The 65,578-nt window shown below is 35.5% G+C and overlaps 1 pseudogene; it reads right to left on the bottom strand.

Moving 5' to 3' along the window:
- Window positions 1-19,554: 19,554 nt before the first annotated feature.
- Window positions 19,555-25,516, bottom strand: LOC119878126 (annotated as a pseudogene).
- Window positions 25,517-65,578: the final 40,062 nt, after the last annotated feature.

Raw genomic sequence — 65,578 nt, 5'->3', positions numbered from 1 at the left:
TAGCTTTGTGTTATTAATTATGTAATAAAAAACTGCATCCCCAAAGGTCATAATTTGAACCTTTGATCTTGCATTTATAACCATAATGGAAAAAAAAAACCAACAACTTCAAAGTCTCCTTCTACAAGAAAAGAAAAAACTCTTAAATAAATATGTAAAATATTTTAACATAGCAAGCTCTGTACTGTGTTGGTTTTTGTAGAAACTTTGAAGTTATTTCCTAGAGACTAATGCATATTCAAAGTAAGACCAGAGAAACGTATCACTGGAAAAAGTTTTTCTAACCACATCTAATCAAATTTTTCTAGGCTGGTGTGAAATATAGTAATGAATCATGTTCACTTTCATCAGTCATGTTATATTATGTTATAGTCTTCTAACCTAAAATAAATGCATGCAATAAGATTGAGCATGACACAAGGGAAGAGAGCAGCCAGGAAATTTGAAAGCATTGCAACAAGAAATAGAGAGTCAGTCAAATTTTACCCCTTTGGGAAAACTGTTTATCTAGTTATACTTAACAAAAGTTTACTTTTTTTCATATCATGAGGAAGAGTAAACATATAATACAAAAAGAAAAGGCCAAGAATCAGAATTATTTAGTCTAAATATGACTATCAAGTTACTAAACATTTACTAATCTCCTACTGTGTGTTAATATCATGATATTTATTATTTTAATTTGAACTAGACTCTTTACTATTTGTACCACAATTTTTTTTAAATAAAACAACAAATAAACAACCAGAAAAAAACTCTTGTGGGTGTAAGGGAAAATAAAATTTAAAAAGATGAGCCCCCCATAAGCACTAAAATTATAAGCAATAACATAGTTTCAGAATATATTATTTCCTTGATTTTTCATATGAGATTTGCAGACACAGTGTTGATAAATATGTTCGTCTATATACTTTTAATGTCAAGGTAATGTGAAATTAATTTATCATTGCTATTTGAGGCAACAAAACAAACTGCCATGCAAGATCATCATTTGCATGTCTGTTAAATAAGCTACTCATTTTTCTAATAAGCAATACCTTATTTTGTGGATTCATATGACCATTAATATATTCAGTTAATTTTAATCTTCCAAATATCTTTGTATTGCATAATAGATGTCACGTGTTTCAATGGATTATATATATTAAATTTTTTGCATGGCCAAATGACAGAATTTGAAGCTAAAATATATGTGTGGTGGTAATTCATAATCCCTGTAAAATCATCATCCTTAATTGGACATTTAGGACACACAGTTTTTAGCAAATCAAAGAAAAGTAACAAATACGGTATTTTAGAGTTTATAAAGTGCACTTTAAAATAATACCTTTACTTCAACCTTCACACCCTTAATTCATAACTGCTTAAGATTTTGCCTCATTTCCTAGTGAATAAACAAATTGGAAACAGTAGACCTACCAGAATGAGAGCTTCCTAGACCAATGTTTTGTAAACTGCAAGTGGAAATTTATTAGTGAGTCTTGTAACAAACTAAATGGGCTGCAACTAGAAATGTAAAAAAAAAAAAATAGAAAATATCAGCAAGCATTGCAGATAGTAAAAGGTAGTTACACTAAAATATTTTTTACTATGTGTATGTATGTTTATAGAGTCTTTATGTAAAAATGTATTTCCTACCATAGACCTAAATAAAAACAAGTTTGAAAGCTACTGGCCTAGGCTATGTAAAGCAGGTTCCATTATCCATAGACTCATGGGTAGGGAAATGTGACCTCAGCATGGGTGGGGGCGGGGGGGAATTTTTATGAATATCTTGTAGGCTTGTTCTTGTCCATTTTAAGAACAGTGGCAGAACAATAAGAGTGAACCTGAGGTTGATGTGTCCCAGAGGTATAAAGTCATCTCCAAACAGTCAAAAGATAATGTCACACTTTGCATGCTCGTTCAGAGCTGCCTTCACTCACTGAAACCATTCATTCCTTCAGGGGACAGTTGGGTGGCAATGGCAGCAACTCTGCCATTTACAACACAAATAGAATCTGGGATCCCTTGATGCTAGGAAGATGCACTGAGTCACCTTAACTTATATCACAGCTAATTAAAACAAACAAACAAACAAATCATCTAAAAAGCTGGCATATTTGGGATTGCATTGCTTCTCGTGGATTGAATAAATTTTCAATATTGTTACTATTAGCAAATGTCTCCATCATTTCCCATGTGTGTACCTCATGACCTTACTTTTTAAAAAAATTTTGTTTTACTTATAAATCATAACACATCCTATGTGTCACCCATTTTAAACTGAACTGACAAATCCACCACTAATAATTGGTGAGCCATTTTATTTTTCTTGAATAACTTTAGATATTTTCTGTTTCTCATAGAACAAAATGTTCCCATAGATTGTAATGCAATAATTTGAATCAATGATGACTTCTGGTAGGCTAGAAGAATTGCCTTGAGATAGCATCATATATTGCTTGGGAGAGACTAAAATTATCCAAATTTTACAAATAAATTAGATAAACTGATTTTCCTTTAAGCATAATTATTTTATAATTGTGTCTTGTGACATTAAAATTTGACATTTTCTTTTTTCTTTAACTAGAAATGTGGCTATTTTTATTTTCTATGGACAACAAATCACTGTACTTACTCCAAAACTGTTTATTGTTATCTAAACCATATGTGAATTAACTGACCGCCTTTTCACAGCTTAATTTTTTTTCAATACAGGGTTTGATTTCTACTGCAGATTCATTTAGTATCGCATGATTGATTATTCTCTAGTTGTTCCATATGTGTTTAATAACTCCATTTCTCTTCCTTTTCATATAACCCTCTCAGCACCTGACCTGAAACTCTGACCCAATTCTTGGCCTACAGTAGATACTGTTGTTGCTTGTAATAGTCTGTTTCCAATTCACATATACTCAGTAATAGATTACATGGGAGATTATTAATTTATTTCCCTATGGGAAAGATAACAGGAAAGGAGAAGTAACCAAACATTATGATGGTTTGTTCATCTGCTTTAGAGAGAATGAGAGAGATAATGTTTTGTAATAGAAAGAATCCTTACCAGAAGATCTGGCTTGATTCCTCATGTGTGCTTTTGAGAAAGTACCCTAGACTCTGTGTTGCATACTTATCCTCTCCTATCCTTCAGAGTTATTGTAAAGTCAAAATGAAATAAAATAAATGAAGGTACTGAAGTGACTGTAATATTCTATAAAGATCACTGGTTATCATTGCCTTACTTTCTATATGTATGTATGTATGTATTTATTAAAATGTTCACCTTCCCCAGTTTCAGCACTATTCTCTCTTCCTCTAAGGCAATGGAGATGACAAGATGATGTGAAGATACAACTAACTTATTACCAACCAGGAAGGATTTAGCCATGGTATATTCTCTCTTAACTAGCTTTGTTATTGTTCATGATACTGGCTGCTGGAGGTCAGATTAAACTTAGAAATAGGTTAGGAATGAAAAAAATAGCCTGAATATGTTCACATGCATTGCACATTATTGATTATCAAGTTGACCATACTTACTTTAGGAGGTCCTCAAATGCACCAAGATCTCACTATATTTTAAGAATGCATGCTGTTCCTTTTGTCTGTTTCTTTTTCATCTCTCCCCTATGCCATCCTACTGCCATTAGCCAGCAAATCTCTACTCATCCTTCAGTTATCCACTTAAAAATACTTTCTACATAAAACTTTTAATGACAGCCTAAGTATTTATCAGGAGCCTCTTTAATGTTTTTGCATACTATCCTATACTATATTTTCTTTTTTAATAATAAATTTATTTTTTATTGGTGTTCAATTTGCCAAAATACAGAATAACAACCAGTGCTCATCCCGTCAAGTGCCCCTCTCAGTGCCCGTCACCCACTCACTGCCGCCCCCCCGCCCACCTCCCCTTCCACCACCCCTAGTTCATTTCCCAGAGTTAGGAGTCTTCATGTTCTGTCTCCCTTTCTGATATTTCCTACCCATTTCTTCTCCCTTCCCTTCACAATTTTCTGTGTTCCTATCTTACTCATGATACTGTAAACTTCTTAAGAGAAGGCATGCTACCTTACATACATTCATATGACAGATATGTATCAAATGCCTCATTCATGTACACCAATCCATGCCACACTGCCTCATGGTATTAGATGTACAGCAAATAAATGAAAGCCAAAACCAATACTTTAGTTTCATGGAAATAAAAACAAAGTGTTAAAACTCTTTTGACCAAAAATTGTCACTATATTAGTAACAGCTTCAAGATATAAAGAAAATCTAATTACCATCCATTACTGAGACCAATTCATAGTAACTTCATAAGCCTTAATGCTATGAATTAAAGATATATAAGTAATATGTTATAAAATTCCTCTCCTAATCACACAATTTCCATTCACATCTCTTCTGCACTAGTAATAATTTAAGGACTCACTGCCATTTTTGGATATATCTTATATAAACATGCACGTATTTGTAGAAACATTTTGATAAAGTCTCATAGTAATGAATAATTAAAGTTTTGGGATTGCTATTCTTGTCAACAAATGGTTGGATAAACACTTTTAGATGCATAAGAGTGGAGATGGGCAGCCCAGGTAGCTCAGCGGTTTAGCGCCACCTTCCGCCCAGGGTCTGATCCTGGAGACCCGGGATCGAGTCCCATGTCGGGCTCCCTGCATGGAGCCTGCTTCTCCCTCTGCCTGTCTCTCTCTCTCTCTCTCTGTCTGTCTCATGATTAAATAAATAAAATCTTTTAAAAAATAGTTGAGAAACTGACAATGAAATAAAAGATGACAGAAGCCATACAGCTATATATACCAAAGCTATGTTCCATATCAAACTTACAGAATTTATCAACAGGTAACAGGCATTAGTCTAATAATAGTTAAATACATTTTAAAGCGCTCTTCAAAGAACTTAAAATGAAAATATTAACTAGTATAAACTCTGTTAGAATGCATTTTCTTTTATTTATTTTCTTATAGTTCTTGTATTCTATACTATTGACTTTGAAAAACTATTCTTTTACAACCAAAATGAAATAAGGACTCAATCCCATAGTTTTAATTGACTCACTTAATTTCTCACAATATTAGAAAGAAGAGTCAAGGAATAATTGTGTTGATGCATTTTAACTGAGACATATATTCCAAAATAAAACTCAAGTGCTAGCTTTTAAACCAAAGTGTCTAAAGGTTAGAAAAAGATAGATAGTTATGGGATGATTAAATACTTTTAAAAGTGAGAAATAAAGTAATATAACAGAAACCTATTTAGGGGTATGTACCTTTCTTGTTATTTTTTTGTCATCCTGAGTCAAGAAATCTCAAGGCTTACCAAGGGAACATTATCACATAGTCAATATGATGCTATAAACTGTGAAACACTGTCAAATGAGGCATGGATAGTATTATCCATCAGATGCAATTCTGCCACATAAGAACATTGTTGGCCAGCAAATCTTTCCAAACTAACTAGCATATAACATTAAAAGGAAAAGAAAATACAAATGGATCCATATTTCCCATACTTGGAAGATGGAAAGACCAGATATATTTCATTTAAGCATTACTAAATCAAATTTGCAGATCTAACAAGAGACAAAACCATAGTAGTTTGGATGAAATTCAGAGGGAAAGGGAAGTATTTCTTAGTTAGTGAAGTATACAAAAAATGGCTTAACGATTACCCACTCATATAAATGCAGATATAGTCTATGCCCAGTATTAGCATTATTTTCTATGAAATATGAAGTGCTTATTTCAGTTGCAAAATAAAACTAAAAAAAAACAAATCTCATTTTTTAAAATATTTTATTTATTCATGAGAGACACACAGAGAGAGGCAGAGACACAGGCAGAGGTAGAAGCAGACTCCCAGCAGGGAGCCTGATGTGGAACTTTATCCAGGGACCCCAGGATCATGACCTGAGCTGAAGGCAGACACGCAACCACTGAGCCACCCAGGCATCCGCAAAAACTCATTTTATACTGCCTATGGCTATTTAGTGACCTCATTTTAATCTTGGCAAAAAAGAGGGGACGGACAAAGAAGTAAAAACAAGAATGCTACTTTTAATGGTTATTTGTAGGATGTAATCAATTGAAAAAAATAAAAGTCCAGATTTTGGTTTGGTTGTATAAGCATGGTCTGTTCTCAGAGTCAGTTATGCAACTCAGAATGTCTGCCTTGAATCAAAAAAACATGGAATAAATAAAAGTCATTTATCATAGAATGATAAAATTGTAAGAATGAAAAGAGATCTATATGTAGTTCAAATCTCTCAGTATATATATGAGAAAAATAAATCTCAGGGAGGAAAAGTAAGTTGTCCAAGATTATCCAACTAGTTATTAGCAGAGCCAGGTTTAGAGTTCAGGTTTCCTGTTTGCTAAACCCAGGCTGTTTTCCCCTCCATATCATGACACTATTCCTCTACCAATACTCATTGCCCTAGACATCGGGGTAATAATTTTCCTGGCTTCTTGCTCTAGTCCTCAAAGCTAGGACAATGTAACTCTGATTTTTAGGCTCAGCCATGAATCAGATTCTACTAACAAGTATAGTCCATTTATGCATAGTATAACACATATAGAACATCTAATGTATAGCTAGGTGACCAACAAGTCAGACTTGTCACCCAACCTTATACCTTAGTTTTACTACTGACCTTTTCCTCTATTCCTTTAGGCAACACTCTGCCTTCTATGAGTTTAGTCTTGAATTTTTTCCATGCCTAAGTCACTAACTTAGAGTCTAGCCTAGGGTATGCCTTACTCTATTATTTACTTCAGTCTCCAGGCTCAATCTCAATCAATTTAAACCCCTTTTGAGTTGCACAACTAGACTGCCTGGAATCATCTTTATGTATTAAGTTATCTTTACATAATTTTGTTTTTGTATCAGGTATTACCCACATATCTTTGCAGCCTCCCACCAGTCCTCCTTGATGGCAATTGTCCATTATGCTAGCATTCCCTGCATTTTCAGCTGCTAGATCTGCCTTGACCTGCCACATAAATGCCAGTTAATCTATCAGAAGTTTAGGTTTTAGGGAAGTCTAACCACTAGCCAGCCACAAGTCATCCAGAAACCATATATTTAAAAGAAAATTTCCTTGGACTTTTAGCACTTTTATGGGGTTGTGAGAAATAGTAAACAGGAAGAAGAATACTGTTATTTGGATCAGAGATACTTGATATTAAAATTGTGTATATTTCTTATTAATAGTCTATAATAATGTGTCTTAATCATCTCTTTCAAGTACCCAATATTACATTCACAATAGAGATAGTCATGGCAATTAATCATTAAGGAGCACCTGTGTGGCTCAGTCTGTTAAGTGTCTGTCTTTGGCTCAATTCAGGATCTCAGTGACCCTGGAATCCAGCCCTCCCTCATCGGTCTCTCTGCTTAGTGGGGAGTCTGCTGCTCCCTCTCCCTCTGCTCCTCCTCCTCCTGCTCATGCTCTCTCTCTTTCTAATACATAAATAAAATTTTTTTGAAAAAATAAAATTAATAATTAAATTAAGGCCAATGTTGGTGTTCTAGTGGGCCCAGTAAAAACACCCATTCTTCCTCTGCAATTGGAATCAGTTGAGAGATACATTCAGGAGTGATAACAATCAAAATCAAAAGGATCTGACAATTAAAACTGCTTGCTATCATTCCCCCAAATCATTTAGACTTGTCCACCCAGTCACAGACAGTTCTGAATAACTTTCATCCATCCACCTCTGAGAGCCATTCTCTCTAGGTTTATCATATGACCTAACGAGAAGAGAATACATTTTTTTTCTGAAGGCAATCCAAACTAGAGAAAATATAGAAGAGAAAGCTGAGTAAAACACCCAATTCTCCTACAAAAGGAATATGGAATTTGTGTCACCTGATAAAAATATATTGCCATCAATCTTAAAGGTAATGTTTGTTCACCGGGACACTTGCACCCTGATGTTTATAGCAGCAATGTCCACAATAGCCAAACTGTGGAAGGAGCCTCGGTGTCCATCGAAAGATGAATGGATAAAAAAGATGTGGTCTATGTATACAATGGAATATTACTCAGCCATTAGAAATGACAAATACCCACCGTTTGCTTCGAAGTGGATGGAACTGGAGGGTATTATGCTGAGTGAAATAAGTCAGTCGGAGAAGGACAAACATTATATGGTCTCATTCATTTGGGGAATATAAAAGATAGTGAAAGGGAATAAAGGGGAAAGGAGAAAAAATGAATGGGAAATATCAGAAAGGGAGACAGAACATGAGAGACTCCTAACTCTGGGAAACGGACAAGCGGTGGTAGAAAGGGAGGGGGCATTGGGAGTGACTGGGTGACGGGCACTGAGGGGGACACTTGATGGGATGAGCATTGGGTGTTATTCTATATGTTGGCAAATTGAACACCAATAAAAAATAAATTAAAAAAATAAAAATTAAAAATAAAATTGAAAAACAAAAAATTAAAAATAAAAAATACAACTTACATTATGCAAAAGAGACATACCTTTTGTAATAAAAAAAAAAGGTAATGTTTGTTAATGTGAGTAAAACACTTTTATTAGAGTTCGGGCATGATGACACCATAGGGAGCAATTTAATGTATAGAGACATTGACCTAGGTTCTTATCCTGGTTTTACCACTTACCAGAGCACTTAATATCTCTAAACTTATATTTCTACATCTGTGAAATCAGGAAATGTGTGTCTACTTTATCTAGTGGATGTGTAAATAAAATTAACTATTTGATATGTTATCTTTAAAGTACCCACACAGAAGAGGGGATTATTACTTCTACAGGAAGCATAGGGAACTCCATGGCAGAATAACTTTCCAAGAGAAAAGAGGCATGATCGTATTTTCTAAATAACTATCAATATATTTGGATAACTAAGCCACACATTATTTGTTTTAGGGCTAAAATATATTCAGACTTCCTTTTTTACAAACTTTCCTTTCTATCCCTCTGAAATCATTAATCAAGCCATTGATTGATGTTTGAAATAGTGCAGGTACTGCTCTTACATATTCATTATTAATCAAATTATTTATTCAACCCAATAGATTCTACACGCACAACACAAATTTCCAGCATCCCCTCATGTTATCCAGAATCTGAAATTTATCATAGTAGTCCTCAAAAACATTTTATTAGGGTTATATGAAATGCAAGTTCTCCAAATCTCCAAATTAAGAATTTCAATAACCTAGCTTCTCCACTGTTACTTCCTTTTTAAAAAAGATTTATTTCTTTTTTTAAATTTTTTATTTATTTATGATAGTCACACACACAGAGAGAGAGAGAGAGGCAGAGACACAGGCAGAGGGAGAAGCAGGCTCCATGCACCGGGAGTCCAACGTGGGATTTGATTCCAGGTCTCCAGGATCGCGCCCTGGGCCAAAGGCAGGCGCCAAACCGCTGCGCCACCCAGGGATCCCGATTTATTTCTTTATTTGAGAAACATGAGACAGAGAGTGTGTGGAGGGGTGGAGGAGCGAGGGAGAGGGAGAGAGAAACTTAAGGAGACTCTGTGCTGAGTGTAGCCAACATGGGGCTTAATCTCAAGACTCTAACATCAAGACCTGGCTGAAACCAAGAGTCTAATTAATGTTTAACTGACTGTGCCACTGAGGCACTCTACCACTGTTACTTCTTGAAAAGAACTGGATTGGGTGACGGGCACTGGGGGTTATTCTGTATGTTGGTAAATTGAACACCAATAAAAAGAAAAGAAAAAAAGAACTGGTTCTGCTGCCTTATTTTTATGTAATCTTCAAAAATGTTTTAAATAAAATTTTCTTAGGTCTTTAAAATTGATGTTACTTTTTAATGTGCAGATTCAGGCTTTTAAAAATCATTCTCCTGGAGAGATATAGGGACAAAATCTTCAAGATGATATAGTTTAATGCCCTCTAGTTTACTAGAGACTTTGAGAGAAGTAGTTAGCTCAAGAATCTGGTATACTAATGCCTGTGTTCTTTCATTGCTTCCCAATGTGTTAAGTATTATTGATTGAGACTTTCAAAAATGATATTTGTGATGCAGAATTAGCAGAAATACCAATACGCTGATCTTGCCAAAACAAAGTATTTCAGATTCTATCAGACCAAATTCTAATTCTTGAGTTAAATTTGGTAAAGTGTACATTAAAAAGCACATGGTAAGATGCCTTTTATAAAGTGTTTGATAAAGCTTTTTGAGGACAATATTTATCCACCTTTGCTGTACTTGTATCTCTACCACATGGGACCCCAAACCATCCAGGCATATTGTAAATGCATGTGGACTATCATCATATTTTTGTATTTTTAATGGGCATCAATATGTGTCATACTGCTTTTTAAGAAACACCTTAAATTTGATATTTTGCAAGTGGATCTACAGCATTTTCCTCAGCAATGAAAGAGAACATGCACTAGATTATTACATCATATTTGAAAATGAGAAAAAAGTAGAAGAATTGACTTTTCAAATAACAGATTTCAAAAAATAGCCTCTAATCTGCTTATAGAGCTTAAAATATATCACCTGCTCCTCTTTTGTATTAATCAGCATCTATTGAAACCAGTTTGATTTTGAGCCCACTATTGAAGGTCATGTGGAGACGAAAATAAAATAACAAACATACCCTTTATGCTTAGAAATTATGCTTTTGTAAACCTAAATTGCATGTCTGGAGGAGGGGAGAAATGCACTGTAGAACTTTTTAAGTGAGTTAAGTCTGTTATAATTTATCATTATTTTCTTTGGCCTAAATTCTATCCCTTGAAATTATAGTCTGAAAAATTGCCAGTGATTCCCTAAACAACCGAAACATTTTATTTTATATTGTTATTATTATTAAATATTTCAAACATAAAAATGATAGATTGTAATAAAACGAACTCCTGGGTATCCAATACACAAAATTAAGAATATCAATCTCACAGGGTCAGATTAAATAACTTAATACATATAAAGTGCTTAGAACAATCCCTGAGTAATATTAAATTCTGAATAAATATTAATATTATAATATCATCTTAATTTGATGTATTTTTGATATCTTTAAGAAGTAAATCAGAAAAATTAGCTGTCTTGAACTATTGATGGGAATACAAACAAGTACAGCATTGTGGAAAACAGTATGGAGTTTCCTCAAAAAAGTTAAACATAGAACCATCCTATGAACCTGTAATTGCACTACTGGGAATTTATCCCCAAACTACAAAAACACTTAAAGAGATAAATGTACCCCTATGTTTATTGCGGCATTATTTATAATAGCCAAACTATGGAAGCAGTCTATCTATCTATCTATCTATCTATCTATCTATCTATTCACTCAGAGAACAGAATATTACTCAACCATTAAAAAAGAATGAAATCTTGCTGTTTGCAACATGGATGGATCTAGTGACTGTAATGCTAAGCAAAATAAGTCAATCAGGAAAACAGATACCATATGATCTTCCCATATGTGGAACTTGAGAAATAAAACAAATGAGTTAAGAATATAAAAGAGAGATAGAGGTAGACTAAGAGACTCTTTACAGAGAACAAACTAATAGTTACCAAAAGGGAAGTGGGCAGTGGAATGGGTGAAATAGGATATAGGGATTAAGGAGTACACTTATGATAAAAAAAATTAAAAGTAAAAATAAATTGCATTACATTTGTTACCACTATAAACATCCTTAATCCACGTTTTATAAATATCACATATATACTTTGCATTTCCATGAATAAAATAAAATATTTTGAAATTTAAAGCTTACATAAATGGCACAACACTGCAAAATAATTTTGCATTTCAAAAGTTAATCATCACAGGGCACTTGCGTAGCACAGTAGATTACACATATGACTCCTGGATTGAGCTCAATTCTGGGTGTCATGGCTAATGAGATTGAGCCCCATGTCATCGGGCTCTCTCCCCAACTGGGGAGATATTGGCTTGGATATTCTTTCTCTGTTGATTCTCCCACTTGCATATGCAATCTCTCTCTTAAATAAATAAATAAATAAATAAATAAATAAATTTAATTAATTAAATATTTCTTAAAATTTGTCATCATAGTTCTTCATTTACACGGGTTAAGATGCAAAGATGTAGAGATAGTCTTATTTTATGAACTGTATAGTTTTCCATCTTATGCATTGGTTTGCTATTGGTTAATGCTGTTAATATTATTGTGGTGTATCTTCGTATTTTGTCAGTCTGTCTTCATTAACATCTAGGTTGTATTCTACCAGTCTTTTAATATATCATTTAATAAATTTAAGTCATTTTTGTATATTTTTAATTGGAGTTCGATGTGCCAACATATAGCATAACACTCAGTGCTCCTCCCATCAAGTGCCTCCCTCAGTGCCCATCACCCAGTCACCACAACCTCCCTTTCCACTACCCCTTGTTCCTTTCCCAGAGTTAGGTGTCTCTCATGTTCTGTCATCCTCACTGATATTTCCCACTCCTTTCCCCTTTATTCCCTTTCACTATTTTTTATATTCCCCAAATGAATGAGACCATATAATGTTTGTCCTTCTCCGATTGACTCATTTCACTCAGCATAATACCCTCCAGTTCCATCCACGTCGAAGCAAATGGTGGGTATTTGTCATTTCTAATGGCTGAGTAATATTCCATTGTATACATAAACCACATCTTCTTTATCCATTCATCTTTCGATGGACACCGAGGCTCCTTCCACAGTTTGGCTATTGTGGACATTGCTGCTAGGAACATTGGGGTTCAGGTGTTCCAGCGTTTCACTGCATCTGTATGTTTGGGGTAAATCCCCAGCAGTGCAATTGCTGAGTCATAGGGTAGACCAATTTTTAACTCCTTGGGGAACCTCCACACAGATTTCCAGAGTGGCTGTACTAGTTCACATTCCCACAAACAGGGCAAGAGGGTTCCCCTTTCTCCACATCCCCTCCAACATTTGATGTTTCCTGTCTTGTTAATTTTCCCCATTCTCACTGGTGTGAGGTGGTCTCTCATTGTGGTTTTGATTTTTCTATTTTCAAGATGGCAAGTGATGCTGAGCATTTTCTCATGTGCTGGTTGGCCATGTCTACGTCTTTCTCTGTGAAATTTCTTTCATGTCTTTTGCCCATTTCATAATTTGATTGTTTATTTCCTTGCTGTTGAGCTTAATAAGTTTTTTATAGATCTTGGATGCTAGCCCTTTCTCTGATATGTCATTTGCAAATATCTTTTCCCATTCAGTAGGTTGTCTTTGAGTTTTGTCGACATTTCTTTTGCTGTGCAGAAGTCTTTTATCTTGATAGAATCCCAATAGTTCATTTTTGCTTTTGTTTCCCTTGCCTTCATAGATGTATCTTGCAAGAAGTTGCTGTGGCCAAGTTCCAAATGGAGTGGCCTGTGTTCTCCTCTAGGATTTTGATGGATTCTTGCCTCACATTATGATCTTTCATCCATTTTGAGTTTAACTTTGTGTATGGTATAAGAGAATGGTCTAGTTTCATTCTTCTGCACGTGGCTGTCCAATTTTCTCAGAACCACTTATTGAAGAGACTGTCCTTCTAGTGGATAGTCTTTCCTGCTTTGTCAAATATTAGTTGACTATAGAGTTGAGAGCCAATCTCTGGGTTCTCTATTCTGTTCCATTGATGTATGTGTTTATTTTTGTGCCAGTACCACACTCTCTTGATGATCATAGCTTGGTAGTACAACTTGAGATCTGGCATTCTGATGCCCCCAGCACTAGTTTTCTTTTTCAAAATTCCCCTGGCTATTCGGGGTCTTTTCTGATTCACACAAATCTTAAGATGATTTGTTCCAACTGTCTGAAGAAAGTCCATGGTATTTTTTTTTTAGTCCATGGTATTTTGATAGGGATTGCATGAAATGTGTAAATTGCCCTGGGTAACATTGACATTTTTACAATATTAATTCTTCCAATCTATGAGCATGGAATATCTTTCCATCTCTTTGTGTCTTCCTAAATTACTTTCAGAAGTGTTCTGTAGATTTTAGGGTATAGATCCTTTACCTCTCTTGGTTAGGTTTATTCCTAGGTATCTTATGCTTTTGGGTGAGATTGTAAATGGGATTCACTCCTTAATTTCTCTTTCTTCAGTCTCATTGTTAGTGTATAGAAATTCCACTGACTTCTGGGCATTGATTTTGTATCCTGCCACACTGCCAAATTGCTGTATGTGTTCCAGGAATCTTGGGGTGAAGTCTTTTGGGTTTTGTAAGTACAGTATCATGTCATCTGTGAAGAGGGAGAGTTTGATTTCCTCTGTGCCAATTTGAATGCCTTTCATTTCCTTTTGTTGTCTGATTTCTGAGGCTAGGACTTCTATTACTATGTTGAATAGCAGCGGTGTAAGTGGACATCCCTGTCGTGTTCCTGATATTAGGGGAAAAGCTCCCAGTGTTTCCCCCATTGAGAATGATACTTGCTGTGTGATTTTTGTAAATGGCTTTTAAGATGCTGAGGCATGTTCCCTCTATCCCTACACTCTGAAGAGTTTTGATCGGGAAAGGATGCTCTATCTTGTCAAATGTTTTCTCTGCATCTTTGAGAGGATCATATGGTTCTTGTTTTTTCTTTTGTTGATATGATTTATCACGTTGATTGCTCCATGAGTTTTGAACCAGCCTTGCATCTTGGGGATAAATCCCACTTGATCATAGTGAATAATCTTATTAATGTATTGTTGGATTCTATTGGCTAGTATCTTGCTGAGAATCTTTGCATCTGTGTTCTTCAGGGATATTGGTCTAGAATTCTCCTTTTTGGTGGGGTCTTTGTCTGGTTTTGGAATTAAGGTGATGCGGGCCTCATAGAATGCCTTTGGAAGAATTGCATCTCTTTCTATGTTTCCGAAGAGCTTTAGTAGAATAGGTATTGCTTCTTCTTGGAACGTTTGATAGAATTCCCCTGGAAAGCCATCTGGCACTGGACTTTTTTGTCTTAGGAGGTTTTGAATGACTGCTTCAATTTACTCCCTGGTTATTGGTCTTTTCAGGTTTTCTATTTCTTCCTGTTCCAGTTTGTGGATTTCCAGAAATGCCTACATTTCTTCTAGTATGCTTATTGACATATAGCTGTGCATAATATGTTTTTAAAATCACTGTATTTCCTTGGTATTGGTATATCTCCTTTTCCATTCATCATTTTATTAATTTGAGTCTTTTCCCTTTTGTTTTAATAAGGCTGCTAATGGTTTATCTATTTATTAATTCTTTGAAAGAACCAACTCCAAAAAAAAAAAAAAAAAAAGAACCAACTCCAGGTTTTGTCGATCTGTTATACAGTTCTTTTGGCCTCTATTTCTCTTAGTTCTGCTCAAATCTTTAACTCTCTTCTTCTGCTTGGTGTAGGTTTATTTGCTTTTCTTCCTCCAGTTCCCTTAGGTGTGAGGTTAGCTTGTGTATTTGAGTTTTTTCCAATTTTTTGAGGGATGCTTGTGTTGCAATGTATTTCTCTCTTAGGACTGCTTTGCTGTATTCCAAATGTTTTGAATGGTTGTATCTTCATTCTCATTAGTTTCCATGAATCGTTTGAATTTTTCTCTAATTTACTGTTGACCCTTCCATCTTTTAGCGGGATGCTCTTAATCTCCACATGTTTGAGTCTCTTCCAAATTTCTTCTTGTGATTGAGTTCAAGTTTTAAAGCCTTATGGCTTGAAAATATACAGGGGACAATCCCAATCTTTTGGTATTGGTTAAGACCTGATTTGTGACCCAGTATGTGGTCTATTCTGGAGAAAGTTCCATGTGAACTTGAGAAGAATATGTATTCAGTTGCATTTGGATATAAAGTTCTGTAAATATCTGTGAAATCCATCTGGCCCAGTGTATCATTTAAAGCTCTTGTTTCCTTGGAGATGTTGTGCTTAGAAAATCTGTCATTTGCAGAAAGTGCCATGTTGAAGTCTCCCAGTATTAATGTATTATTATCTAATATGTCTTTACTTTGGTTATTAATTGATTGAAATGTTTGGCAGGTCCTACATTAGGGGCATAAATATTCTTTTTTGTAGGTCCTCTTGTTGGATAGACCCTTTAAGTATGATATAGTGTCCCTCTTCATCTCTTACTACAGTCTTTGGGATACACTCTAATTTATCTGATATGAGGATTGCTGCTCCTGCTTTCTTTTGAGGACCATTTGAATGGTGAACCGTTCTTCAACCTTTCCTTTTCAGGCTGTAGGTATCCTTAGGTCTAGAATGAGTCTCTTGTAGAAAGGAAATAGATGGGTATTGCTTTTTTATCCAGTCTGTAACCCTGCGTCTTTTGATAGGATCATTAAGCCCATTCACATTCAGAGTTACTATTGAAAGACATGAATTTAGTGTTATCATAATACCTATTCAGTCCCTATTTTTGTGGATTATTTCTTTGAGCTTCCTCTTTCTTTTACAAAGTCCCCCTATTAAGGGGGGACTTGTCTTGCAGAGCTGGTTTGGTGGTCACATATTCTTTCAGTTTCTGTCTATCTTGGAAGCTCTTTATATCTCCTATTCTGAATGAGATCCTTGGTGGATCAAGTATTCTTGGCTGCATGTTATTCTCCTTTAGTCGTTGAATATATCATGCCAGCCCTTTCTAGCCTGCCAGGTCTCTGTGGAGAGGTCTGTTGTTAATGTAATAGTTCTCCACATATAAGTTAGTGATCCCTTGTCTCTTGCTGCTTTAAGGACTTTCTATCTTTGGAATTTGCAAGTTTCACTATTAAATGTTGAGGTGTTGAATGGTTTTTATTGATTTTAGGGGGGAATCTATCTCCTGGGTCTGAATGGCTGTTTCCTTCCCCCAATTAGGGAAATTCTCAGCTATGATTTGTTCAAATATGCTTCATTGTCCTCTGTCCTTCTTGGTGCCCTCTGGAACCCCAATTAAACATAGATTTTTCCTTCTGAGGCTGTCCTTTATTTCTCTTAACCTTTCCTCATGGTCTTTTAATTGTTTTTCTCTTGTTTCCTCAGCTTTCTTCCTTGCCATCAACTGTCTTCTATGTCGCTCACTCGTTCTTCTACCTCACTAACCCTCGTCGTTAGGACCTCCAGTTTGCATTGCATTTCATTTAATTGATATTTAATTTTGGCCTGATTCGATCTAAATTCTGCAGTCATGAAGTCTCTTGAATCCTTTATGCTTTTTTCCAGAGCCACCAATAGCTTTTTAACTGTGCTTCTGAATTGGCTTTCTGACATTGAAGTGTAATCCAAATTCTGTGACTCTGTGGCAGAGAGTACTGTTTCTGATTCTTTCTTTTTTGGTGAGTTCTTCTTTCTAGTCATTTTGCTCAGTGCAGAGTGGCTAAAAAGGAGCTGTACTTTTTATAATTGCAAACACCTCTCTGAGCATTTCAACTGCTCTCTCTTTAAATCTCAGGTTGAATTCGTAGGTTTTCATGATAATTTGAAAGTTTCTAGGTAAGTTGGTGGGGATTGGTGACTTGGGGACCCTACTCCTCTGCCATATTTCCCCGACCCCAATAATTTCATTAGTCATGATTATTACATAATTGGAGTCATTTCTACTAAATCCTTTCTTGTCATCATTGAATTGATCAGATTTTATCACATATTTCATATATTTCCCCTTCCTTTAGTTGTTTGGAATTTATATTTATTGTATTTTAGTTGTCCTTTACATTTTAACAATTGTACTTAACCTAAATTATAATTAGTGTCTATATCCTTTTTCCTACAAATATTTTAGAATACTTTCATTCAAATATTTAGCATTTCTATACTATTGCTTTCTAGCATTTTAGGTGCCCATTTTTAAAAAATTCTCCAGTACTCATTATTACCTAAATTGATTATTACTTTTCATTTAGAATGACCCATTACTAGTTCAAATTTACCGACACAATTTACCTATTTCCTTCTTCACCATTGTGCCTGCATCCCAACCCTTCATTTCTTTCATACTGATGTATACTCTGTAGTAGTAAGCCCTGAAATCTTGTAGGTCTGAAAATTTATTTCAGTCTTATTCTTAAATGACACTTTAAATTAGTTGATAATTTAAGTCCATAGTTATGTTCTGTCAGAACTTTGAAGATATTGTTTCATTTACTTCTGACATTTATTGTTGCTAATGAGAAGTCTTAGGTAAGTGTGATTATAATTCCATTGTAGATAATTAATCTTTTCTCTCTGGTAGGAATTAAGATTTTTCTCTTTGTCTTTGATACTTTTTGTTTTTACCACTTGATGAGTCTAAATGTAGTCTTATTGCATTTTCTTCTGTACCTAGTATATTCCTTAAGACTAAGAAGTTTTGTGTTTCCTCAATTCTGGAAAATCTCCAACCAATTACTTTTGGAAAGTTTTCTCTTTCTCATCTTTATTTGTTTGTTTGCTTTGCAGAGTCTTATTTATTTGTGTCTTTATCAATTAGAAAATTTTCCTCTTCGTGTCTTCCCAGGAGGGGAGTACAGAATCCAGATATCTAAGGAATACACATGAGTCAGGGTAGGGGCATCGTGGTGTTATAAAAAATGTAGAAGATTTTGAAATGGTAAGATTGATAGCTTGAATTCACCATGGGGGCCAGTATTTGCTGATAAAGGAAGTTCACTACACATTCAAGAGTAATTCTTATTCTGTATAGAAGCCACAATCAGGGCCCAATAGGCAAGCCTGTTTCCCATGAAGAATCTAAGGACAAAGAGTAAGATGTTAAGTAGGCACCAAAGAAGGTAGGTCATGATTGTTAAATAGAATGCAGGTAGTGGTGTTACTCTGGGATACCACAACCCCCAGCTAAGCTTAAGCTCCAGGTTTACAGTATCAAATTGTTTGCTTCCATTCTGTTACATATTGGGGCAAACCCAAAAAGGATAGTGGGTGCATTACAATGCTACATAAGGCAATTAGGATAGTGTCAGGTTTTTTTTTTTTTAAGATTTATTTATTCATTCAGAAAGAGAGAGAGAGAGAGAGACAGGCAGAGAGACAGGCAGAGGGAGAAGCAGGCTCCATGCAAGGGAGCCCGACTTGGGACTCGATCCCGGGCCTCCAGGATCACGCCCTGCGCTGCAGGCAGCGCTAAACCGCTGCCCCACCAGGGCTGCCCGGATAGTGTCAGTTTTTATTGGGGCTGCATACTTTTGTTTTTGATGGAGTGGGGTGAAGAAATGGGGTGATGTTTAAGTCCTGTTCTATACCTATTTCCCACAGGTGTGAAAACCTCATACACTGTGAAATTATTTGCCATTTCCAGGGCCATCTAATTATATGTTCTCCTGTAGATAGATCTTTTGATAAGGACAATAAAAGGTTATCTTGTGTCCTTATTTGTAGTAAAGCATGTTTTTCCTGCATGCTGTCTACTTGCATTCTAAAGGTGACATCAAGGGAACTGAAGGAATAGAGAATACACACTTAGAAGATTGAAATCTATGTATACTTTTAATGTCCACATAGTTGTTGACAGGCAGCATGTCCAAAAGGCCAGTGAATGGGGTTTTGTCAGCTTTTTGTTGTTTTGTTTACATTTCAATTTTTATTTAAATTATTTTGCATTATTTAAGTCTTTCAAAGGTTTAAGGTGATACTATACAAACTTCTGTCATATGCAACTAGTCTAGCGTCCAAATATTATGCACAATACCTTGGTAAGAGCAGAGCACTGCATCCACTCCTACCATGGCCCTGCTCATTTGTGTATATTTGGAGCATATGGAGGAGTGTGAATAGTATTGGAAAGAGGAAGGAAATGGAAACATCCTGAGTTCCTGGCTGGGAGATGAGCCAAAGTTGTGCAAACAAGCCTGAACATGTCATTGGTGAGAACTCAACCTTTGTTGATGTTCTTTAATAGGAACATCTGGTGGAACCTCATGATAGAGTTTTTATCAGCTTTATCAGCTTTGAACTGGCCCACAATCATGCTGATGATGCAGCTATCTGGTGTGGGATGATGGTCCTGCACAGTGATGCTTTGCTGGATTTTCTGGAATGGAGTTCTAGACCACTTCACAATGACAGCTTTATCCTGGAACTGCTGTCCTTCACAGGATGGAAGGCAGGATGACGTAAGGCAGGATGCGTCAATATAAATTGTCCCTAGGTGGGTTCTGTCATTATCAAATAACTGGTGGTAATGTTGAATGAAGCTGGATTCAATCTGTTTCCAAATTGGCTTGTCTCCCACTCTGGAGCATCACTGGGTCTCATTGAGACCTGAGAGGCTGAAACAATCTCTTGATCTTTTTAATTCTCTCCTTCTGGAACTCTGATTAGATAACACTTGATTAGATTTTTCTATATTATCCTCCACATTGCTTGGATTTCTCTTTCATATCTACTGTTTCTTTAATGATCTATGCTGCAATCCAACTAAGTTCCTCAGACTATGTTCTCTTTCACTAAGTCTTTTTAAATTTATGTTTTTCTTTCTCTCAAGTTCTTTATTCAAATGACTGTATTTTTATTTCAAAAATTTCTATTTGATTATTTGTCATTTTTGCTGTGGTGTCCTGAACTTGCCTTTGTGGTATCTAGTCCTTCCTTTAACTTGATTACCTTAAAAAAACTTACTTTAAATACTCTCAATTTTTCTATTATCTATATAGTTTACAACGTGTTACTTCTTATGTTTTTATTTTTTACTTGCTCACTCTCTCATGGTGGTTTGCTTCCTTTTGTGGTATGAAATTTTAACTGTAACCTCATTTTCAAAGTAAATTTTTAAAAATATTTTCTTTATTTGAGAGAAAGCACAAGCAGGGAGATTGTCAGAGGAAGTGGGAGAAGCAGACTCCCCACTGAGCAGCGAGTCCAACTCAGGGCTCAATTCCAGGACCCCAGGATCATGACATGAGCCAAAGGCAGACACTTAACCACCTGAGCTACCCAGGCACCCCAGAGAGTAATTATTTCTGCAGGGATTGTGCAGACTTCCTTTAAGCAGTTTCATATTTACTTCTGTGGAGTGTCTATGGGTCTCAATGTTTCCAAAGCTTCTTTTATAGTAACTTATTGGATTGAGATTTTCATTATCCTTGTACCATATGAATTATACATTTTTTTCTGCATCTGGCAGTAGCTTGGGATTCTGATTCCTTGCAGTGAATCTTTTTCATAACACTTTCAAAATAACCAACTTTCTTACTTACTGAGTCTCTCGGCCAATGGAGATATTTTAATGCCTGTTTTACAGAAATGTGAACTCCTAGGTTTTTGCAGAGTTTAGTTCCAGTTGTCAGCCATTCAGAAATCCTAAACCTTGCCTCTTATTTATGTAAGTATTGAAAGAGCAATGTCTGTACAATATTCCTGCATTATAAACCATCTATCTAAAAAAAAAAAAAAAAAAAAAAAAAAAAATAAACCATCTATCTTAATACCGGGCCACCTTTTCTGCTGAGAACCCATCCCTTCACAGAGCTTAACATTTACTTGTGTGATTTCTAGTCACCCATCTCTCATTTTAAAATTCCTTCCTCAGAGAAGCTTTCCTGGATTCTCAAATTAACTTTGTTCCCACTGTTGTACAACTTGAATAGTATGCTGCACTTTTACTCTATGGTATATTCTATAATCTGAGTTTATAGACCAGTGGTTATTAATATAAACAACATCTAATAAAGAATTTTAGTCCTTAGGGGAGGAGATGAATCATATATTCTATCCAAAACAACTCTAATTAAATTCTGCTATCCTCTTGGAATATCTACTACTTATAAATTCCTAGAATTTTATTGGTTTCTAAGCCAACATAATTTATCTTATAATCATGCGATTCTACTTAAACATGTTGGTCTCTTGATCTCTTCCCCAAAATATAGGCAATTCTACATAGTCAGCACGCAGCCAACATATAAATTACTGGAGTGGTATACAATTCCTTGTGAATGTAGGAAGTGTGGTTCTTAAACCATTCTGGTTGCTTCTTTCTTGACACACATTTAATGTTTTCTTTTTTTTATGTCTATATCCGGAGAAGATATTTACAAACATCCACATTGATAATATGTATCTTCATGATGTATTTTTAATTTTTTAAAAAATTCATCTTTTATTCCCAAATCGAAGGTAAGCTCCATGAGGGTAAAGAATGTTGTCTACTTTTGTTCATCGTTATATCTCCAGTTCACAGCACTATATTTTATACGTGTATTCTGCTAAATAAATATTTGTTGAATAAATTAATGGTGGGAAAAATCAATGAAATCATCATATTTCGGCAGCAATCCTGACAGGTAAATTATTAAGTGGAGATTTGTAAAGTGGGGTGTGGAAGTTTAGAAAGGGATGAAGAGGAAAAGTAATTGTGAACATGGGTGAGCAAAGGATCAGGACAATAAATCATAAATATAAGTTTTTATCTCTGAGTTGAAGAGCTTGTAGTTTCCTTCACTTTTTATCATGTATTACCTAAATCAAGATACAATATTCTGAATGAATAAAACATCCAGCCTTTGAAGTATATATATCACACCACTTATATTCTTTAAATGGTTCTTGAAATGCAACTTGCATTGTTTTTCAATAAATTGTGGCTCCTAACTCATTCACGATCTTATGTTCAGTGAAAGAGAGTGTTCCCCAAAATTGGAAAAAGCATTCCTTGGTTCTTTTGGTTAAACATAATTTTTATTCTCTTTTACTTGTTATTTCCCAGAATGAGATGGGGTTCAATGCAGTCATATATCATTCATTTGTATTAACCAAACTATTAATTAACAATCTCAAATATTTAACATAACCAAAATAATTCAGCTTTGTTTTCTTGTATAATTATTTCATTTTCCTTCTCGGGGTCCAGAATCTTGTTTTCCCTTTTTTCAGATCTAAGGATCTTTATGCTTTATATTTGTTTTAAAATAATGAGGTTTAATTTTCCCCACTCTTGGTGTACTGAATTTGTCTAATGGTTTTCATGAGTACATTTTTAAAACATAAAGTAATTGCTGTGAATTTAAGTGTAAAATTATTAATATTGGATTATTACCATCATTACTGTATAGGTGCATGATTGCCTGATGTTCTATGAGATATCATACCTTCAAATGGAGTTTTATCCTTATGTATTGCTTTTTAGTAGCACAGAATTAGAGCAAGCAAAGTTTGTGCTCATTTTCTTTGCCTCTTTGCTAGCTGGATCTTTCAAACTCTCTTTTTCCTTTGGCCAATGTGGTTAGTTTAAATGTATATCTCTCTATCTGTTTTCATACATCTATAAATATATATGCATATTTATAAGTAATAACAATGTCATCTATATAAAGACTTATAGTTAATGCTTCTGCAAACATTGTAATTTATGTAGAATTTTGAATTTATATTTAATTGAAATGGATAGAGGTTTTCGGTTTTTTTTGTTTTTTTTAATTTTTTTTTTAAATACTACACACACCTTTATTTATTTATTTATTTATGATAGTCATACAGAGAGAGAGAGAGGCAGAGAGACACAGGAGAGGGAGAAGCAGGCTCCATGCAACCGGGAGCCCGATGTGGGACTCGATCCTGGCCTCCAGGCATCACGCCCTGGGCCAAAGGCAGGCGCCAAAACCGCTGCGCCACCCAGGGATCCCTTTTTTAAATTTTTAAATTTATTTATGATAGATACAGAGAGAGAGAGAGGCAGAGACATAGGCAGAGGGAGAAGCAGGCCCCATGCACCGGGAGCCTGACGTGGGATTCGATCTCTCGGGTCTCCAGGATCGTGCCCTGGGCTAAATGCAGGCCTAAACCACTCTGCGGCCACCACAGGGATCCCCTGGATAGAGGTTTTTGAATGTTGGTTGTTAGGTTTAGTTTTTAAAATCTTGTCACTTACTTTCTGTGTGTTGTTGAGACAGAAGTCCTTTCATTGACTGCTTCTCATTTTCCTTGCTGTTGGCCTCCTTCAGACAGACAGGCTCCAAGCTAATTAGCAGAGCTTTCTTCTTGACTGCTCATTTCCTTAAACTCTGCAGGAAGGAAACTCATGAACACTTAATGAAAAATTCAAGTATATACAGATAATAATATAAATAATAGTAAACATACTATAGAGATTTGAAATAGATTTGAGACATAATACACCAATCTGTACATCATAACTGGTAAAAAGACAATCACACATAAAAGTAGTTGGGATAATACTTATGATGTAATTGAATGGAGTTACCAAAGGTTCTTCCATCCAACAAAATCCAGAAATTTTGCACTTCAAATAGGCTACTGAGGCCAAAAACCTATTTGAACTGGCCCTCTCTATATCTATCTATCATCTATCTATCTATCTATCTATCTATCTATCTATCTATTTATCATCAATCATCTATCTATCATCTATCATATATATATATATATATAATCTATCTATCTATCTATCCATAAAGGTATTGTATTTATGATTTGAAGAATGTTTTTTATTACAAACCGTTTCAAAAGAACTTTACAATGTACTTTATTTATACAATATTATCAATACAAAACTTTCCTTTTTAAGAATATTTTTTCTTCCCTTCAAGACATCTGTCTTATTATATTTTCAATCTTATATGCTATATTGAACAGTATTAATTATATACAAACCAATGATGAAAGCCAATGATGAAAATCTTCTGAAATTAGATATTCAAGATCTTTATATCCAAGACCTGCACACAATTCTAGATTTGCCCTTCAGCTCTGCAATGGGGGCCTTTTCTGGATGAAGTAGTTATCAGAATATCCCTAAATAACCTTCTATCTTTATGTCTGAAGAAGCATTTTCTTAAAATGAGATAGCTTTATGAACCTACATAGTAAGGTGGAAAGTCCTCATAAATTCTATAATATTAGTACAACACAGAAATTACAATACTTCAGTTACTATCAGGAAAGCAATTGGAAATCGTAAATTAATCTCCCTGACAATCCTGTTATGGGAAGAGACAGTTTCATTTGAAGTACTTGCTGACAAGGCTGCAACTTTATTAATAAAAAACATGTCATTTAGCTTTAGGCCCTACATTTTGGCAGCTGAACAAAACACAAAAGAGTTTACAACTGCCTTTCATTGTTGTACTGAGGTAGTTCCTCTAGCACATTTCAGGCTTCTAGTATGTGCACAAAAATGCTATGCTAGATAGAACATGTGAAGGCTATCGAGAAATCATAGGTATGACCCTTGCAGTCAAGTGAGGAAGAAAGATGCAGTTTCAAAAAGAAAAAAAAAAAATGAAGAAAATTATCTAGCAGTATGCCAAGTGTAAAACAAATGAAAACTAAATATAACTGTCTTTGTATAGGAACAAATGTGTTGATTGTGCAGAAATAAAGCCAGACATTTGTGTGATTTTTCAGGTATACACATATTTTCTGTGTCTATTTTACTCTAAGCTTTCTGATTTATACAGCATATCACACAGGAAATCCATGATAAATCAGAAAAGAGGGTAGGTAAGTCATCTTGTCATCAATTCATACCACTTGGGCTCTGCAGCATCTTTCATCTTAGTCATCCTTTTTCAAATCTCAAGGCCAAACTTACCTCTCTGTTAGTGAAGATAGTTCCCCTAGTTTCTCTTTAAAAGCCGGACAAATTTTGTCTCTGTTTCTCATCTTCATTCTATTCTTCCAAAAGCCTTCTCCCTTAGTCATATTAAAACTATGGGGAAACTGTTTTCTGAGCCTGGCTTTCCAGAATGAAAGTCACATTCTGCTTTAATTCAAACACTGTTGAGACATAACCATAATCTCATTTTTCTATATAAACCAAGGTTCTCTTGAGACAGGTACATTTTGTTTTATTTTCCCCTATTTATTTTTTGCAATATTAAAATGGCAAGAAGAATCCTTTTTTGATAGAAATTTGGAATGTTCCACAAAGGAACTGGCCAGTGATATTTCCTTCCCCTGTCCCTCAGCACAAGCACATAGCTACCTGTGGGAAGCAGCTCAGCACAGATACTATTTAAATTGCTTACACACCAAGTGATGCCCCCCACACTCCAGTAGAATTGCCCACCCAATCACACTTGCCTCAGTCCTAGTACGCCATGCTCCCTCAACCAGAAGACGGGCCCAAAACTTTGTTCACATTGTGTCTCTCAATGGAGGTTGGCAGAGCCTTAGTTCCAGCAGCAGTGGCAAAAGTTGTCATTTAACAGCCTGGGGAGAGGACACCTACTTAAAATGAACCACATTCAGGCCAGGAACCAAACACTGCACAGGAGTGAAGAGAGCCTCTGTTTATGCCTGTTCTGAAGGATAAAGCAGCCGGGACAAAACAGTAGATGACATGTAGCATATACTGGAGACACTCCTATAAGGGCCAGGCCTTGGGAAACAGAGGACACTATTTGGCAGGACACTATAGGACTTCTTCTTATAAGGCCATCTAACTTAGGAATGGGAGATGTAGCTGACTTTGTAACATAGAGAAACAGGCACAAAGACTTACACAAAGTGAAAGTACAGAGAAATGTATCCCAACTGAAAGAACAGGACAAGTCCAAAGACAGACATCTAAGGAAAACAGAAGTAAGTATATGACTAATAAAATAATTTAAAGTAATGATCATAAGGAGAAAAGAAGTAGAAACCCATGAGACCTTGTTTAAAGAATAACATAACGGATATAAAGAACTCAATAAACGAAATGAGAAAACATACTTGATGGAATGAACAGTAGGCCAGAAGACCAGAACAAATTAATGACCTAGAAGACACAGTAATGGAAAGTCATCAAGCTGAACAAAAGAGCAGAAAAATAATGAAAAAATGGGAATGACTTAGGGATCTCAGTGACTTCATCAAAACATGATAAATTTATATTATAGATGTCCTGGAAGAAAGAGGAACAGAGGAGAGAACAGTGTATTTGAAGAAGTAATAGCTAAAGCATCCTTTTGCCTGGGAAAGAAAAAGATATCCTTATTCAGGAGCCACAGAGAACTCACATTTAATAAAAACAAACAAACAAACAAAATAACAACAAAAACATATCCTAAGCCAAGATACTGTAATTAAGTTGGGAAAATATAGTGATAATGAAAAAATAAATAAAATAAAAGCAGCAAGACAAAAAAGACAGTAACTTACAAGAGAAAACTGATAAAGCTAGCAGGTGATTTTCCAAGGCAGAAGGGAGTGTCATGACCCTATTCAAAGTCATAAATGTTAAAATTCTGCAGCCAAGAATATCCAGTAATGATGTAATTCAGAATAGAATGAGAGGTAACAAAAATTATCAGACAAATGAATACTAAAGGAGTTTATGACCACTAAACTATCCCTGCCAGAAATTTTAAGGGGACAATTTGAGTGGAAAGGAAAGACCAAAGGGACAGTATCAAGGTGGGAAACACAAAAAGTTGTAAAGATGAATATTTCTATAAAAAGTCAAGAAACTCACAAAAAAGATTAAAACTATAATAGCGTATACCTAAAACATGGAGAGAGAGAGAGGAGTAAAGAATGGGTTCAAACTTAAATGACAATCAACTTCATATAGACTTCTATATACAGAAGAGATTATATACAAACATAGTGGTAACTATATATCAAAGCCACTAATAATATGCAAAATTAAGGAGGAAAAATCCAAACATATCATGAAAGAAAACAGCAAGCCATGAAAGAGCGAAAGACAAGAAGAGATCGGGAAAACCTTCAAACCTTCAGAAAGAACCACAAAGAAATAATGAAATTACAGTAAATATATATCTATCAGTAATTACTTTGAATGTAAATGTACTAAACACTCCAATCAAAGATATAGGGTGACAGAAATGGATAAAAAAACAAACAAAACAAACAAAAAAAACAAGACCCATCCATAACTGCCTACAAGAGACTCATTTTATTTTATTTATTTTTTAAAATATTTAATTTATTTATTCATGAGATACAGAGATAGGGCAGAGACACAGGCTCTTATTAATGCGACACAGAAGGAGAAGCAGGCTCCCTGCAGGGAGCTCAATGCGGGAGTTGATCCCAGGACTCCAGGATCATGACCTGAGCCAAAGGCAGATGCTCAACCCCTAAACCACCCCAGGTGCCCCTATAAGAGACTCATTTTAGATCTAAAGTCACTTGCAGATTGAAAGTGAGGAGGTGGAGAAACATGTTTTATACAAATGGTTACCATAAGGAAGCCTGAGGGGCAGCCTGGGTGGCTCAGCAGTTTAATGCCTCCTTCAGCCCAGGGCCTGACCCTGGAGACCTGGGATCGAGTCCCACATCAGGCTCCCTGCACAGGGCCTGCTTCCCCCTCTGTCTCTACCTCTCTCTCTCTCTCTCATAAATAAATAAATAAAATATTTTTTAAAAAGAAAAAACAAAAACAAAAGAAAGCCTGAGTAGCAATACTTGTATTAGACATAATAATCTTTAAAACAAAGATTATAACAAAAGATAAAGTAGGGCACTATATAATCAGGAAAAGGACACTCCAACAGGAGATATCATTGTAAATATTTATGCACTCAACATAAAAGCATCCAAATACATAAAAATAAAAAAAAACATAAAGGAACTAATTGATAATAATACAATAATAGTAGGACACTTTAACACCCTATTTATATCAAAGGAGAAAATCAACAAGGAAACATGGTTTTGAATGACACACTGGACCAGATGGACTTAATAGATATGTTCAGGACATTCTATCTTAATATAGCAGAATACACATTCTTTTCAAGTGCACAAGGAACATTTCACAGAATAGATCATATATTAGGCCACAAAACCAGCCTCAGCAGAATCAGTAAGATTATAGTCATACCAAACATCTTTTCATGCTATGAAACTAGAAGTTAATCACAAAAAAATTTGGAAAGATTACAAACATGGAGTTTAAATAACATGCTAATAAACAATGAATAGGTCAACCAAGATATAAAGAAAAAATTTTAAAGTACATAGAAACAAATGAAAATGAAAAACATAATAGTCCAAAACCTAGAAGGAAGTTTATAGCAGTAAGCATTATCTCAAGAAGCAAGAAAAATATCAAATAAACAACCTAAACTTACACCTAAGGGAGCTAGAACAAGAACAACAAATGAGGCCTGCAGAAGAAAGGGAATAATAAAGATTAGAGCAGAAATATATAACTATTTTGTACATTGCTCATAACAACTTTTTTCTTGACATGTCTCCTAAGGCATGAGAAACAAAAGCAAAAAATAAACTTTTGGGACTTCATAAAAAAAAAAACAAAACTTTTGCACAGTGTAGGAAATGATAAAATTAAAAGACAACCTACAGAATGACAGAAGATATTTGCAAATGACATTTGATAAAGGTTTGGTGTCTCAATATATAAAGAACTTTAAAACTCAACAACCAAACAACACAAATAATCCAACTAAAAATGGGGGGAAAATGAACATTTTTTCTGAAGAACACATATAGATGGCCAACAAACACATGAAAAGATGTTCATCATCACTTACTACATTAGTTAAATGCAAATCAAAACTACAATGAGATATTACCTTAAATTATCAAAATGGCTAAAATCAACAATAGAAGAAACAACTGGTATTGGTGAGGATGTGGAGAAAAGGGAACCCTCTCGCATTGTTGGTGGAAATGCAAACTGGTGCAGCCACTATGGAGAACCATAAGAAGGTTCCTCAAAAAGTTAAAAATGGAACTAGCCTATGATACAGCAATTGCACTACTGAGTATTTACCCAAATAATACAAAAACACTAATTTAAATGGATACATGTTCCCATATGTTTATAGCAGCATTATCAATAGCTAAGATACAGAAGCAGCCCAAGTGTCTATTGATTGATGGATGGATACAGAAGAAGTGGCGTGGGGGTGGGTATATATATAATGGAATATTACCCAGCCATAAAAGTAATAAACTCTTGCCATTTGCAATGACATGGATGGAGCTAGAGAGTATAATACTAAGTGACATAAATCAGAGAAAGACAAATACCACATGATTTCCCTCATATGCAGAATTTAAGAAACAAAACATATGGGCAAAGAGGAAAGAAAGAGAGAGAGAAATAAAAAGTCAGACTTTAATTATAGAGAACAAACTGATGATTGCCAGAAAGGAGGGGTTGAGTCAATGGGTTAAATAGGTGATGAGGATTAAGGAGTGCATTTGTTTTTTTTTTTTAATTTTTATTTATTTATGATAGTCACAGAGAGAGAGAGAGAGAGAGAGAGAGAGAGGCAGAGACATAGGCAGAGGGAGAAGCAGGCTCCATGCACTGGGAGCCCGATGTGGGATTCGATCCCAGGTCTCCAGGATCGCGCCCTGGGCCAAAGGCAGGCGCCAAACCACTGCGCCACCCAGGGATCCCTAAGGAGTGCATTTGTGATGAGTACCAGGTGATGTATGGAATTCTTGAACCACTATATTATACATTTGAAGTTAATATTACACTGTATGTTAACTAACTGGTATTAAAACTTTAAAAGCCAAAAAAGGAAAAGAAACTACATTGTGTATAAACCTTCTTTCAATTAGCATTTTCTTTCGTTTAGATAAAAGTATTTGAAAAATTATGTGTAAAAGCATGTGGAAATGGCCTAAGCTTAACTCATTAAAACTACAGTGGAGGGGAGAGAAGGGAAGGGGAAGAAAGCTGGAAGGTTCCAAATAATCTTTGAAAATGTAGCCATGGATCTTTCACTTTGAATTATATTTGGACTAAATGCTATGTGTTTCTATCCTCCTTTTTTGGTTAACATTATAGAAGGTTTTGCTATTGACCCCAATCCCCATCACACACTCTTTTCCATCACATGGCAATAGTCATTCATCAAAACCTAACCAGTATTTGCATGTATTATGGCATATACACATGGATTTGGAAAGCAGAATCCTTTAGTTTAAATTTTGCTAGATAATCCATGAATTTAGGTACTATTGCTAAAAGTGTGTGGTTTTGAGCCATCCATATTAGCAACCATTTAAAAAAATACTTATTTTTTATACTTATTTCTGAGAAATCTGGACTGTACCTGAGATCCATTGAATAAGAATCTCTGAAGATTCTGCCTTTGTTCATGTTAATGCCTACTTCTAGAATTTCCTTTATCTCCGCAGAAAGTCTGCACATCTCAAATCTACCCTATTCTATGAAGTCATCCTTGATCTGCTTCCTTCCAACAGATGTGCTCTTCTGTAAAATTATGGCACAGGATGGCAGATGCATCAAAACTGCAATACAGAAGAATTTGGGGTAGGGGGGAACTTGGATAGGTCATCCAGGAAAATGTAGTAGGAAGGATCTAAGGTTTCACTTAAATTTTTACTTACATTTAGAAACCTGAGCTGAAAATTCTCCAAATAACTTATCAACCACTTAACATCCGTGCTTGGAGGAGAAATTAGTGACAATTTCATGAGAGAATCTTAAACAAAACATGTACAATAACAGAGAGGGTAGTAGTGGTAAAATCCTTCATTTGAAGATGATAAATAATATTCTAGCTGAGCATGTGCAGTTATCAGAATATTATAGTTTTAGTGTAAGGTAAGCATAAAGATCTAAGGTATGAAAACAGAAGGTTGACAGAATTATGTAAAACAGTCAGTGCCATGGATAAAGCTATTATTAAATGGTTGAATTGGGGTATGAACCCAGGTGGGCCTGATTCCAAATCCCATTCAATAAACATCTTAATTATGTCTTTGTTTAGACTATTGCTTCAGCCTAGAATGTTCTTCCCCTCTATCTTTGCATATACTTCAACATCACAGCTCCTTTCCCAAGCTGCTTAGGCCACCCCACTCTGACAGTAACAACTGATGCATTCCCTGTCACTCTTTCTCCTCTTTTATTTATTTATTTTTTTTTATTTTTTTTTCTTTCTCCTCTTTTATTTGAGGAGCATGGGGGTGCCCATGAGCATTCTTCTGCTGGAATATACAGCGGATTGGGGTAAAAAGTAAGAAGGAATAATCTGGACTTCTTGGGAGGCCCAGGATACAGAAAGGTCTGTCTGAGGCAAAGTAAGGTCTGGGGAATACCTATATCACCATCACCTACTTGAAAAGCATATTTTGGGGCCACACCCCCATCTCTTCAATCAGAATATTTAGCTCAAAGCATAGGAATTTTCATTTTCAACAAATTCTTCACAAAACTCTGATGTATGATGAATTTTGAGAATTAGCAATTCTAGTTCTTCTAGAGAGCTGACCAAAAATACTAAGACCTTGTTGATTTCAAATGCTTCAATTTTGTTAAGACAGCACAACTTATTCTCAGTTTATTTTCTTTTGCATTAAAAACAGGCACAAAACCACTAATTTTAAAGGATATATGCACTCCTTTTTTCTTTTTTTTTTAAAGATTTTATTTATTCATGAGAGACACAGAGACAGAAAGAGAGGCAGACACACAGGCAGAGGGAGAAGCAGGCTCCAAGCAGGGAGCCCGACATGGGACTCGATCCCGGATCCCCAGGATCACACCCTGGGCTGAAGGCAGCGCTAAATTGCTGAGCTACCCGGGCTGCCCTCCTTTTTTCAAAAATATTTTATTTATTCATGAGAGACATAGAAAAAGATATATGCACTCCTATTTTATTGCAGCATTATTTACAATAGCCAGGATATAAAAACTACTAAAGTATCCATAGATGGATGAATGGATAAACAAGATGTGATAGAGAAGATTGATAGATGATAGATGATAGACAGATAGATGATAGAGCTAGAGTGCACTATGCTAAGTGAAATAAGTCAGAGGAAGACAAATAGCATATAATTTGTTATATGTGAAATCTAAACAAAAATAACCCCCTAAAAAAACCCACAAAACAGAAATAGACTACAAATGGGTGGTTGCAAGAAGGGGGAGGGGTGAAATAATGGGCAAAAAAAAGTAATAAAAAGCAGAGGTATGAATTGTAATTATTTCATCGGGTGCAAATATCAATAAGCAACATATGCATCTCTCCTCAGTTCAGCTGCCCCACTATGGATCCCTAAGTTACACCAATTTTAGAGTTTTTAAAAGAACAAGTAAAAAAAAAATAAAATAAAGAAAACCAAATAGAAAATCAGCCAAAATATTAACTGAATGTCAAATTTGAGTCTATTTTTCAGTCATAAACCACAAAGAAAAAGACACTATATTGCAAATTAAAATTTCAACTGATAAACTTTACATATGTAATAAACTAGATTTTCCCACATTCTAAGAATATAAATTCAGCTGATTGCAATGAGTTGTAAAAATACTTGCAAAATCTTTAATAACATAGAAACAAAAAATAACACTTGTTTTATAAATAAAGCGTATTACTAATTTTAAAATCATTATGGATGTAATAACTACTGCCAACTATGTCCCCTTATTCCTAAGATCATAATTTAGCAGCCTCCTCTTTCCTATTGGAAAAAAAAGTGGCATTTTTCCTGGAGCTGAAAATTGCCAACACAAAATGCATGCATTAATGGTGTCCTAATATTGTATTTTCTCATTTTTTAGATATGTTGATTCAACACAAAAATACATGCACATATATCTTGCATGGCTGGTTGGCTTTTTATTAGATTTATGATTAATATTTTGCAAAACAAATGTTCTGAAATGCAAATTCATTATTTTGTTATGCTAGAATTTTTCATATAGTATTTGCAAATTGGATCCCAAGTAACTTATAGAAATATCTTGTATGCCTAACTCAATTACTAAATTTGGGAAGCAATAGATTCCTAATCTTAAGAATAATATACTAATACTTAGACTTGACAATAAAAAATGTACCCTGGTAAATCTTTATTGATCTCAGTGAATGTGTAACTTTGAACCAACATCAAATGGTTTACTATTATGAATGAAAATGAGAAGATTGTTTCTGTCTGGGTAGGAACATGTGTTCTTATAAAACAGCAAATGTGTAGTGGTGACTGGCTGGTATACATGATCTCAAAACATGTATAATTTGGATTTTTTACCCTGAAGAATTTTCTAATAGTTAGTTTCATTTAAAACACATCTACTTATCTTTGGTGCATTTTTTAGTCATGAAATCAATGAATTTCACTACCCTTTAAGAGAAAGTAAAAAAAATAAAAAATAAAAATAAAAAAAAATAAAATAAAAAAAATAAAAATAAAAAAAAAAATAAGAGAAAGTAAGAATGCATTATATAAATAAGACTGTGCCTTATCCCATTTATAGTTAAGAATGTTTATGGTTTCCCTCCTTTTTTTCCTTCTATGTTAATGTTTTATTTCTTAAATTCCACATATGAGTTAAATCATATGGTATTTGTCATTATCTGACTTATTTAGATTAACATAAATACCCTCTAGCTCCAACCATGTTGTTGCAAATGGCAAGATTTTGTTACTTTTTTTATGGTGGAAGTGACATTATATTGACAATATTGACAATATTCCATTGTATATATAAATCACATCTTTATCCATTCAATACTTTGTGGACTTTGGGACTATTTCCATAATTTGGCTATTGTTGATAACACTATAAACATGGGGATGCATGTACCCCTTCAAATCTCTATTTTTGAATCCTTTGGGTAAACTGTAGTGCAATTGCTGGGTCATATGTTAGTTCTACTTTTAACTTTTTGAAGAATCTCCATACTGTTTTCCAGACTAGCTGTACCTATTTATAATCTTGCCAGCAGTGTAAGAGGGTTCACCTTTCTCTGAATCCTTGCCAACATCTGTTTTTTTTTTCCTGTGTTAATTTTAGCCTTTTTGACAGGTGTGAAGTGGTATCTCATCATGGTTCTGATTTGTATTTCCCTGATGATGAGTGATGCTGAACATCTTTACATGTGTCTGTTAGCCATCTGGATGTCTTCTTTGAAAAAAAATATCTATTCATGTCTTCTGCCTATTTCTTAACTAGATTGTTTGCTTTGTGAGGTATTGAGTTTGATAAGTTCTTTATAGTCTTTGGATACTAACCCTTTATCATATATGTAACTTGCAAATATCTTCTCCCCTCCATTCCATAGGCTTTTAGTTTTGTTGTTTCCTTCACTGTGCAGAAGCTTTTTGTCTTGATGAAGTCCCAATAGTTCATTTTTTAATTTGTTTCCCTTGCCTCCAGTGATGTGTCTAGTAAGAAGTTTCTATGGCCTCAAAGAGGTTGCTACCTATGTTCTCCTCTAGGATTTTGATGGTTTCCTGTGTCACATTTAGGTCTTTCATCCATCTCGAATTTATTTTTGTGTGTGGTGTAAGAAAGTAGTCCAATTTCCTTTTTTTACATGTTGCTGTCCAGTTTTCCTAAGGCCATTAGTGTAGGAGAATGTTGGTTTTGAATCTCAATTATTACATTTTTCATTTTGGCCTGACTAGTTTTTAAGTCTTTTATCTCTGTGGTAAGGGGCCCTCTGGTGTCTCCTATGCTTTTTCAAGTCCAGCTCATATCTTTATGATTGCTTATTTAAATTCTGGAACAAGCGTATTACTTATATCTCTTTTGATTAGATCACTGATCATGACCTTTTGTTGTTGTTGTTTTCTTTTGAGATGAATTCCTCCATCTTGGCATTTTGTCTAGGACTCTGTCTTCCGTGTTTTAGGAAAACCTATTACTCCCACTCCTGAGAGTAATAGCTTTTGAAGAAGAGGTTATATACTGTCCAGGGCCTGGCACTTCAGGAAGTTTCTCTGGTGAATGCTGTGTGCACTCTGCTGCTGTGTTTTGATTGCTATTTCCCTTGGGTTAGTTCTCTGTAGAGTTTCTCCTTGCTTGTGGAGAGGAGTGTTTGGGCCTTGGTCAGAATGTGGTGAGTTTTAACTAGGTGTGCTCTGATCTGCTTATTTATAGAGACCTAATGCTATTTCCATGAGAGCTGAAACATTGCAGAACTCTATGGTCACTTGATGTGGTGTATGTGTGTGTGTGTTGTGGGGGGGTGTTGTGCTGTTCTTCTGGGTAAGGAGCCTGCTGCTATGGTTCTCAGAGACACTTGCCAGAGAAAACCAGCACCTGCAGAACACAGGGCTTGGTGTAAGAGGTTTAGGCCACCAGTGTTGGTGCTATGCTGCTTACTGATATTAGGATATACTGTAGGTTGGGGGAGAGAAATGGTCCTAGATCTCTCCTTCGTCCCAGGAAAGGGGAGTTCACACCTGCCCACTGTCTGGAAAGACTTCTAAGAAAAGCAAACAATTTCTCCTGTGTGTCCCTGACGTCTCTCAGATCCTGGTCTTTACCCTGTCTGTGTCCAAACCCTTTACTCACTGAGCAGGGCCATCCACCTATATTCTATTCCAGGCAGGCTGGCTGAGTTTTAAAACTCCAAGTGTTAGTGACGTGACATGGCATATACTTATGCTGGTGCTCTGGGGAGGGTCTTCCCACACTGGACTGATGCAGTTTTGCCCTAGAAGGGCAGTCCCGCCAAAGTGCACTTTGTAGTAAAGTGCAAACAAAGGGCCCATGTCCAGATTAGCTGCCCTCAGCAGGTGTCTCTGCATCTATGCTGAGGTGCAAGGGAGGGTAACGGTGCCTTCTGGCTCTTTTGTCTCTAGGAAGGCAATGCCACCTCTCACAGATGCACTCCAAGAGGGGAGAACTGTCTTTCCCAATGCATCCCAGGTAATCTTCAGATCCTCCAGTCTGCTCCCAGGGTGCCTGCCCTACTTCTTCAAATGAGCACTGCAGTGCCCTCAGGGGTTCATACCAGCCACACCTTAGGCCTCTAAAACTCCAGTCTGTGAGTCTGCTGGTTGTATATCTCACAAAAATCAGCCCCTCAAAAAAAAAAAAAAATCAGCCCCTCTCATTCTCCTAGTCAATGGCTTTGGGGAAATGTTTTCCTCTTGCAATCCCCTGTACGATTCTCTCTCTTCTTCTCTTCTCTTCTCTTCTCTTCTCTTCTCTTCTCTTCTCTTCTCTTCTCTTCTCTTCTCTTCTCTTCTCTTCTCTTCTCTTCTCCTCTCCTCTCCTCTCCTCTCCTCTCCTCTCCTCTCCTCTCTTCTCTCTCTCTCTCTCTCTCTCTCTCTCTCTCTCTCTCCCCTATCACCAGGGCTCCCTTCTCTCCATAGACCCTGCAATCCACATTTCGCCAAAATCACATCTCTGCTCCTCTTACTTTACAAGATGTGGCCTCTTCTCTCTCTCTAGTTGTACAGTTTGTCAATTCTCAGACTTATTTCTCGGATATTCAGAATGATTTGATATTTATCTAGCTGTGTTCAAAGGACCAAGCAAGCCTAGGGTCCTCCTACTTACTACTCAACCATCTTAGGTCCTTTTCTGTACCTTATCCCATTTAATGATACACTATGGTTTAGTAGTTTAGTGGTCTAGTCTTTCAATTGAAAAGAGCTAAGTTTAAAATTCCTTCTATAGGACTTACTCTAGCCTTGTTACTTTGCATTAATTAGTTAACCTCTCTAAGCATTGAAATTTTATCTTGTATAAAATAAAGAAAATAGTTATAGCAACCTCATAGTTTTGAATATTGAATGAATAAATGTAACGATTCATGAAATTAATAAATATAAGGAGAATACTACACTGTGCCTGGCACAAAATAAACACTCAATAATATATATAATCTATATGTTTACCTCTGGGCTCTTGTTTTTGTTCTGTTGGTCTGTCTGTCTGTTTTTATGCCATCATCATACTGTTGTGTTTTTTTTTTTTTATTGCACCAGCTTTGTAATGTATGAAATCAAAATGTGCTTTCAGGATTGCTCTTCTTTCTCAGGATTGTCTTGGGTATTTGGGGTTCTTTTGTGATTCCATACAAATTTCAGGATTGCTTTTTCGACTTTTGTGAAGCTGTCTTTGAAATCATGATTGGTATTGCATTGAAACTACAGATGGCCTTGAGTAATACCAACATTATAACAACATTAAATGTTCCAATTCATGAAGATGGGATATCTTTCATCAGTGTTCAATATAGTTTTCAATATAGAGATCTTTCACCTACTTGGTTAAATTTATTTATTTATTTATTTATTTATTTATTTATTTATTATTTATTTATTTATTTTAAAGATTTTATTTATTTATTCATGAGAGACACACACAGAGAGAGGGGCAGAGACAGGAAGAGGGAGAAACAGGTTCCGTGCAGTGAGCCTGATGTGGGGCTTGATCCCAGGATCCTGGGATCACAACTTGAGCCGAAGGTAGACATTTAACCACTGAGTCACCTAGGCATCACAGTTAAATTTAATCCTAAGTAATTTTCTGTTGTTGTTTCTTGCTTTTGCTATGGTTGTAAATGGGATCATTTTCCTTATTTTTTTTTCCAGAGAATTCTTTGTTATTGTATAGAAATGCCACTGGTTTTTATATGTTAGTATTGTATCCCGCAACTTTACAATCTAGTGATATAAGCATTACTAGTTACATCTTACCCATAAGAAAGTTCAAAGGAGATATAACTTGTTCAAGGTCACATTGGTAATAATTGAAGAGGATGAAAATCAGGCTCAGATCTTCAATGTCCATACTACATAGACAATGAATGCCACGTCATCACTATTAGCTTTATTTTTTTTTTATTTATTTATGATAGTCACAGAGAGAGAGAGAGGCAGAGACACAGGCAGAGGGAGAAGCAGGCTCTATGCACTGGGAGCCTGACGTGGGATTCGATCCCGGGTCTCCAGGATCGCGCCCTGGGCCAAAGGCAGGCGCCAAACCGCTGCGCCACCCAGGGATCCCCCACTATTAGCTTTAAATTCACCTTTATGCTCATCTTCACCACCATTATTTTCTTTGACAAAGTGGTTTTGTTTCACATCAACAGGGAGCTCATAATTTCAAGTTCCAGCCACAAACTGCTCTTATGTGCTTCATCGGGTTAGATCTAGTGAATATTTTAGTTACATCTGATTCTTGCTATACACAAGATACCAAATTCTTCTCATTGCAGATCAAATTATTTGTACAAGATTACTACTAATCTTGATACTCATCTTCCAATGTTAAATTTTCTTTTGGGGGATCCCTGGGTGGCGCAGCAGTTTGGCGCCTGCCTTTGGCCCAGGGCGGGATCCTGGAGACCCGGGATCAAATCCCACGTCGGGCTCCCGGTGCATGGAGCCTGCTTCTCCCTCTGCCTGTGTCTCTGCCTCTCTCTCTCTCTCTCTCTCTGTGTGACTATCATAAATAAATAAAGAAAAAAAATTAAAAAAAATTTAAATTTTCTTTTGGAATATAATACTTAACACTTACAGTGTTAACCTGAATCAACTAGGGAAGGCATTAAATTTACACATCAATATTTAAAGTCACTACAGTTAGTATAAATGTCATTAGTCAATCCATTCAATTTTAAGTGACGTTACTTATTTTGCTACCAATATGTTTTGTTTATGAAAAGATTAAATTTGCACACAACTGATGCATAATTTATTATCAATAAGTATTTAATATTTAAGGAAAACTGTTGATTAATTATACATGTAGCATTTAGCAAATGCATATATGTACATATATAAGATACATATATACATATATATAAAATTCAGTATTGTAATATTAAAAGTTTTTCACCAACAAATATGATCAATATAGTGTCAATTTATCTTTTATTTAAATTATGACTAATTATGAGTTGGTCACTCAAACTCATTGGAACATCTTTTTCAATTTTTCATAATTATATCACTTGTTCTTTTTTAATTATGGAATTTTTCTAAAGAGGGTTACACTATTATAGAATTATGTAGTAGTTTTGTGACTTGGAATAAGGTAAAGTAGGGTCATAAATCCCATTTCTAATTATAACCTGCTTTACATTATTAAATGTCTGTTGACTAAGCAAATAAGTACTAAGTTTATTGGTATGCAATGTCTTTTAAGTAAAATAAGTTATGGTATCAGTTTTGGGAACTGGTTATTATTTCTCTAACATTCAAAATCCCTGGTTAACTTAAAATAAAATAGTAATCTGTGATATTAAGTTAAGAGAAACTAACGGTATTTACAAAAATATATCAATATTTTCTTGAATATATGTCTCAAAAAAAAAAAAAAGAATATATGTCTCAGATTGTCACATAAAGATACTTCTTATAATATTCATCAGCTTTGTTATTTTTATATTGTTTTATTTTATTTTTATTAAGTATCTTTTATTCATTTATTCATGAGAGACACAGAGAGAGAAAGAGGCAGAGACATAGGCAGAGGGAGAAACAGGCTCCATACATGGAACCCGATGCAGGACTCGATCCTGGAACTCTGGGATCATGCCCTGAGCCAAAGGCAGATGCTCAACCACTGAGCCACCCAGGCATCCTGATATATTGTTTTATTTTAATTCCAATTATGTGTAGAAATTACAAATTACATATAAAAATTGAGGTGATTTTTCTCTCAAATCACATTTCTGCTTATCAAATATTTTCATTATTTTGAGAGAATTCTTTCAGACCATCTCAAATCTTCAAATTAAATTTCTTTATCTATACATTTAATAGTTAAGTTTTGGAATATAGGTGAGGTCTGGAGCCGACAACCAAGAAAGAATTCTTAAAATGTTTTTTTGTGCAAAATGGTGGTTTTATTAAAGTACAGGGTCAGGACCCGTGGGTAGGAAGAGATGCCGCCCTAGGCCTGTGAGGAGTGGCAGATTATATACCTGGGAGTTGGGAGGGTTTTAAGGATAGTGTACTCTCTAAGGAATTTTGATAGCAAGGTTTCCAGGACCTTGAGGGGGCTTAGCTATTGTTGGGAAAAGGTCACTTAATAGAACCTGAGTCATGAGACCCTTCAGATGTATATCGGTGGGCCATGTGTTTGGAGGATGATTGCCAATACATATCTTAGGGGTTTAGAGATAAAGGAATTCTCATATGTTAAAGTAGACTTACAGGTTCCTGGGGGTCGGGCTAAGATTGCCTTTTGCCCTTAGCAAAGTATGAACATCAAGGTAGTTGAATCTATAGAGGAATGTTCCTTTGCTTATTTCAAAGACTTGTCAGTGTGCTGCCCCAGGCTCATGCCTTGTCCTCAGGTAGCCCTGTGTTCCCCCATCATTTAATATTGCTATATAGGGAAATACAGGTACAAAAAAACCTTAACTAGACTCACTGCTGTGAGTTTTTACTTAAGGAAATAAAAGTGAAATAATCTTTTTATTAGAGATCTTAGAACAGAAAATTAGAAAAAAATTATGTTCTTTAATTATTCCTATAGTAATTGCTTATTGATTGGACATGAATCATGAATTAAGATTCAGTGAGATATGTTTATCTCAATGAATGTGCTAAAACATTCAAACCAGTCCTGATGCTGGCAATAAAAGTCAACTACTTGCAAGTTTAGTCCATCCAATTCCTAAATTAACAATGAACAAATATAGTAATAATTAATAATAGTAATAATTCTCTTATCAGTGAGTCACGTTTGTTTTGCATCCACAGTTCTGTAACATGTATTTCATGTCTCCAGGCTGGTCAAAAGCATCTATCTTCTTACAAATACTCCTTATAAAGTATACTTACAAACGATATATACTTAGCTTTCTTATTGCTTCATCTTTTCTATACTGTTTATCTGTAAAGGCTGGTCATGAAAAAGAACCAATCCTATAAAAAGCCAAACTGATATCAGTAATCATGTTCTTCTATACAAGCACATAATAGTGCTGAAATAATCTTTCTTAGACTATGAATTTGAAATTTACAAAAATATTGAAATAAATGAAGAAAAACAATATATTAATAAATAGTAACATTTTTCACATTTCCACAATGTATTACAACAGTAATAAAAAATGTGCAAGATTTATATTACATCTCCAAAAAGTTCTTATTGCAAGGTTTTCAATTTTTTTCATAAGAATCACCTGAGAAGCCTATTTTAAATGCAATTTTCTACATATAAAGCCAAAGATTGTGAGTTTGAAATCCAAAAACATATTTATAACAAGTTATCCTCAAATGATTCTAATACTCTTTTATCTGTGGCCCACACTGACACTACATTTTAAAATCAGCAAGCAATTGTGATCATGACCATTGTCCCAAATTTACTAAAATTGCAGGAAATTTAAATGTGTCATATCAAATGATGATGAGTTTAAATGGATATTGTTAAAATGTTCTATCTCACTTTTTAATCATGAATGACCTATTTTCTTAACAGAGTATAAATGAATGAACAGGCACTTTCTAAGTCAAGGAAGGTACTGGAGAAACAGTCGCAGAAGTAGTCACTGAGGGATAGATTACTCTCTTGGGTAAAATATAGCATCCATGACTATATAATAACAGAATTTTGTACTCTAGGCATGTACATGTTTTTTTTTAATTTTTATTTATTTTATGATAGTCACAGAGAGAGAGAGAGAGAGAGAGGCAGAGACACAGGAAGAGGGAGAAGCAGGCTCCATGCACCGGGAGCCCGACGTGGGACTCGATCCCAGGTCTCCAGGATCGCGCCCTGGGCCAAAGGCAGGCGCTAAACCGCTGCGCCACCCAGGGATCCCGCATGTACATGTTATAGTAAATAAAAGGTAAAGATACCTATCTGGACAACACAATGGACACTTAGAGCACAGTAGTAGAAAGTTTGGGTGGGAAAGTCTTCAAAATCCTGGTAAGTAAGCAGTAGACATCAGATATATCCTTTGGCTAAAAGCTCTCAGACTTATAAAAGGACTACGTATCCTTTGAGAGGAATATGACAGCAGAATAGGAGGACTCTGTCTCATATCATCCCACAAACACAACTAGATAACTATCAAATAATCCTAAATACCATGGAAGTTGACCTGAAAACAGACAGAACAAACTTCACAACTAAAGGGAGAGAAAAATCTGTGTCAAAGAAGGTAAGAAGTATGAAGATGTGATTTAGGGGAGAAACAGATCATGAGTGCTATGGAGGGGATGGAGCAAAGGAGAAGAGTGAGAAAAGAGGAGCACCCAGGGGAGTGCACAAGGAGAACATTTCCCCAAAGTCATTAGCTTGGAAAACAAGAGGGACTGAATTTTGTGAGTTGTTCCAAACAATGGGGCTGAAAGCTCCAATTTTAAGGCCATAGAGCTTGGTAGGGATAGAACCTAGAGGGCACTGCTCCTGGAAGCAAACAACCCAGTGGGAGACAACATGGAAACAGAGATCTCACTGTTTACCTGTGACATGCAATGTGGGTATTATTCATTTGTCTCCAGGTACATCCCTGAGAATTAGCATTCAAGAAGACACATCTCCAAGAACAACAAAGGCTGGCTTTACCAATTTCCTCTCCCACCTGTAGTATAAACACAGAACCACCTAAGAGAAGCAGCTCATCAAGGACTCTGGCTACTTAACTTGCTTACACCAAGCCCCATCTCCCTGCACTTAGGCAAGACTTCCCTCCTGTATCAAGCTTAACTAAGTCACAGCAAAGCAGGCCCTTCCCCCAGAAGAGCAGCCTAAGAACCTGCCCACACCACAACTCCTCACCAGAAAGTTCTTCAGGGCCACAGTTTAGGTGGAGCTGCTGTCTTGTCTCAATTCACAAACAGACCAGAACAGACTTAGATAAAATTTATCACATTTAGGTCAGGAACCAAACACTGTCAAAAACAGGCAAGGAGAGCTTCTGTAGACAACTGGCCCGAAGCATAAAGCAGCCACAACCCAACAGGAGAGTGCACTCAGAAAACTTGGAAACACTCCCTGAAGTGCCAGGCCCTGAGCAATACATGACCTCTGAAAGACCATTACTTTCAGGAGCATGAGACATAACTGGCCTTTCTAACACAGAGAAGAAAAAAGAGACTTACAAAATGCAAAGATGGGAGGCAGGGCAAGATGGCAGAGGAGCAGGGAACCTCAAACCTCATCTGGCCCAACAAACTTGCCTAGATAACTATAAAACCATCCTGAAAACCCATGAATTTGACCTGAGATTTAAAGAGAGAACAGCCAGAACACTACAGAGAAAGGTTTTTGCTTCTAACAAGAATCATCTAGGGTGAAATTTACTTAGGTCATGGTTGATATTCTTGACTCAACCCCTTCATACAGCCACTCTGCACTGAGCAAAATGACTAGAAAGAAGAACTCAGGGATCCCTGGGTGGCGCAGCAGTTTGGCGCCTGCCTTTGGCCCAGGGTGCGATCCTGGAGACCGGGGATCGAGTCCCACGTCGGGCTCCCGGTGCATGGAGCCTGCTTCTCCCTCTGCCTGTGTCTCTGCCTCTCTCTCTCTCTCTCTCTCTCTCTCTCTCTGTGACTATCATAAATAAATAAAAATTAAAAAAAAGTAAGAAGAACTCATCACAAAAGAAAGAATCAGAAACAGTACTCTCTGCCAAAGAGTTACAGAATTTGGATTGCGATTCAATGTCAGAAAGCCAATTCAGAAGCACGATTATAAAGCTACTAGTGGCTTTAGAAAAAAAGCATAAAGGATTCATGAGATTTCATGGCTGCAGATTTAGATCTAATCAGGCTTATATTAAAAAATCAATTAAATGAGATGCAATGCAAACTGGAAGTCCTAACGACAAGGGTAATGCGATAGAAGAAAGTGAGTGAAATAGAAGACAAGGTGATGGCAAGGAAGGAAGCTAAGGAAACAAGAAAAAAAAAAACAGGTAAAAGACCATGAGGAAAGGTTAAGGGAAATAAATGATAGTCGCAGAAGGAAAAATCTATGTATAATTGGGGTTCCAGAGAGTGCAGAGAGGGCCAGAGGGCCAAAAAGCATATTTGAACAAACCATAGCTGAGAAATTCCTTAATCTGGGGAGGGAAACAGGCATTCAGATCCAGGAAATAGAGAGGTCCCCACCAAGAAATTAAAAAAAAAAAATTCAACACCTCGACATTTAGTAGTGAACCTTGCAAATTCCAATGATAAAGAAAATCCTTAAAGCAGCGAGGAACAAGAGATGCCTAACTTATATGGGGAGAAATATTAAGTTAACAGCAGACATCTCCACAGAGACTTGGCAGGCCAGAAAGGTCTGGCAGGATATATTCAACGACTAAATGAGAAGAACATGCAGCTCAGAATGCTATATGCAGCAAGGCTCTCATTCAGAATAGAAAGAGAGATAAAGAGCTTGCAAAATAGGCAGAAACTGAAAGAATATGTGACCACCAAAACAGCTCTGCAAGAAATATCAAAGGGGATCTGGAAAGAAAGAGGAAATCCAAAGAAATAATGCACAAAAACAGAGACTGAACAGGTACTATGATGACACTAAACTCATATATTTCAATAATAACTCTGAAACAGAATGGGCTAAATGAGCCCATCAAAAGATGCAGGGTTTCAGACTGGATAAAAAAGCAAGACCCATCTATTTTCTGTCTACAAGAGACTCCTTTTAGACCTTAGGACACCTACAGCCTGAAAATGAAAGGTTGGAGGACAATTTACCATTCCAATGGTCCGCAAAAGAAAACTGAGGTAGCAATCCACATGTCAGATACATTAAAGTGTATCACAAAGACTGTAGTAAGAGATGAAGAGGGACACTGTATCATACTTAAAGGGTCTAACCAACAAGAAGAACTAACAATCATGGATATTTATGCCCCGAATGTGGGAGTTGTCAAGTATATCAATCAATTAGTAATCAAAGTAAAGATATACTAAGATAATACACTAATAGTAGGAGACTACAACACAACACTCCTGCAAATGAGAGATCTTCTAAGCACAACATCTCCAAAGAAACAAGAGCTTTAAATGATACACTGGACCAGATGGATTTCACAGATATTTACAGAACTTTACATCCAAAGGCAACTGAATACACATTCTTCTCAAGTGCACATGGAACTTTCTCCAGAATAGACGATATACTGGGTCACAAATCAGGTCTCAACTGATACCAAAAGATTGGGACTGTCCCCTGCATATTTTCAGACCATAATGCTTTGAAACTTCAACTCAATCACAAGAAGAATTTTGGAAGAAAATCAAAGACATGGAGGTTAAAGAGCATCCTGCTAAAAGATGAAAGGGTCAACCAAGAATTTAGACAAGAATTAAAAGGATTCATGAAAACTAATGAAAATGAAGATACAACTGCTCAAAATCTTTGGGATACAGCAAAAGCAGTCTTAAGAGGGAAATATTTTGCAATACAAGCATCTCTCAAAAAGTTGGAAAAACTCAAATACAAAAGCTAACCTCACACCTAAAGGAACTGGAGAAAGAACAGCAAATAAAACCCACACCAAGCAGAAGAAGAGAGTTAATAATGATTCGAGTAGAACTCAATGAAATAGGGACCAGAAAAACTGTAGAACAGAGCAACAAAACAGAGTTGGTTCTTTGAAAGAATTAATAAGATAGATAAACCATTAGCCAGCCTTATTAAAAAGAAGAGAGAAAAGACTCACATTAATAAAATCAGCAATGAGAGACGAGAGATCACCACTGATACCAAGGAAATACAAACCATTTTAAAAACGTATTATGAGCAACTATATGCCAATAAATTAGACAATCTAGGAGAAATGGGATGCATTTCTGAAAAACCACAAACTACCAAAACCAGAACAGAAAGAAATAGAAAACCTGAACAGGATGATAACCAGGGAGGAAATTGAAACAGTCATCCAAAACTTCCAAAGACACAAAACTCCAGGGCCAGATGGCTTCCCAGGGGAGTTCCATCAAAAGTTTCAAGAAGAAACAATACCTATTCTACTAAAGCTGTTCAGAAAGATAGAAAGAGATGGAAGACTTCCAAACTCGTTTTTAGAGGCCAGCATCACCTTAATTCCAAAACCAAAGACCCCACCAAAAGGGGGAATTCTAGACCAATATCCCTGATGAACGCAGATGCAAAAATTCTCAACGAGATACTAGCCAATATGATCCAACAGTACATTAAGAAGATTATTTACCAGGACCAAGTGCTATTTATCCCTGGGATGCAGGGCTGGTTCAACACTCGTAAAACAATCAACATGATAAATTATATCAATGAGAGAAAAAACAAGAACCATATGATTCTCTGAATAGATGCGGAGAAAGCATTTGACAAAATACAGCATCCATTCCTGATCAAAACTCTTCAGAGTGTAGCAATAGAGGGAACCTTCCTCAGCATCTTAAAAGCCATCTATGAAAAGCCCAGAACAAATATTCTCAATGGGAAAACACTGTGAGTCTTTTCCCTTTGATTAGGAACACGACAGGGGTGTCCACTCTCACCATTGCTATTCAAAATAGTACTGTAAGTCCTAGCACCAGCAATCAGACAACAAAATGGAATAAAAGACATTGAAAATCTCAAAGATGTCAAAATTTTCCTCTTCGCAGATGCCATGAATATGTACATAGAAAACAAAAGACTCCACCCCAAGATTGGTAGAACTCATACAGCAATTTAGCAATGTGGCAGGATACAAAATCAGTGCCCAGAAGTTAGTGGAATTTATATACACTAACAATGAGACTGAAGAAAGAGAAATTAAGGAATCAATCCCATTTACAATTGCACCCAAAAGCATAGGATACATAGGAATAAACCTAATCAAAGATTTAAAGGATCTATACCCTAAAAACTACAGAGCCTTTCTGAAAGAAATCGAGGAAGACACAAAGAGATGGAAAAGTATTCCATGCTCATGGATTGGAAGAATTAATATTGTGAAAATGTCAGTGCTACCCAGGGTAATTTACACATTGAATGCAATCCCTATCAAAATACAATGGACTTTCTACAGAGTGTTAGAAAAAAATCATCTTAAAATTTGTGTGGAATCAGAAAAGACCCCAGGGGGTCTACCCAGGGGACTATTGAAAAAGAAAACCAGAGCTGGGGGCATCACAATGCCAGATTTCAAGTTGTAGTACAAAGTTGTGATCATCATGACAGTGTGGTACTGGCACAAAAATAAACACATACATCAGTGGAACAGAATAGAGAACCCAGAAATGTGCCCTCAACTCTATGGTCAGCTAATATTCAACAAAGCAGGAAATACTATCCACCGGAAAAAGGACAGTCTCTTCAGTAAATGGTGCTGGGAAAATTGGACCACCACGTGCAGAAGAATGAAAGTAGACCATTCTTTTACACCAGACGCAAAGATAAACTAAAAATGGATAAAAGATCTAAATGTTAGACAAGAATTCATCAAAATCCTAGAGAACACAAGCAAAACACCCTTTTGGAACTTGGTCGCACAACTTCTTACAAGATACATCCATGAAGGCAAGGGAATCAAAAGCAAAAATGAACTATTAGGACTTCATCATGATAAAATCTTCTGCACAGCAAAAGAAACAGTCAACAAAGTTAAAAGCCTACGTACAGAATGGGAGAAGATATTTGCAAATGACCTCTCAGATAAATGGCTAGTATCCAAGATCTATAAAGAACTTATTAAACTTAACAGCAAAGAAACAAACAATCCAATCTTGAAATGGGAAAAAGACATGAACAGAAATTTCACCCAAGAAGACATACACATGGCCAATAGGCATGTGAAAAAATGCTCTGCATCACTTGGCATCAGGAAAATACAAATCAAAATCAATGAGATTCCCCCTCACACCAGTGAGGATGGTGAAAATTAATAAGACAGGAAACAACAAATGTTGGAGAGGATGTGGAGAAAGGGGAACCCTCTTGCACTGTTGGTGGGAATGTGAACTGGTGCAGCCACTCTGGAAAACAGCGTGGAGGTTCCTCAGAGATTTAAAAATAGAGCTACCCTATCATCCAGCAATTGTACTACTGGAGATTTACCCCAAAGATACAGATGCAGTGAAAGACCGAGATACCTGCCCCCCAATGTTTATAGCAGCAATGTCCACAATAGCCAAACTGTGGAAGGAGCCTCGGTGTCCATTGAAAGATGAATGGATAAAGAAGATGTGGTCTATATATAAAATGGAATATTACTCAGCCCTTAGAAATGATGAATACCCACCATTTGCTTCTACATATAAACTGGAGGGTATTATGATGAGTGAAGTATGTCAGTCAGAGAAAGACAAACATCATATGGTTTCACTTATTCACTATAAGAAATAGTGAAAGGGATTAAAGGTGAAAGGGGACAAAATGAGTGGGAAATATCAGAGAGGGTGACAGAACATAAAAGACTCCTAACTCTGGTAAACAAACAAAGGGTAGTGAAAGCAGAGTTGGGCAGAAGGATTGGGTGACTGTGTGACAGGCCCTGAAGGGGGCACTTGATGTGATGAGCAGTGGGTGTTATACTGTATGTTGGCAAATCAAATTCCAATTAAAAGATATACAAAAAAATGCCCAGATGGAGAGATTTATCTAAATTGTAAGAACAAGATAAGGCTGCAGAGATCTAATCAAAAGAAATATAAGTAACATCTTTGATAGAGCAACAATCATAATGATGCTTACTGGGCTTGAGAAAAGAAGACATCAGTTCAATCCTAACCATAGAAATAAAAATGTTAAAACTAAAAAAAGAATTAATCAGACATGAGAAATGAAAGAAATTAGATCAGAGACAGGCTTGGTGCAATGAACAACAAGCTGAAAAAAGTAGAGAAATCATTTAGTGATAAGAAGACAAAATAATGGAAAATTATGACGTTGAAAAAAGAGGGAATGAATTATGCAACACTAGAATATACTTAGGGAACTCTGACTCCATCCAAAGTAATAACATTTGTATTATAGGAGTCCAAGAAGAAGAGAGAGAAAAGGTGACAGAAAGTTTATTTCAAAAATAATAACAGAAAACTCCCCTAGTGCAGCCCGAGTGGCTCAGCAGTTTTGTGCCTTCTTCAGCCCAGGGCATGATCCTGGAGAACTGGGATCGAGTCCCATGTCAGGCTCCCTGAATGGAGCCTCCTCCCTCTGCCTGTGTCTCTGCCTCTCTCTCTCTGTGTCTCTCATGAATAAGTAAATAAAATCTTTAAAAAGAAAAAAAATAAACTCCCCTAATCTAGGGAAGGAAATGAATATCCAGATCCAAGAGGACAGATAAGTCCTATCAAAGTCAACAAAATCAGGGCAACACCAAAACATATTGTAATGGAATTTGCAAAATATAATGATTAAAATAACCCTTAAAAGCAGCAAGACAAAGGAAGTCCTTGACTTTTTTTTAAGATTTTATTTATTCATAGAGACACAGCTAGAGAGAGAGGCAGAGGGAGAAGCAGGCACCATGCAGGGAGCCCAACGTGGAACTCGATCCTGGGTCTCCAGGATCACGCCCAGGGCTGTACGCAGCGCTATACTGTTGCACCACCGGGGCTGCCCAGTCCTTGACTTTTAAGGAAAAACCCATAAGGCTAGCCAGGCAGAATCATGGCAAGTCAGAAGAGAGTGGTATGATATATTAAAAATGCTGAATGTGAAAAATATGCAGGCAAGAATATTCTATTCAGGAAGGCTATCAATCAGAATAGAAGGAAAGATAAGGGGTTTCTCAGACAAACAAAAACTAAAGAAATTCATGACCACTAAACCAGCCCAGCCAGAATTATGAAATGGTACTCACTGAATGCACAGGAGAGACCAAAAGTGAAAAAGACAAGACAGAAACAGAGAAAATCTCCAAAAGCAATGGAAAACAAGTAATAAGATGTCAATAAAGGGCAGCCCTGTTGGTGCAGCGGTTTAGCGCCGCCTGCAGCCCCGGGTGTGATCCTAGAGACCCAGGTTCGAGTCACATGTTGGGCTCCCTGCATAGATCCTGCTTCTCCCTCTGACTGTGGCTCTCTCTCTCTCTCTCTCTCCCTCTCTCTGAATAAATAAATAAAATCTTTAAAAAGAATACGAAGTCAATAAATATGTATCTATCAATAATTGTTTTGAATGTAAATGGACTAAACAACTGAATCAAAAGACATAGACCGTCAGAATGGATAACAAAACAAGACCCATCTATATGTTTCCTACAGGAGACTCATTTTAGACTTTTAGACTCCTGCAGATTGAAAGTGAGGAGATGAAGAAACATGTCATGCTAATGGATGTTAAAAGAAAGCTGGAGTAGCAGCACTTATATTGGACATACTAGACTTTAAAAGACTATAAAAATAGATAAAGAAGGGCATTATATAATCATCAAGGAGACAAGAAGATATGAAAATTGTAAATATTTATATACCCAATAAAGGAGCATCCAAATATATGAAACAACAGCAAACATAAATGAACTCATTGATAATACAATCATGTAGGGGGCTTTAACACCCCACTTACATCAATGGACAGAACTTCAGCAAGGAAACAATGACTCTGAAAGACACACTGGACCAGTTTGACTTAATAGATGTGTTCAGAAGATTCCATCATAAAAATGCAGAACACACACTCTTTTCAAGTGCACATGGAACATTCTCCAAAATATACAACATATTAGGTCACAAAAAAGGCTTCAACCAATACAAAAGACTGAAATCTTATGCAACTTTCTGACCACAACACCATGAAACTAGGAGTCGACCATACACACACACACACACACACACACACACACAAATTTAGAAAGACCAAAAATAGCATGCTACTAAACCAGGAATGGGTCAACCAGGAAATAAAAGGAAAAAAATACAGGAGCCAAATAAAAATGAAATACAATTGTCCAAAACCTTTGGGATGCGACAAAGAGATGCTAAGAAGGAAGTACTAGCAATAGAAGAGTATCTCAAGAAGCATGAAAATTTCAAAAAAAAAACAATATAACTTTACACCAAAAGGAGCTAGAAAAAGAAAAATTGAAGCCTAAAGACAGCAGAAGAAAAGAAATAATAAATACTAGAGCAGAGAGGCACCTGGATGGCTTAGTCCATTAAGTGTCTGATTCTTGATTTTGGCTCAGGTCATGATCTCACTGCCATAATTATGATCAAGCCCTATGTCAGGCACCATGCTCAGCTGGTAATCTGCTTGAGATTCTCTCTCTCCATCTGCTCCTGTCCCCCTTCTCTCTCTCTCTCTCTCTCTCTCTCTCTCTCTCTCAAATAAGTAAATAAATCTTAAAAAATAGAGCAGAAATAAATGATATAGAAACTAAAACAAACAAACAAAAATGAAAAACAACAGAAGTGGGATTTATTCCTGGGCTGCAAGTGTGGTTCAATATTTGTAAATCAATCAATTGATACACCACATTAGTAAAAGCAGTATAAGAACCATATGATCATACATACACCCTGATGATTATAGCAGCAATATCAATGATAGCCAAATTATGGAAAGAGCCCCAATATCCATCAACTAATGAATTGAACACCAATAAAAAATGAATTTATGGGATCCCTGGGTGGCGCAGCGGTTTGGCGCCTGCCTTTGGCCTAGGGCGCGATCCTGGAGACCCAGGATCGATTCCCACATCGGGCTCCCGGTGCATGGAGCCTGCTTCTCTCTGCCTGTGTCTCTGCCTCTCTTTCTCTCTCTGTGACTATCATAAATAAATTAAAAAATTAAAAAAAAATGAATTTATAAAAAATAAAAATAAAAAATAAAGCATTATACTTGAGAAAAAAGGAAGAAGAAGTGGTATATTATTCAGGTGTCAAAAATGAAATCTTTCCATTTGCAATGATATGGATGGAGCTAGAATATATTATGCTAAGCAAAATATGTCAGAGAAAGACAAAAAGCATATGATTTAATACATATGTAGAATTTAAGAAACAAAACAGATTAACATTTGAAAAAGAAAAAAAAAGAGGGAAGCAAACCATAAGAGACTTTTAATGATAGAGAAAATACTGATTGCTGTTGTAGGGAGGTGAGTGGGTGGGCTAAATGGGTTATGAGTATTAAGAAGGACACTAGTTATGATGAGCATGGAGTGTTAAATGTTAATGTTGAATCATTAAATTCTACCACTGAAACCAATATCACATTATATGTTAACTAACAAGAATTTAAATAAAAAATTGAAACAGAAAAAAAGAAACTATTACAGGCACATGCACACACAAAATGAATCATATGATCATTTTAATAGATGAAGAAAAAGCTTCATAATAAAATCCCTCAACAAAGTAGGGATAAGGGGAACATACTTTAGTGTAATAAAGGCCATAAATGAAAAACCCACAGCTAATATCCTTAATGGGGAAAATTGAGACCTTTTCCTCTATGGTCCAGAACAAGACAGGGATATCCATTCTCTGGACTCTTATTTAACATAGACTGGAAGTCCTAGCCACAGACAACCAAAAAGTAACAATTGGTATTCAAATTAACAAGAAGTAGGAAAATTTTCACTATTTGCAGATGACAACATACTCTATATAGAAAACCCAAAAGACTCCACCCAAAACAAAACCTGCTAGAACTGATACACAAATTAAGTAAAGTCAGGGGATATAAAACCAACATGCAAAATCTGTTGGATTTCTGTGCACTCATAATGAAACAGCAAAAAGAGAAATGAAGGAATCGATCCCATCTACAATTACCCCCAAAACCATAAGATGTCTAGGAATAAACCTAAACGAAGAGATGAAAGACCTGTAATTTGAAAAATGTAAAACACTGATGAAAGAAACTGAAGATAACACCAAGAAATGGAAAGGTAGTCTATGCTCATGGTTCGGAAGAACAAATATTGTCAAGGTGCCTATATTACCCAAAGCAATCTACACATTTAATGCAATCCCTATCAAACTATCAACAGCATTTTTCTTTCTTTTTTTTAAAAGGTTTTTTTAAATTTATTTATGATAGTCACACACACAGAGAGAGAGAGAGAGAGAGAGGCAGAGAGACAGGCAGAAGGAGAAGCAGGCTCCATGCACCGGGAGCCGGACGTGGGATTCGATTCCGGGTCTCCAGGATCGCGCCCTGGGCCAAAGGCAGGAGCCAAACCGCTGCGCCACCCAGGGATCCCATCAACAGCATTTTTCACAACGCTAGAGCCAACAATCCTAAAATTTGTATGGAACCAAAATGACCCTGAATACCCAAAATAATCTTGAAAAAGAAAAGCAATGATGGAGGCATCCCAATTCCAGACTTCAAGTTATATAACAAAGCTGTAGTGATCAAGACACTATGGTACATTTACAAAAATAGACACATAGACTAGTAAAGCAGAATAGAAGTCCCAGAAATGGACCCACAACTATATGGTCAATTAATCGTGGACAAAGTAGGAAAGAGTATCCAATGGGAAAAAAGACAGTGTCTTCAACAAATGATAGGAAAACTGGACAGAAACCTATAAAAGAATGAAACTAGACCACTATCTTACACAATACACAAATATAAATTCCAAATGGGTGAAAGACCTAAATTTGAGACAGGAAACCATCAAAATCTTAGAGGATAAAATAGGCAGTAACTTCTTTGACATTGACTGTAGCAACTTTTTTCTAGATATTCCTCCTGAGGTGAGGGACACTAACTAACTAACTAACTAACTAACTAACTAACTAACTAACTAAATATCAGAACTTCAAAATAAAAACTTCTGCACAGCAAAGGAACCAACAACCAAAACTAAGAGGCAATCTACTGAATGGGATAAAGATATTTATAAATGACATATGTGATAAAGGGTTAGTATCCACAATATATAAAGAACTTATAAAACTCAATACTCAAGAAACAAATAATCCAGGTTAAAAATGGGCAGAAGAAATGAATAGACATTTTTCCAAAAAAAGCCATACAAATGGCCACCAGACACATGAAAAGATGCTCAACATCATTGATCATCAGGGAAATGCAAAACAAAACTACAATGAGAAATTATCTTATCCCTGTCAGAATCATTAAAATCAATAATAGAAGAAACAACACGTGTTGGCAAGGATGAGGAGAAAGGGGAACACTTTTGCACTGTTTGTCAGAATGCAAAGTGGTGCAGGCACTCTGGAAATCAGTATGGATGTTCCTCAAAAAGTTATAGGACTACCCTACGATGCAGTGACTGCACTACTAGGCATTTACCCAAATACTACAAAAATACTAATTCAGAGGGATACATGCACCCCTATGCTTATTGCTGCATTATTTACAATAGCCAAAATATGGAAGCAGTCCAAATGTCCACTGACTGATGAAATTGATAAATGGATAAGAAAGAAGTGGTATAATATACCATGGAATATTATTAAGGCATAAAAGAATGAAATCTTGCCATTTGCAAGGACATAGGATATGAATAGAGCTAGAGAGTATAATACCAAGTGAAGTCAGAGAAAGACAAACACCTTATGATTTCACTCCTATGTGGAATTTAAGAAAGAAAACAAAGAAGCAACAGTAAAATAAATAAGAAAGAAAGAGAGAGAGAAACCAAGAAACAAACTCTTAACTATAGAGAATAAATTGACAGTTACCTGAGGGGTTGTAGGTGTTTGAATGGGTGAAAGTGGTGATGTGGATTAAGGGGTATACTTGTGATGAGAACCAGGTATTGCATGGAAATGGTGAATCATTATATTGTATACCTGAAATTAATATTACACTATACCTTAACGAATCAGTTTAAGAACTTAAAAAAATAAAAACTAGAAATAAAAAATCTAAATATGTATCATAGTTTTCATTATAGAAACCTGGTACAAATTTGACGACCCATTCTCAGCTTATTTGAACTTTCTGTAGAATCCATCTCACCATTTCCTGCATCATTTTTCCCTCTCCATAAATATCTACTGTCTTTCATTACTGTTTCTGTTGCTTAGTCTATGTCCTGTATGCATCATATGACTTTCTTATTGTTCTAAAAATCAATGATAGAAGTAGTATTTATGTATCTAGTAGGCCAGAAAAGTGTATTGTAAAGTCTGCACTCTAGAACACAAGCTATTCATTTTACTTTGTCAGAGTAGTCTAGAAAAAATTCTGACCTTTTTCTGGTCTTTTCTTCCCCTCTTCCTTTCATTCTACTCAATTTGCCCTCCTCTTGACATTTTTGACAATCTCACCTGTGATCTTTTCATTTCCACTTTCTTCTTTAAATTTGCACATGCCATCTTATTCTTAGTTACATATATATATTTTTTCTATTTTAGTTCAGCCTTCCTTTTTTGGCAAAGCATAATTAGATTGTGCATTAGTTTTCTTTTTTTAAATTTTATTTATTTATTTATTTATTCATGAGGGACACGGAAAGAGAGAGGCAGAGACACAGGCAGAGGGAGAAGCAGGCTCCATGCAGGGAGCCCGACGTGGGACTCGATCCCGGGTCTCCAGGATCAGGCCCTGGGCTGAAGATGGCGCTAAACCACTGAGCCCCGGGGCTGCCCAGATTGTGCATTAGTTTTCTATTGCTGCACAACAAATTACCACAAACTTAGTGGTTTAAAGAAATACAAATTCATCATCTTACAGTTTCCATGAGTAGTAATCTCGACATTGTATATCTAGATCCTCTTCTCAGGCCCACACCATATTGAAATCAAAGTGTTGGCCAGAGCTGGGGTCTCCTCTGCGGCTCAAGCTCTTATTCCCAGCTCATGTTTTTGTTGGCATATTTCATTTCTTTCTATAGAACTCAAATTGGATGCATTTTCAAAACCAACAAAATGAGATTTTTTTTGATACTTTATCTTTTAAATCTTTTTCTGAAACATCAGGGCCACCCAGGATAAGCTACCTTTTGCTTATCTCAAAGTCAACTGATTAGTATTCCAAATGAGGGAATACTAACCCTATTATATTCATAGGTTCTACCCACACCTAATGGAAGGTAATTTTACGGATCATACTCACCAGGGGGCAGAGATTTTGTGGGTCATTCAAATTTTGCCTCTCCTACCTGATTCTTAGGAAAGTACCCACTCAGCTCATCTTTCTTCCCTAGAAAGATGCATGAATTGGGAAGTCTAGGCCCCCACTAGAAATCCAGAAATGTAACCACACCCGAAGAAACATAATTTCCTAATTCTTATCTGAGTGTTTTTCATTTTAGCCATCAGAAAAAAACCCCTCTCCCAACTCATCTCATCCAGTGACAGAAACATGTAATTTGTTCTTGAAAATTATAGAGAAAACATTAAATTTTTAATGTTGGACCTTCACAGGATTTTTGAATCTGCTTTTATCAATTTCTCCTAGATTCCATATTTTATGTAGAATAATATGCTATCTCAACTTCTAACAGAATTGATAGGTTGTCTATTTTGTAATCTTTTGAGAAGTCTCTACTACTCATTATTCTATTCTATTTATCCATTTCTTCATTCAGTAATGGCCTGGGTGTTTTGAAAGTGTCTATGATTTGTTTTGTGTGTGAAATTTTGGAGTTATCTTTATAATCATATCTATATCTGAAATAAATGTCTTAATTGCTTTAGTCACATAAATTAAGCATCCAAGTTGGTAATAAGCTTTGCTTCATAAGTTTGTATAATATTAATATAAGTTTATGAAAAATAGTTGCGACCACAGAATACTGAAGTATATAATTTTTTTCTGGTTTATTCTATTTTAAATAAAAATATAGTATTTATTTGACCTTGAGAAATTTTATAAGTTTATTCTATTTTTGGCCAGATGTAATTGATTGCTTTGTGAAGAAATTTTTTTTTTAAGAAATCTATGCAATGTGATCTACATTTACATTTACAGATTTTCACTTTGAGCACAGCTATGGAAAAAAAAACAACTTATGTCTCAACAAAGAAGAAAACTACAGTGTAGTTATAGTATCTCCATTTAAAAAATATTCCATATTAGTTTACCCATGGTACTTTTAAACATTGCTCTGTTGTCCTATGCCATACATCAATTTGATGATTATTTATGACCTAAAACTCAATTTTTTTCCTAAAGCAGTGATAGCTAAACTTTTAAAAATAATAAGGTAATTTAATTTGAAATTATGCAGGAAAATTCACTGTCATTGGCACACTGTTTTTTTTTTTTTTTTAATCAGATCATTCACTACAATATGAGTTTGTTTCTTGAGTTCTTCCTAGGTAAACTCTCGTTGGTGCTAGAAAAGGTAACAATAATCATTATCATTTACAGAGGACATACATAGTATGAGGTCCTTTCTTAGTCTTACAACACCTCTGTAAAGTTGGTATTAATAATCCAGTTTTAAAAATAAGGAAGCCAGGACACTAATTTGCCAAAGATCATGTACTAGAAAGTACTAAAGCCAGGATTTAAATCCAGGAATTCAAGTCCAAGTTCAACTTCATATCCTCAGTGCATTTCACTACCTATCCTTTTTCCTCTAATTAGCCTTCTGCTTATAACTATACTCTATTATTGCTAAAGGATAGTGCCTATTCTTACACTTTTCTTAAATATAGTAAGCAGGGAATAGTGAAAAGCTTTGAGTTCTACTGTTTGCTTGCTCAGAGGACAGGATGCTACCAGAATGTTATCACTGTCATAGCCTACCCAATTTTTCATCATTATTCAGTTCTTACTACCAATTTTGCAGCTTTCAAATAGAAATAATATTTCATATAGGTTTAATGTTACCATGTCAAATGCTATTTTCTCTCATTACTTCATGCTGAAATTGTGTATGGAGTAGAAATCCTCTAAACAGAGGAATTATTGACTAAAAATAGTTTTTATTTGTAGCTACAGTTTTTCTATTGTATTATTTTGTTTTTATTTTGAAAATTTATTTTACTTCATCACAATGCCCATAGGAAAAATTTGGGCCATAGGGAAGCTCTTTTGTTATCCAACATAGCCATAAAGGAAAGTATTCTGTTTACTCAGATACCCTTCTATCACTTTAAATGATACCATGTAAGAAATACTATTAGTTATCAAGTTGCAATTTAAAAATGAAACAATTCCTCAATAAAAATTCCCCAGATAAATTTTGTATGAAGCAAAATTTCCTGGATTTAAACAAATCTGCCTAAGTCTTGAGAGGCATAGTAGTTTATATTTGTAGAAGTCGAGCTAACAACTATTACCTGCATATATATTTATGCCCAAGAGAGGATTAGAAGTATCCAGTCTAGATATGCTCAAAGTCAGTAATGAATATATACTCTTCTTTCTTCCTTTCTTGCCAATCCACCTCTAACTTCTTCATGTTTTTTTCTTCATTCCCTTCTCTTTCATAACAGTCTATTAAGCTTTTGATTCGCTGTACTTATGCTTCAACTCTCTCAATTTGTAAGGCAATATTTTTATTCATGGTTGAGGAGTTTTAAGCATTACCAAGAAAGCAGAGATTATCTATGAATTGTTCCATTTGGCTTGAGAGATGAGGATGGTAAGAGGCTCAAATCACACTAACTAGTAAACAAGTCCTGCGTTATTTGGGAGATGAAGTGGGAAGTGTTGTTAAACACAGACTTGTAGAAGGTCACTCATTTTCTCTGCACTCTAAGCCGACAATTAGTGAGCTCTATCACCCACCTTTATGCTGACCTATAGGATTTGGAGTCTCTGATAATTCTTTGAACAGATAATTTGTGAGACTGGTGGGAGAAATAAAAGTCCTGTGGGATTTCTATATCTCCAAAGTAAATACACCCAGTTGATTATGAAGGATTTTTTTTGAAAAAAAAAAAGGCAGAAAACCAACTTCATGTGGAGAAGGTTTCAATATATTTGGAATAAACTCTGTCAAAACATCCATAAATCCTTACTGTGTTCCAAAAAGCATTGTACTAGCATTTATAAATGAATGTCCTGGCTTCTCTAACTCTGGTATATGAAAAAGCTACATATTAAGGGAAAACTAGAGAATGAGTGAGTGCTTTGCCTGACCCTCTGTGTTCTTTATCCTTTGTTTTACTTCAAGATCCCCACATTAAAAAAAAAAAGATCCCCACATATTCCATGGTGAACTATGAAAATCCTTTAACTAAACTGAAAGAAGGTGCTCTTGGATATATGTTAATTTTACCACATAATTGGTTCTTAACTAGAGGTAACATGTCAGAATTACATGTTAATATTTTTCAAAATACTCATGCTTGGGGCTCAAACCAAACCTACTGAATCATAATGCCTAGTGTTTGGTTCTTAACATGTGTGTTTTTAACAGAGAACTCTAAGTAATATCAGCCATAGATTTCTACTTAACAAATAAACAGCTACTATCTTAGGTAACTTAATAAAAGAGATGTCTCACTTGTTTTCTTTTGAACCCGGGTGACAGTTTTTCTGAGATAGAAACACAGGAATAAGATGATAGGTATTAAGATATATACATTCTTAAATTCAGCTAAGTACAGTAAATATTCTTTCCATAATGAACATTAGTTTGCATTCTCACTAGCCTTATATGTTGTTTCCTATTACTTTATTTTTTTTCCTTTTTGATGTTTTCTTATTTTTATGGATTGATTTGTTTTTTTTATTTATTTTTTATTGGTGTTCAATTTACCAACATACAGAATAACCCCCAGTGCCCGTCACCCATTCACTCCCACCCCCCGCCCTCCTCCCTTTCTACCACCCCTAGTTCGTTTCCCAGAGTTAGGAGTCTTTGTGTTCTGTCTCCCTTTCTGATATTTCCCACACTAGTAATGGCAATGATTTAAAGTAATAGGAAACATCGGGACACCTGCACCCCGATGTTTCCTATTACTTTAAATCATTGCCATTACTTAGTATTCTAAATATATCTCAGTAAAACTGTTCAGACAGTTTGCACAACTTTCATCATTTTAATTTATTTTTCTATTTTCTAGAATTACTTGTACAAGAAAGGAATAGATATTATGTAATGATCTAATGCTTGGTAGAATGTAACTAAAATTTTCTTATTCTTGGGCCATTGGCAGTGGTATGTGAAGTGGCAGGAGATTATTATTTCAATATATGCAATGGTTATTTGTATTTTTCCATTTTACTGTTTCATTAAATATTTATTTTGACAATTTATATTTTTCCAGAAATACATATTTTTCAAACATTTGCATAGCATTGGTTTTAATATTATTTTACATTGCTATAGCTATTTTATATTTAGTTATTATCCACTTTCTGACTGTATTTGGTCGGTCTGCTTTTAGTTTTCTTGATTAATCCTTTTACTTATCTATCCTTTTTTCCATTCTTTAAAAAAAACAGCTTTTCATTTGTAAATCATTTTGAATGCCTCTTCTATATATTATTTCATATTTATTTGAGTTTACTCTGTTGATCTTTCCCTGACTTCCTGGATTGAATGCATATCTCATTTATTTTCAGTCTGTCTCATTTTCTGATATGTATATTCAAAGGTATAAATTTCCCATAAAGTACTGTTTTAGCTGAACATCGAAATTTTGAGTATGTAATATGTCCATTGTCAGCTCTTTATAATATTTTTCATATAATTCTCTTATTAACTAGTTACTTAATAATATAATATTTTATTTATTTACTTATTTAGGTTGACACATGTACTTTGGGGGACTAATTTTCTATTATTGCTTTTATTTTACTTCATTTTGCTCATATCACAGTTTGCATTATATCCCCTAAGAAATGTGTCACATAGAATACCTAAGTTTCAAAGGTGAGGAGAAATAGCCTATTGTACACAGTCTCCCCATTCCAACTAGGCTTGAGCACTATTCTCATATTATCACCTTCATACTGTCTGTAATATTTTCCCCCAAATACATAAGCACTGATTGGAGTTGATAGGATATTATTGCTCTCTTCCTCCATGGTAGCAATGATATACCCAGAGCAGTATGAAGGAAGGGGGCACTATCTTCACCTGATAGCTCATAGAAATCTCAAAATGAACATGATTATAACTTTTTATCCTCCCAAACCTGTTCTTTGCAGCCTCTTCCTTTTCAGTTAATGACCTCTATTCTTCCAGTTATGAAGATCAAAATTCTTAGAAATAAGGATTTATCTTTTTTCTCTTATTCCACATAAACTCTGTCAGCAAATCATTTGCTTCTACCTTAAAAATATATCCAGAATATAACATTTTCTTACCATCTATCCTGAAATTGTTGTGGATCAGTGGTTACTGCAACTAACGGTGATTTTGCCCTTCAGTACTTACGGCAATGTATAAATACATTTTTGGTTGTCACAATTGGGGTAGTGCATTGCTACTGGAATTTAGTAGTAGATAACATGCATGCTAATAAACATCCTACAATGTACAGAGCAGTCTGCCTCTTCAAGATACACACAATAAAAAAGTATCTGTTCCTAATATCAATCATGCTAGGGCTGAGGAAACTTGTCCTGGGCCACGGAACTAATATTGCACACCTGAATTATTCCAGTAGTTTTCTTACTGCATCCCCTCTATGCAGTTTCCTACTTTATTCATCTTCGGTCTGTATTTTAAACACAAACTAAGGTAATCTTGTAAAAACTTCAGTCATATCATATTACTCTCTCTTTAAAACCTTCAAATGACTTCCCATATCACTTAGAGTAAAAGCCAAAAATCTCACATTGGCCTATAAGGCTATACATGGTCTGCTCCCATTAACCACTATCTCTCTGACATTATGCCCCATGATTCAAGTCCTCAATAATTCTATTACACTCACACTGGCTACCTTACTATTCCTTGAATGCATATCAGATAAACTGCCACCTCAGTATATTTGTTTATCCTGGAATTCTCTTCTCAGAAAAGTCTATGATCCTCCCCCTTACCTGTATGTCTTTACTCAAATATCACTTCTACACAAAGGTCTTCCCTGATGACCTTTTTTAAACCTTCATGTATTCCCTACAACTCCCTCTTTTTTTTTCTGTATATTATTTATCAGCAAGTGACATGTTCATGTTTTACTGCTTAGTATATTGTTTGACTCCTACTACATTTTGTTCTTTCTTATATCCTCAGTACTTAAAATAACACTTGGTACATAGTAATTGTCTAAAATATACTTTTGAATGAATTCATGAATTATAAAGTTTCTTTTGGTTTAACCCCATTTGTGGCCCTTTTTCCTGCTTCTGTTAACAGTCCACTGTGACAAGGATGCCCATCTTTCCACCTTGATCTTTCTTGGGATTTTTCAATATTTTAGTGTTTGTTGCTGACTGCAGTTTCAAAAATTATCAATGTCCATCTCCTTTACGTTTTGAGATGGGGAAAAAAGAGCCAAAACTCCAACTAGTTGTTTATCTTATTCAAAATTAGACTTATCTTACATATTTTGTATCCCTCAAGTAACTATCATGTATAGATCCAAGAGAAATACAGTAAGTTCTGAATATATGAATGAATATATTAATACAATTTAAATAAAAATAATATATTGTTTGATGGAGAAATTATTTTCTTAAATCTTAAAATCAATTCAGTTGTCTGGAGAGAAAATTATACAATCTCTAGGTATGTATCAAGTAATTTCTAGCATATTGGACAGTGTTCACAAAGCTTTCAGACTATTCCCCATGTTGCCATGCTATGTCAATCTGCACACTCACAGAAACATTGCTATTCATGCTATAGAAGATGGGGAAAATACCCAGGAATCATCTAAACAAATTGCATCACTTAAAGCTGACAAATGGCCATATTGTAATGGATAACTGATTGTCTCTTCCGTAAATATTAAATGTCAGAGAACTGGTGTAAGCTTGTTTGATTGTTTTCCAGTTTTACTTCAATTTTTATATTGTTGTCATTGTTGTTTTAAATCACACTGATGTTCAACACAGTATACATTTTGTGAATGTCCCTAATCTATCCTTTTGAAGAATTGCAAATAGTTCTGATTTATGCCGCCTAATATTATTGAAAAGATTTGAGTAGAATTATTTTCTCTGATGATACTTTTATTTATTTAGTTTTTTGAAATATAATTGGCAACTAAAATTTGCATATATTTAAAAGGTATAACACAAAATTTTGATCTATGTATACATTGTGAAATGATCAAGTTAATTAACATGTCCATTACCTCACAGAGTTACGATTTTTTATTTATACTGACAACACTTAGGATCTTCTCTCTTAGCAAATTTTTAGTATATGACACAGTATTATTAACTATAGATTAGTGGTTAGATATCCAGAAATTATTCATTCTGCATAACAGGAACCTTTGTTCTCTTTGACCAATATCCTCCCTTTTCCCCCATTGTCCAGTTCCTAGCAACCATAAGTTCATTCTCTGCCTTTATGACTTCAACTTTTTTAGAATTCACATAAGTGAGGTCAGGCAGTATTTGTCTATATGGTTTATTTAATATACCAAAATATCCTACAAGTTCATCCATGCTGTCTCATGACAGGATTTCCTACTTTTAAAGAATTAATAACAGTATTTTATATTATTCCAAGTATATTTCATTCATATGTCATTGAACTTAGATGTTTGCCTTTCTTAGCTGTAGTGAATAATGCTGTAATAAATATGAAAGTGCAGATATGTATTTGAGTTGCTACTTTCATTTAATTTGAACATATAATATTCTTAATGTACTTTAGGATCCTATTGGCTAATATCTTGTTGAGAATTCTTGGATCAGTGTTCATCAGGGATATTGGTCTATAATTCTCCTTTTTGGTGGGGTCTTTGGTTTAGGAATTAAGGAATGCTGGCCTTATGGAATGAGTTTGGAACTACTCCATCTCTTTCTATCTTTCCGAACAGCTTTAGTAGAATAGGTATGGTTTCTTCTTTAAACGTAGGATAGAATTCCCCTGGGAAGCTATATAGCCCTGGACTTTTGTGTCTTGGGAGGCTTTTGATGACTGCTTCAATGTCCTCTCTGGTTATTGGCCTGTTCAGGTTTTTGATTTCTTCCAGTTCCAGTTTTGGTAGTTTGTGGCTTTCCAGGAATGCATCCATTTCTTCTAGATTGCCTAATTTATTGGCATATAGCTGCTCATAATATGCTTTTAAAATCGTTTATATTTCCTCAGTGTTGATAGTGATCTCTCCTTTCTCATTCATGATTTTATTAATTTGAGTCTTCTCTCTCTTCTTTTTAATAAGGCTGGCTAATGGTTTATCTATCTTATTAATTCTTTCAAAGAACCAACTCCTGGTTTTCTTGATCTGTTCCACAGTTTTTCTGGTCTCTATTTCATGGAGTTTTGCTCAAATCTTTATTAACTCTCTTATTCTGCTGGGGGTAGGATCTATTTGCTGTTTTTTCTCCAGCTCCTTTAGGTGCAAGGTTACCTTTTATATTTGAGTTCTTTCCAGTTTTTGGATGGATGCTTGTATTGTGGTGTATTTCCCCCTCAGGACTTCTTTTGCTGTATCCCAAAGATTTTGAATGGTTGTATCTTCATTCTCATTAGTTTCCATGAATCTTTTTAACTCTTCTCTAATTTCCTGGTTGACCCTTTCAACTTTTAGCAGGATGGTCCTTAACCTCCACATGTTTGAAATCCTTCCAAACTTCTTGTGATTTAGTTCTAATTTCAAAGCATTATGGTCTGAAAATACGCAGGGGATGATCGCAATCTTTTGGTATCGGTTAAGACCTGAGGTTTGACCCAGTATGTGGTCTATTCTGGAGAAAGTTCCATGTGCACTTGAGAAGAATGTGTATTCAGTTGTGTTTGGATGTAAAGTTCTGTAAATAGCTGTGAAATCCATCTGGTCAAGTGTATCATTTAAAGCTCTTGCTTCTTTGGAGATGTGTTTAGAAGACCTTTCGATTGTAGAAATTGCTTCTTTGAAGTCACCAAGTATAAGTGTGTTATTATCAAAGTATGTCTTAACTTTGGTTATTAATTGATTGATTTACTTGGCAGCTCCCACATTTGGAGCATAAATATTCATGATTGTTAAGTCTTCTTGTTGGATAGATCCTTTAAGTATGATATGGTGTCCCTCTTCATCTCTCACTACAGTTTTTGGGATAAACTTTAGTTTATCTGATATGAGGATGGCTACCCCTGCTTTCTTTTGAGG

Source organism: Canis lupus, chromosome X (assembly GCF_011100685.1).
Source record: "Canis lupus familiaris isolate Mischka breed German Shepherd chromosome X, alternate assembly UU_Cfam_GSD_1.0, whole genome shotgun sequence".
Taxonomy (NCBI): Eukaryota; Metazoa; Chordata; class Mammalia; order Carnivora; family Canidae; genus Canis; species Canis lupus.
Note: the sequence above shows the minus strand (reverse complement) of the source record. Positions and strands in the feature narration are given on the sequence as shown.